This window comes from Nicotiana sylvestris, chromosome 6 (assembly GCF_000393655.2).
Source record: "Nicotiana sylvestris chromosome 6, ASM39365v2, whole genome shotgun sequence".
Lineage (NCBI taxonomy): Eukaryota > Viridiplantae > Streptophyta > Magnoliopsida > Solanales > Solanaceae > Nicotiana > Nicotiana sylvestris.
The window spans coordinates 139,858,325-139,930,413 of NC_091062.1; the positions used below are offsets into that span (position 1 = coordinate 139,858,325).

Genomic DNA, 72,089 nt, shown 5'->3' on the forward strand with positions numbered 1-72,089 from the left:
CAGCAGAGTCGCCAGAGCTGTCACACCTCCTTTTTCCGCACCCGCGAGGGTGCAAGGGAGTTTTTTCCAATTAAAGGACAATCGAAACGGGATTGGTTTAATTATTTCAGAGTCGCCACTTGGGAGATTTAGGGTGTCCCAAGTCACCAATTTTAATCCCGAATCGAGGAAAAGAATGATTCTATATTACAGTCTGTGTACCAGAAATCTGGATAAGGAATTCTGTTAACCCGGGAGAAGGTGTTAGGCATTCCCGAGTTCTGTGGTTTTAGCACGGTCGCTCAACTGTTATATTCGGCTTGATTATCTGATTTTATACAAATGTAAACTTATGTGCAAAATTTAACTTTTAACCGCTTTTATCATTTACTGTTATTTTTATCAAGAATTGCAACATCGTGAAAACACATCTCGAACCACGTTACATTGAATACCCGTGGTTAGAGCTACATTTCAACTCTGTTGGGATTGGGATTTGAGTCACATAAATGTGCACCCGAGTTTAGGAAGATAAATTATTAAAAGCGTGCCTAACGCAACTAGCGTATTGTTATTTTGGGGAAAGCCATAAAATTATCTAAACGGCCTGTCCCGAATTCTAAGTGTTTTAATATATATACATTTAGAGGGCCCCGCAGCTTGTGCATTTTTGTTCGTCGAGGCTCGTCTCATTCATTATTTAAAACAGAATTTGCAACGTCATGGAAATGCATCTCAGACCACGTCACAATCAATGTACCCGTGATTAGAGACACATTTCGATTCCGTTGAGATTTGGATTTGGGTCACATAAATGTGCACCTGAATTTAAGAAGTTAAATTATTAAAGGCGCGCCTAAAGCAACTAGCGCATTGTTATTTTGGGGAAGGCTGTAAAATTCGCTAAACGGCATGTCCCGAATTCTAATTATTTTAATATATACATTTAGAGGGCCCGCAGCTTGTGCATTTTTTCGAGGCTCGTCTCATTTTTATTTATTTATCTTTTTTATTTTTTTCTTTAAAAAAAAGGGTAAACTTAAAGTTACTACATTTTTACTTTATCTATTTAAAGATTTAATTCAAAGTTATTAAAATATATTGCAAGTCATGCTATACGCAACGCACTAGTGGTTCACGACAAGTTCTATTTAACTATGTTCCAAATTGGAGCCGGGTCACATGAGATGCACCCCCGGTTCCTTTAATCTAATTACATGCAAACCAACAATATTGCCACAAATCACTAATTTGACGCTATTTATAAACTATCATTCTTTTCCCTCTAAATCTAGTTTAATGAAATATAAGCTAATAATCTAACAATAAATGGCAAACATCTAACAATTAGTGATAAACAAAAATATAAAACTAACAACAGAACATAACATTAACAATCAACGATAAACTAACATGACGAGATAAACTTCAAAATACGGCAAATGTACTACTACTACTCAAATTTACCGAGACAAGACATGGAAGCAAAGAACACACCGAGACAACAAAAATAACATGAATACTCACGTTTAACAGCAACGTCGAGTTTCAACATCTCGAACTCGCCAAAAATGGACAGCAACAACCTCGACGTACCGGACCTCGACGAACCAAAGTCGACCTCGACGGAACTCATCCCGGACAGAACTTCTGGGCTGTTTTGTTGAACGTTTTTGTTAGGTTTCAGTTTGTGCGTATGCGTGTTTTCTTGGTCAGTCATGGCAAGGGGGAAAGGTCGTTCATGGCTGGACGTTGCAGGCAGCCGTTTGGACGTGGGGGTGTGGCTGGATGGTCGCCTTGGCGTGGTATTACAGGTTCATCGCCGGGGCTGCGAGGGGTCGTCTGGGCAGTGGCGTTTGGTGGTGGTGCTGAGCTGGGTTGTTTAGTGGTGGTTTGGGTCGGGTTCCGACTGGTTTTGGGTAGGGTTCCGTTCGCTTTCTGGTTTCTTGGCCGGAGAAGGACGTGACGCAGCAGCAGCATCAACAGCTGCTACTCGACAGGGGGGTCCGATGGTTCGAGCGTTGGGGGGATGCGACTGGTTTGGGTGGTGGTGGTGGCTTTGGGGTGGTTTCGCCGGTGAGTGACAGTAGGGTGGTTGATGGTGGTCTTGGGGTGTTGATGGTGGTTTTGGGCAGTGGGGGAGTTAGTCGCGACGACGACGGAGGGAGCTGGTTGGGTGGTTGTCGACGATGGTTATGGCATTTGGACAGTGGTCGACGATGGAGGTCGTTCAAGCGTTGGGGGGGGGGGGTCAGGCTCCTTAGGGTTTTTTTGTTCTTCTTCTTTTTGAAGAAGAAGATCTACAGTGGAAAAATCCACTCCTTTCAAAATCTGCCCCCCCCCCCAAAATTTTAAAGTCCCCTATGCATTTGTAATGGTTTTGCCCAGAAAAATGAGTCCCACGCGTGGTGGGGTTCGAGACTTGTGTCCCCCACGCGTGGTGGGGTTCCCCATGTGTCATGGACTCGGTTTATTATGGGCTAGGTTCGAAAATTAGGCCTAAAACCTGGTAGCTTGAACCCGAATATTATTCTTTTGCCCGGATCCGAGAAATAGGAAAACGTTGCTTAACTAGTCATATGTAAGCAAAATAACTACCAAAATAAGACTTAATTATTTAAAACAAAACTATATTATTATTTTCTTAATATTTTTCGAGATTAAAAATAACTACAAAATATTAATAAAACTATTTTTTTGTAATTTTCGTTTTTATATAAAGATAAAATATAAAGCAATATTTTTGTATTTTTTCAAAAAATAAAAATGACTACAAAACATTAATAGAACTATTTTTTGGTAATTTTTGAAATTATGTAAAGTACAAAATAAGGTACTATTTTTTGTATTTTTCAATTTTATGAGAAATACATAAACTTTTAGTTTATGTATATATTTTTTTGTAATTTTTCTTTTTGTAACGAAATAAAGCAAAAATAGTCAAAATAGGTATATTAGACCTAAATTACATATTTATGCTAAAAATGTGAAAATCCTCGGGGATGGTCAAAAATCCGGTGTCTACAATAGTAATAACAATAAGGGAAATCATACGTAAATGTCCCAATTAAGTTTCGCGTGATCTATTGGACCAATGCATATAATATATGCCATATCTAGTAGAGTTTCAAAGCTAAAGATGAGAAAAGTTAAGCAACAACTAATGGAAATCAGTTTATTTTACAAAGAAAAAAGAATTTGTTTATCACAACCAGTTTTATTGTTAATGTAATTATCCAAAATGTATCAATTTTAGTTGGAAACGTTTTTAAAGCCATTCAATTTCGTGGTTCTCTTATTTATTTATTTTCCATTTTATTGGTGGACTGACATTGTCAAAATGCATGTGATTGTGTAGTTTTTAGTACCGGCATCTGGTTTATTAAAAGATACCAAATTAAAAAAATTAAAAAAAAATATGCGGGGCGGGGCGGGTTGGAGTCTTCGCAGGTGTGCCCCGCAACCGCACCGCACCGCCCCGCACCGTTTGCCATCCCTATGTACTTAATTGTACAAGATCTGAGGCAGGTGTCTCTGGCTATCAGTCTGGTGCGCATCCCTGAGCAGATTTCGAGACTTCTACGGTGAGCTGCTCTCCTTCTCACGTCGCTCAGCAGCCTGAAGAAGTCTCTCTTATGTTGCTTTCTATTCTGTTTTGGACAGTAGGATAGTGTGATTCTTTTGTATATTCTATTAGTTACCCACAACTTGTGACACCAGGTCTTGGCACACACATTAGTAGACTGTATTTTGTTGGGGTTGTATGATTATTTTGGTTTTATTGATCATTTATGATTTTATTTCAACTTAAAGAATCATTGCAACTATTTTGGGTAAAAGTAAGTGAGAGCTTATTTAGTATTTTCCGCGTTGGCTTGCCCGACAATGGTGTTGGACGCTATCATGACCTATTATAGAAATGGGTCAAGACACTTGGGGGACTATATAATATACATAGGACATATGTATAAAGAAGGCAAAGAAGATTGAATGCAAGTTAAATTCAAGTCAAGCCCAAAAGTCTACTCATCAAATATATCAAGTGCAGAGCAAAGTCACGAGCCAATAACACAATCCAGTCAAAAAACCTTCATATAGATTTCAAAATCTTATGATCCTTTTTTGCAAATCTGCTGTAATGAAAACAGTTACGAAAAGTTATAGAAGATATTTAAATACATGTAAGATGTTACTTAAACTTGACAAAGTTCAGACGAAAACTTTATCAAAGTTATTTCAAGAAACATGTGTGTTACTATTTCTTTTTCGTATATTTACACCGTTATGAAATTGAGACGTCTTCTTCATTAAGTGTCGAATATAAAAGGGCCCTCTTTTATAAATTCATGTTTGATTCAGATATCCATGAAATTAATAAAGCATTTTTTTAAAAAAACAAAAAATGCAAAAAGGGTAAGACAAAAAACCCACGAACAAAACCTTAAATATAAAGGCAAAAAAGAGTAAAACAGAAGCTCAAGATAATTAAGTCAAACAAAAACTTCATAGTATTAGTTTATACTAAGTATGAACTTAGTCATAAACTGATTGTCATTTATACAAAATGCCCCGAAAAGGTCTAGGGACTTGTCATTTCCAAAAATCAAACCCCTAAATGGGACCAGGGGTAAAACCACCAAGAAGGAAAAAAAGGGAATTACACTTCACAAACTTTCACTAAGGGGTAGAAGGAGGATCTAAAACGGTGTCATTAGCAGCAGAAGGTTCGGGTTGACTTGAAGGAGTTGGGGCATTCATCGTACCCATATCATCTTCAACATGCTCAGGAGTGTCAGCCATGGGAAATTGAAAATCTTGGCCTTGCTGAGTTTTTTCAATGGTCTCCTTTATCTTGGCTAACTCAACATCCAAGTTGAAACCCTCTTGGCTAGCCTCCACAAGGGTATCGTGGCGCGTGTTTGCCCAACTCACTTCGATAGCAATTTTGTCCTCAAGAATCTCATAATCTCTCTCCCACTAATCGATCTCATTTCTGAGTTTTTCATTTTCAGCCAAGGCAGTATCATAAGAATATTGCAGAGGAGCAAGTGAACTCTCTAAAGAACTGACCTTATTAGAAGACTCACAGAGATCTTCTTGGATCTGAGTAAGTGTTTGCACGAGTTCGCCGGCGTGAACCTCTTTCTCGCTTAGCAAAGCCTTCAATCCTCTAATCTCTTCACTGGCCTTAGAGAGTTGCTCAGAAAATGATGTCTCGAGGAAATTTTTGTCCTTGTCAGCTTGATTTAAGGAAGCATTCTCAACTGCTAACTCTGAAGTCAAAAACTTCAACTACTGCTCTAAGGTGCACTTGCTTTCTTCTAGCATTTCCATATCAAATTGAAGGCTTTCATATTGTTCTTTCCAGTTGTCCGCTTCAATTTGATAATCATGCATTAACTACTCCGTATGAGAAACCATCTTCATCATCTTTGTGCCAACAAGATTGATCTTAAAGAAAAGAGAGGGGTAAGAACCTTAATAAAAGAAGGACGTAATAAAGTGTGAAAAGTAACAAATACCTTTAATGATGACTGCACTATGTCATTCATCCAAGTCAAAGAGTTGTGACTCTCGAGCTTGGATTTCTCAACTGGACCGATTAGAGGTTTCAACCACACGTCAGCTCGACCTCACTTTCTCAAAAGGTTACCATCGACAGGAACCTCGATGATAATCTACTTCATAGCTCCACTTCCACTCGAGGAACCAATCTCATTATGAAGGACAGTAGTAGGGGGAACTGTGGAAGAAGTCAAAATAGCTTGGGGCGAAGCAGCAACGGTAGCAGTTACAACTGGTAAAGAAGATGTCATAGGAACATGGATGGTAAATGAGGCAAGGGGTACTTCATCAGAAACTAAACTCAAATTATCACTATCAAACCCATGAGAAAAAAGCAGATCATCAGAGTCACGAGCTGCCGCAGGAGTGTCATCATCAGAGATCACCAAGGTGGCTTTAACAGGCTCGGTTATAGGAACAGAACGGGAAGGAGTTGCTTCATCATCTGAAAAGACGTGTCTTCTGGCCCGCGACCTTTTAATCAAGGAACTTTCCTCCTGTTCTTCTTCTTCTTCTTCTTCTTCAGAATCCTGGGTCGTATCAGCCTTCCTTTTCGATGAAGAACCCAAGATTATCTCTTGAGCTCTTTCCAAAGAAACTCTGGAAGCTATGACAACATCAACACTAATACCTCAAATGGAAAATCCTGATAAAAAGAAGGACCAAAACAAATTCTGAAGAAAGGGTAAATAAAAATATGAAGAAGAAATGAGAAAAGCCTTTACCATGAGTTTTCACCTTCCAACCAAATCTATGCGATAGGTTTTTCCAAGATCTACCTTCCATTGGAGCAACATTCAATAACTTTCCTACCCAACCACGAAAATTGGGAATCTCATCAACAGTTCCCATGGTTACTGGAAAAGAGGAAAAAGTTAAACGGTAGCGAGAAAAATAAAGAGAAAAGATAGAAAAAGTTGTAAAAGGAAAACTTACGTGCAAAATTCCACTTCTCAGGAAATGGAACATTTTTTTCACCCACTAAACCAACAATGGGAGCAGCAACAAACCTGGCATACCAGCTACAGTCCTTATCATCCTCTGGGCTAACTAACACTCTCTTACTTCTCGCTACTAAAGTGAAAATCCCATGGCAGAAAAGTTTTGGGGAGTAGAGATGAATCAAATGGAAGAAAGTAAAAGGCAAATTAGCCATATTGGTTAAATGCCTTAAGCATGCAACAACCCTCCACACAATGGGGCCAATCTGTCCTAAACAAACGTAAAAAAAATGACAGAATTCAATGTTAACAGGATCAATGGGGGGTTTAAAATTTAGTGTAAAGGGGTATGTATACACAAAAGAAAACCCGGTCAAGTAAGATGTAATCCTTTGGTTCGCATTGGGAATTATAATGGGGAAATCATGTCTCTAGTGGCAATCCCTACGAACAACAGAGATCAGACCTTCAGTGATTTGAGATAGGTAAATATTAGCACGATCTAAAGAAGACATAGAAGAAACTTGGTTTTTGATCGATTCTCTATCAGTGTAAAAAGATAGTTTAGCAGGAACAATTTCATCTACCAAAAGCTCATGAAGGGGTTCATTAGAATCTTTACTTCTAGACGAAGATCTATGGGAAAGAGAACCCCTAGTTCTAGAAGGTAGAGTAGAACTCACTGGAGGAACAGAAGAGCCCCATATCGATGAAGACCCTAAACTACAAAGTCTTTCTCCTCTCCTGCTTCTAACAGGAGCAAGAGTAAGGTCATCAACAATGGGGACTCTTCGAGGGTTAGGGTTTGAAGAAGACATAGTAGTACAAGGAAGAAGAAAACAAGAATGAATATTCTAAACTTTTTATGAGAAAGACAAAGACGAAAGTTATATTTATACTCAAACGCAACCGTTAAAGGAAAAGGTGTAATGATGGAAACGTCATGATGGAAGTTGCCGCTTCGTAATTGATGAAGCCGTAAAAAAGCCCTAAAAGGCGCTAAAAAGTTGTAGAACCAATCAGAAGATGCCACGCGTCACGAGCATTAAATGGAAGTGACATATGAAGCATCAGTTCCAGAGAAGGAATAATGACAACAAATATTCCCGCTTTAATGAGATCCACTTCCCAAATATTCTATTGAGGAATAAATGGCAAGTGGGGGGACTATCTGTATTGGGAAAAATTATGTTTATGTATATAGAATTAATTACGAGGTGACATGTCATGACACATGGACTGGTAAAAGAATGACAAATGGCAAAGGGTAGTTGAAGAAGCACGAGCTTCAGCAGGCACGGACAGAGATCCAAGAAAATCAGAAAGGATATGTGCTCGAACCTCTTGATATTCAGAAGTCGTATCAGAAGAATGAACCTAAATAACAAAAGGAGTATAGATACGTATTATTGGTAATTAATAGGCATTAATTAGGAAAAACGTTATGGAATCTGTATTGAATCAGTTATGATTACCAATTATAACGTTACATTAAATGTTATTAATTGTCCATAATGACTCCATTATGAAATGAGAAAAACGTATTACTTAGAAATTGCTATAAAAGGTGAGGAATGAATATTGGTAAAGACACGAAATACTATTGGAATATACCGATTTACTTTGCTTTCTATTTAGTTATTGTTTACATCAATTATTCCTATTTCTACTTGATTATCAGTAACCCGAGTTCTTATGAAAATAAGCTTTGGCCGAAACCTATTTTTGGTTAAACACTTGCCTCGTTCAATAATCACTACCACACATATGAAAATAAGACACATCTCTGTAACGATTAATAAAGTTGGTAAAAATATTAATACGAGAGATTAGGATTCAATTTCAATATAGACAAACAGCATTAAGTGATTTTATTTTATCTTTTTAAGTTTAAGGGAGTGAATTACTCTATAATTGTACTGATAGAAAGTAGCATAAATTATTGCGCAAAAACTGAGCGAGACACAACTATTATATAAAAACACTTCTTATGAATCCTATTACTACCTTGGTTTGTTTTCATTTTCTCCACGAGCACAAAATAAGGTATTATACACAGTATCATTTTTTATGTTGATGTGACAGACCATTTACCTACTAATAGAAAGAACAGTTAAATACTTAAATGACATATGCCTAACGAATTAGGGTAGACGAATACTGCCCATGCTATTCAAGAGGTATAAAAGATGGAGTATGAACTTTAAAATTTGATTGATAACCCAGCCAAGGCATGAGCCCTTTTTTTAATCTACTTGATTAATGAGACTGATCACCTGTAATCGTTACTTAATATTTACCTGTTTGGATATCTAAAAGCCAACAAATTCTGAATCAGATCTTATCTTATGTGATTTAATTTAATCCGAATGAGCCAATGCCTAATCCTATACGCAAAGAACGAAGAAGTATAACACTTAGAATATTTAGAATTTTTTTTCCCCACCGGTAATCATATAAATTGAATAGAATGCATTAATGCTTTATACATATCCAGAACCAAAATGACACGAAAAATCTAAGAAAAATACTAGTAATGAGAAAAAACAAAGAGAACATAAATACTTATATCCCATGCGCTATACATGACTGGGCTAACATCCCGAGTTAGCGATCGTTAACTTTTTTTTTTTTTTTATGCCAACAAATTCTGAATCGAATCTTATCGTATGTAATTTAATTTAATGTGAATGAGCTAATGCCTAATCCAGTAAACGACGCAAGGAGCGAAGAGGTAACACTTGAAAAAAATTGAGTTTAATTTTATTTTTCGGCTGGTAATCATATAAATTGAATAATTTTTTTTCCTGCAATAATGCTTTACACACACACGAGTACAAAATTCAATCCTACTAAATAATCTGTCTTTTTCTATCTTCCGCTTCCCCACAATTTGCGGGCGTACACGCAACCCAAAGTTTTACAGCATGAAAAAAAATCAACATTTAGTATAATTTTAATATATTTAGAAGGAAAAAAAAAAACAAGAGTATGCCTTAGTGTAATTTTTAATCTACTTTTCACAATATATAAGTTTCCGTACAAGAAAACTTAAAGATCTCTCTATTTTGAAGACAATAATCAATGAGTTGACATTTAAAGACAATAAATCATCAATTTAAGACTAGAAGAGTAAGGAGACTAATGCTATTCTCAGGGCTAGTTTGGTACTAGGGATAAGTGATAATTAATCCCGAAAATAAATTTAAGATGAGTTTATCCCATATTTAGTTGTGATAAAATTGAGGTATAACTAATCTCGAGATTAATTATCCCGGGATTATAGTGTTTATTTATCTCTATGGGAGGGTGAAATAACTAATCCCAAGATAACTAATCTCAAAATAATTAATTTCGAGATAATTTGTTTCCAATCAAAGGACCTCTTAAGGTATTCTTTTTCCATAGTAAAGAGAAAAAAAACAGAAATAATAAAGGAAAAGAAAATAAATTAACTAGAGAAAGATAATAATTCGAATTTTAAAAAAAAAAAATATAGAAGGGCGAGGGTCCAACTCAGAAGCCAACTAAAGCCACTGTTTCTTACTTGCAAAGAATCTCCAACAACTGTAATACATTTCTATAAACCGACAATGCCATAACCCTTGCACATGCACCCATTTGCATACAATCACACAATGTCCTATGACCTACACAAGATAAAAATATACATGAAATATTTGCTTGAAAGATTTTCTTTTTTTATTAAATGCTAGTGATATTTTTACTACTATATTTTCTTTTCTTTATTGTTGTGATTATGCTTGTATGAGTCGACGGTCTATCATAAACACTTTTCTACATGTGAAATAGAGGTAAAATTTGAATACACTATCTTTTGCTAGACCCCACTGATAAAAATACATTTATGTTGTTGTGATATGAAGATAGACTTGTGTATATTTGAACTATTGTATGGGTACTGTAATCTACTACTAATGCAAGTACCATATTTTTTTATACATATTTTTAGCTTTAGTTGTAATTTAAACTTTAATTTTTCGTATTTTTCATTTAAGCTTTAAACATTATTGATTGTTCAGTCAATCTATACCCTTGATTCAAACATGTGCTTTTAAGTTATGACACCTCTTGAAGAAGGAAAAAAGGAAGGTAAACTTATAAAGGCAAGAATATGTTTGGGTTTTAAGTATATTAAATGCTTAAAAGAGGACAACAACAACAACAACAACCCAGTATAATCCCATTTAGTGGGGTCTGGGGAGGGTAATGTGTACGCAGACCTTACCCCTACCCTAGGGTAGAGAGGCTGTTTCCAAATAGACCCTCGGCATTCTTCCCTCCAAGAACTTCCCACCTTGCTCTTGGGTAAACTCGAACTCACAACCTCTTGGTTGGAAGTGGAGGTTGCTTACCATCAGAACAACCCCTCTTGTCTAAATGCTTAAAAGAGGGTGAATGGGAAATGGAGAGAAATAAAAATTTTAAGTTTCTCCCATTGATGAAGGAACATTGTCCCATATTGGAAGAGGGAGAGGTTTTTAATGGGTATATAAGCAATTGCTCTTCTTCTAGCTCTTAAAGAGTTGAGAAGAAGGCAAGCCTCGTGCCGTCGTAGTCGTCGCTTGACTTCGACTTCGGATTTGGTCAAATGATTGATTGATTAATTTTTTAGACCAAATTTATTTGTTAATAATAAATATTAACAGAAATGTTATTAAATATCTCTTTTAATAACAAAATATTAATATTAAATCCAAAAATATTAATATTAAATCCGTTTCCACTTTTCCGTTTTTTGTTTTGGTAACAAAAAATAACTACCCTTTTCAATTTTCCCTCTTTATTATTGAGTAAATAGCCATTTATGTTATGCCATTTATGTTGTGGTCGTTTTGCAGAAACAACTATTCTGAAGAGTTGTACCTCTTCGGATTTCAGCCCAACTTTGGCTATAAATACAAGTCTATTCTCTCAGAATTTTCTCGTACGATTTTATGAGTTCTCCTCCTTTCTTCTGCATACTTTTAACATCAAACAAAGCAACAGTAAATGTGATTTGCTACCGAACTTTGTGTTCGCTGAAATACTGGGGTTTGAAGTACCACTACACCAGTATGTAATTCGTTCTATCCTAGGAGGAAATAATCCATAACCTTGGATATTAGGAGGGGATTAAATTCCTTAAGAAAACACTGTGAATTCAGTGGGTTCGAATTGATTTTTGTTTTTTTACATTTTCTGTTTATATATTATTTTGATTTTTTCTAGAATTAATTTATAAATACAGATTACTAACAGAATAAACATAAGATAACAATTACCTATTGAAATAATGTTGGCTTCATCATTGAAATCAGCGTGGTCATATGGCCAAATAAAACTCTATTTTTTTTTTTTTTTTTTTTTGTGAACAAAAGAGGCTTCAATTAATTATTTCAATCATGTGCCTTCTAATCTGTCCATGGAAACCAGGAAAAAAAATAATTCTTACTCAACTATAGGGTCGTTTGATATTCGGGATAAAAGGTAATAATTTCGGGATTATATGCAAAATTATTTTATTTCGCGTTTAGATAAATTTTTTGAATCGGGGATTAATTAATCCCACGGTTGGATATTATTCTATCCCACATTGAGGGCGAGATAATAATTTAAGGATTAATTAATTTCGAAATATACACTAAAATGACAAAGATGTCCTTCTCCCATGCTATTCCCCTAAAATCTATAAACAATTCAAGGCTAATCATTTTGTGGGTCTTTACAAATACATTTTTTATTTTATGACCATAGTTGAAGGGGAGCCTTGGCGTAACTGGTAAAATTGTTGCCATGTGACCAGGAGGTCACGGGTTCGAGCCGTGAAAACAACCACTTGAAGAAAATGCAGGGTAAGACTGCGCACGATAGAACCTTGTGGTCCAGTGCTTCCTCGGACCCCGCCTATAGCGGGAGCTTAGTGCAACAGACTGTCCTTTTATGACCATATTTCTTTTTCTACACATGAGAAATTTACTTTTATACATAAGATATCTAAAAAGAACATTTTCTTAATTTTAATATTGTAAAGAGCCATGAACGCCCATTTCCTCCCTTTTGGACATATATATCTCATTTTTAGTTCAATAAACCAAACATCTTTTATAAAAATATATTTACTAAATAATCTCGTCAATTTAATTTTCTATTATAATTCCGGAATAACTTGTTCCCTTATCAAACAACCCCAAAGCGTCTTACTTTAATCTTCTTCTTTTTTGGTATGGTTGGAGTAAAAGTAATGAATACTACAACAGTAGAGTAGATTTTGGAAATAAGGTATCTTATTGTTAGATTCCCATTAACTCCCATTTTTTGGGCTGTCATATCATATGAAAAATAAACCTTATCCCAACAGAAAGCATCATTCTTTGAGAGAGAAAAAAAAAATTAATACAAGTATACAACTCACAAAATGGTTCTAATTATTGTACTTTTTTTAAAAAAAATTAATGAATATGGTGTCAGCAACTGTTACAGGACCATCTTCAAAGGTTGAATAGTATGAATGAATCAATCATGTGATTATTTCTTCATCTCTGGCATCAATTTTGTTCTCTTCCCTTTTACATTACACACTCTTCTCTGCCCATTTTAAGGACCTCCTAGTTCAGAAGTCACTTTCAATTTGGACACTTCTCAAGTTTTCCCCTTCTCTCTCCTTATCTTTCTTCCCTTTTTTTTTTTTTAAATTTTTATTATAATAGTGATGTTCGGACCAAGTCGATCCCGACTTATTTGAGACCGAAGTATATATTATTATTGTTATTAGCGTTGTTTAGTTTGGTCGCATCTCGATTAATTATTTTTGCCAAAATGTAAATTAATAAGGAAAAATAACCTTATACTTCTCATGTTCACTTTTATTTGGCACGTTTTGACTTTTTACGTTTATTAAGAAATAATAAATGAAGTGAATAATTTACCATGATACCCATATTAATTGATGCAATTTTTTTTTTGTATTTGAGAAAATAATTTGAAATGAGTAATAAATATTGTGGGTATAACAGGAAAAAAAGTTTGTCTTCTCTTAATATGCGTAAAGTCACAAGTAAAAATGTAAATCCATTTTTACTATACATATCAAGTAAAAGTAAACAAATGGAGTAATTTATATTTCTCTACTCATTTCATTAACCACTAGGCTATACATTCATACTTCTCTTTCCCACTTAACAACTAATCATAAAAATGCCCTTCAAAAAGTTGCCTTTTTACCCATATGACACTTTGTACTGAGCAATCAATGTGAGCAACCTTTCACCCTTTTCCTCATTTGCACTCTTTCAATACAATAGGAGTACTATTTATGCTTTTTCCTATTTGGGTTTCTTCAAATAAATTAATGGAGTGCTACTATTTTATCACTTCTTTTATTCTTCTTACATATTTACATACATTTTGCTCATAAATGTATAAATGCCAAACCCCCTTTCAGTTTCAGTCCTTCCTCTTCTTGATTCCTTTTGGGTATTCTCCCTTTCTCTTTCTCTTGACCATTAATGGCACCAATTTCTTGATTTTCATCTGCTTGATTCACTGAAAGTTGGAATCTTTTATTGGTTTAAGAAAAGCTAATTTGGTAGCAAGTTTCAATAGGGTTACATTGGCTTTATTCTCTCTATTTTATTAGCAAAGGGTTTGATTTTTATTTGATCTGTTTGAGTGGTTTTGTGGGATTTTCCTTTCATGAGAAACCAACATTTATTATGTGGGTTTGAGATTTAAGTGTAAACCCCTTTGAGTGAAAGTTGTAAAGCTGTACTCTTTCTTCTTAATCTTAAATTTGGGGAGAAATTCTCTTTCTTTGTTGAAGTCTTGAAGTTCTTCAATTTGGGATTTTTTTTTGGCTGGTAATGCTAATTGAAGATTTGGGGAAATGGCTACTTTGGTACCTGGTGTTTTATTGAAGCTTCTTCAGCATATGAACACAGATGTGAAAGTTGCTGGTGAGCACAGGTCATCTCTATTGCAAGTGGTTAGCATTGTACCAGCATTAGCAGGTGGTGAGCTTTTCCCAAACCAAGGTTTCTATTTAAAGGTATCAGATTCTTCTCATGCCACTTATGTATCTTTGCCTGATGAACATGATGATCTTATTCTTAGTGATAAGATTCAATTAGGTCAGTTTATTCATGTTGAGAGGCTTGAAGCTGCTTCACCTGTGCCTATCCTTAGAGGGGTTCGGCCGATCCCCGGCCGACATCCTTGTGTTGGAACTCCGGAAGATATAGTTGCAACTCATTCTTTAGGTTTCCTTAATAACAATGCTAATTTGTCACCTGGTTCGAAATCACAAGATAAGACTAAGTCAACCTCGAAAGCATTGGCCAATAATCATGTGGGGGTGAAAGACAATAACAAATCTGCAGTTTCTAGATCAAATGGTGGTACCAAAGAGGAAAAAGTGGAAAAGAAGAAGCCTAGTTTGACTTGGTCGAAGTCTCACTTGTCGAAGTTAGCGTTAAATGTAGTGGAGAAAAAGGATTCTCTATTGAAATTAAAGTCTTCTAGCTCAAGATCAATACCCACATCTCCTACAAGTTGTTATTCATTACCAACTTCTTTTGAGAAGTTTTCAAATGGAGTTAAGCTACAAGCAAAAGTTAAGGGCTTAGAACGATTGGAGAAAGCAACAGCTAAACCTGGACCGGAGAAGCCAAGTTCTGTTCGTGGGGCGAGTCCAACACCGAAGAGAGTGCTGGGCGGGAATTCATTGAAGAATATTGTTAAAGGGTTCGACTTGGAGCCTAAGGCCTTGAGGAAGAGCTGGGAAGGGAATATGGATTTGAAGAGTAGAGAAAGTCCAAGGTTGAGGGTCAACAAGCATGATTTGAAACCCGAAACAAGGAGCACTTCTGTAAGTATTTTTTTCCCCGTCTCATTATGATTTTCTAGTACTCTGAGAAAGGATGGACGAGGCAAGGATAAAAAGTTTCTGATGGTTTGGGTATTGGGTTAAACTGATTAAAATATACATCCATTTAACTATTTGACTTTGTTGCCTTTGATACAGAGAATTTGGTACTCTCCCTTTAGTCTTTATTTAAATGCTTTGAATGGTGCAGGTTCCAAGAAAATCAATCAGTGAGAAACTGACATATAAAGAAGATAACAGGGGAATACTCGCAAAATCATCCAAAGAGGAAAATAAGGTTCAAACATCCTTAAAGAAGATTTCCACAAATGGAGAGCCTGTTGATGCTGAGAAATCAAGTAAGCAGAAAACATCCATGGGAAGAAAGCTACCTGGAGAGGTCAATAATGGCTTAGGAGAAAACTTGGTCAAAGTTGCTGTCAGTAATAGAACTTTAGCAGATGGAAATGTTGCCTGGTCTTCACTCCCATCTTCTCTGGCAAAGATTGGAAAGGTATGATTTTTATATATGATATTTTCCCACTTTTTCGAGTAACTTGATGATCTTATTAGTTAATCTTTCCTATTTTGAATAGGCATGTGTGGCCGATGTGTTTGCTTATAAACTCTTTTCTTATTGGATTCTTATTTGCATTAGCGGATTGTACTATTTATTTGATCTCTGAAAGATACCATCTCGTCTTATAGGAAGTCATGAAGCACAGGGATGCCGCACAGATAGCAGCCATTGAGGCTATGCAGGTGGCTTCGGCTACTGAAAGCTTACTTAGATGTTTAAGGTATTCCTTCTTTTTTGCTTTTTTTGGGTATTTAAGTAGGAATTTAATAGCTATTCCTTCTATTTGAGTGTGGATGGTAAAAGGTGAATTTTAAGAGCTAAAATCAGTTTATTTACTCCAGCTTGTTTGGGATTGAGGCATAGTATTAATAGTTGTTGTAAGGTAATATTTGTTGATGCTGTGGGGAGAAAACCCCATATACAAGTATACATCCTGAAAATAGGGTTCTCTACAAAGACGCCCATTTATTTACCTGATAAAAAAAGGACACCCAGTTATCTACAGAAAAAGGGAACTCGTGGGTGCACCAAAAACTAATCAAAAGAGTTAGGCACTTAGGCTGTATATCTAGTAACATCTTGTTAAGTTGGAGCCAATTGAGAAAGATTCAGGTTCTATGGCTACATTCTGTGTAATCAATTACCAAAAATTTGGAGTGTACCACTTCAAACTCTTTCATTTTTTCTTTGGGCGAGCTTAGTGTGGGTGAAAAATACAGCTGTATTCCTCATTTAATGCATCACACTGTTGGAACTACTATACAGTGATTAACTGAAAGAATCTTGAGCCTAACACTGCCTTATGGTATGGACAAGCAATTTTGACCGCTTATTTTGCTCCAGGAGTTCAGTTGGGCGGGAGAATGTGCATTAAAATCTTGTCATCTTATTATGGTGATGCTGTTTTTAGTTGCTAAATAGTGTTTATGGGTGGTAAACTAGAAAAAGGAATTGGTAAGAGTAACAGCTTTAGTCCACTGCCCATTTCTTTTTTTGTTCTTGTCTAATATTACTGGAAGGTTGAGCTGTCTGCAATCTTTATCTAATCCTTCACTGCACCTTATTCTTGTTTAAGAATAAATAAATGTTATTGCCTTAAAAGGGTGTCAAAAGCTAGACTGGCTCATGATGCCTCTGGATGTGGTAAATTTTGAGGATAACAGCACACTTTACTAATAGCTCATCTGTGAGATCTGGTTTGGTCATATTGAACAGTTAATGCTTCCTTTGAAAGTGTTAAGGATGACTTCCTGGGAGGAAACATGAACTATTCTATTTCTGCATATGTATTCAGAGTCTGTTGAAATAAATTGGATATGTACCTCATGGGGTAGTATGATTCTTAACACTTCCACGCTTACGGTTTTACCTCGCTTCATCTCACTTGAACGCACGCACAATCCCATATAGACAAATTTCCTTTTATTTGGGTGCAATTGCCAAAAGCGAATCTCCTTTTGCTCCTCGGTAATGGTGAAATGGGGTGGGGGTAGGACGCTGGATATGTATAGATTTCTGGTTGAAATAAGGAATTTGTTTCTGATCAATAACTTTCATACAGAAGGGTGACTGCTTCTTCTTTTAGTTAGTATGTTATCTTCCTTCACGTGACAGCCCTATGTAATTTGTTTCGGTGGATTTGTTGTCCCATATGATGAAGCCAAATTGTTTACTAAATTGTATGAATAGCAACGTTCTTTTCTTATTGAATTAGAAAAGAGAGCGCTAAGTGATCTCTTGCCTTTAATTTTCAGTAACATTTTCTGGTGTGATCTTTGTGACTTCACTTTTCCTTTTACTTGTTGGTCCTGTATAACTGGAGTTATCTATAAATTTCCTGTTTCTTGCTAGGAAATATAGTTGCTCAATCAGGGTGCTGAATCTGACATGAATAGATTTTGAAGAAGTACTACGGGGTAAATATAATTTAATCTGCATGCCCTTGAACTTTTTTATCATTGGGGTAAGATGTCTGTTTTCCAAAATTAGAAGGAATCCACCATCATTTAATATTCATGTGCTCCTCTTGGGCTTCTTGACCAAGTCATCTTGGATTTTTACGATAACCATGTTGAGAAGGTTTTCTTTCACAACCGGAATTACTGAAAGAGGAAAAGGAAGGGACAGAAAATGCTGTCGGGCCTCCCCCAGTTTCCACCTATAAAATCACAGACCATAACACATTTTTAAGTTAGTGACTCTTTAACAAAATGGAAGGAATGCCCCCTACTATCAACCGAAGTGATAGTAGGGATAGGTTTCAGCTGGGTGTGTGGGGACATGTTAGAGGAAGGAATTGTTCTGGTGCAAATTTTAATTATTCTTCTAATGTAGACTGGTTACCAAATGAAATCAAATCGCACTGGGTTAATAAGGATTACTCTGCCATTCTACGCAAATAGTGGATCATGGTTCTGTAAGAGTTTATTTGGACTTTCAAATTGTGGTACCTTTATAGTTTGTTAATTCATCAGTGTCAACTGAATTTATCCTTTTATCATGCAACCCAAAAACAACTTCCGATTTCTTTATTTGATTGTTCAGCACCTATTCTGAGTTGAGCTCCTCAGCAAAGGAAGATAACCCGCAGTCTGCTGTTGAGCAATTCTTGGCGCTGCACGCAAGTTTGAAGAATGTTCGTCTTGTTGGCGAGTCTTTATCCAAGACCATGTCAGCTGATTCAGCATCAGATCATGAAGAAAACCCATCCGAAGAAGAACTTAAGGTTGTGTCACAAAAACGTAAACAGGCAGCTCTATGGGTCAATGCTGCATTAGCTACCAATCTGTCATCCTTCTCGGTGTATACCAAAAAAGCAACTTCAAGTCCAAGTGCCACTTCAGCTGCCTCGCCAAGCCCAAAGACTATGGCTGGAAATCTACCTATGCTAGTCCTTGACAACTCAACCAAAAATGCACCTGCAAAAAACCAAGCCAAACCCCGCCCAACAGTCAGTTCTAAGATTCAGTCATCAGGTTCTCAACGGCGCTTAACGGATGGAGTAGCTGCTAATCAGAAGCCAAAATCTCCACCTCCGGCGGATTGGGTCAGAGGAGACGGTCTTGAAGAGACTGTGGACTTGGCCGAGATGTTACGAATGGCGTCCCAAGACTGGTTCTTAGGATTTGTCGAAAGGTTCTTGGATGCTGATGTGGATGCCTCTGCTTTATCAGATAATGGTCAAATAGCCGGCATGTTATCCCAGCTGAAGAGTGTGAATGACTGGTTGGATGAGATTGGATCTAACAAGGATGATGAAAGTCCCGAAATCGATTCTGAGACCATCGATAGGATAAGAAAAAAGATCTACGAATATCTTCTCACTCACGTGGAATCTGCTGCTGCAGCTCTTGGTGGTGGATCACAAGTGTCACCTACAATAGAAACCAAAACAAGAAGATGACTTACTTTGATTGCATAATGCATAATACTAGCAACTCACCTTTCATATGAGAAGCATGCTCCAGTAGCCCCTTCAACCGCCAAGTGGTTAAAAGAGCTGAGAAGTTTTAGGATGTATATAGATTCTAAAGTTGGTCGAGGTAGAGTAGTTAGTATATATATTGTGCAGACAGGGAGTTACACGATGTTCAAGATTTCCTTTCTTCTTTGCCTGGAAACTTTTTCTCATAAATTATAAATAGCTTAACATTTTGGGTATACACTGATGTGGTGTTCTGGAGAAAAAGGAATATGTCTTTTTTCCTTACCTTGAATGAGTGACATCAGACATAAACCTGTTTTTGAAATTAACCTTATAGTTCATTATAACATTATGCATCCTTATGGAATCAATTGAAGTAGAAAGCTGTGGACTTGTTGGCATTTTGAAAATCAGCTTTTGTTAACAAGTTTCTTTTAGTATAATCTACTAGTTTTATGGTTTACTTGTTATCCCAAAGTTTCCCAACATATGGAATGCTTTGGTTGGTTAAACTAGTATAGCAATTATGTGTTTGACTTGTTTAGTCTGTTTAATTTCCTTACCTCTTATAACAGTTGCGACTAGCTTGGGATTAAGGCGTAATAGTTGTTGTAGTACTGACGAAGACTAGCTTGGGATTAAGGCGTAATAGTTGTTGTAGTACTGACGAAAGACGACTAGCTTGGGATTAAGGCGTAATAGTTGTTGTAGTACTGACGAAAGACGACAAAACGAGACAATGGAGTAGCAGATAATACATTTTTTGAAGGAAAAAAAACACTTTTATCAAAGATTAAGGTGACCATACATACACATAAAATAAGATTGAGAAGTTCCTAAATGGCTTCTCAGTGGTAGTAGACAAATACAACATATGCAGCTATATATATGGCAGTAATATTCTTGGAAACTGTAGGATGATTGGCCTGACCAAAGAACTATCTGGTTAAACTCTTGTTGATAAGTGAGTGCAAGATTGTTCAACGGGAACTGGAGGGTCTGAGAAAGAGCCATTGAGAATGGAGTTGGCTAACCAGACATTGGCAGCATCTGTGTAATGTATTCCATCCCAACTAATGTACTTTGTAGGATCACTACATGCCTTCCCATACTCTGTTCTATTCACTACTGTTGTCTGCCCACATGCAACTTCATATCCATTGTTGTACCAACCACAGCAGAATTTCATTGGATCCCCAAAACCTGCTTGTCCATAAAAAATATATACTTAAACTACTAGCGATACGTTTTAGGAGTTTAAGTTCTATGCACTGACAGTGTAAAAAATATTACTACTCAATCAACTCATTTGAAGGGGAGCCTTGGCGTAACTGGTAAAGTTGCTGCCATGTGACTAGGAGGTCACAGGTTCGAGCCGTGGAAACAGTCTCTTGCAGAAATGCAGGGTAAGGCTACATACAATAGACCCTTGTGGTTCGGCCCTTCCCCGGATCCCGCTCATAGTGGGAGCTTAGTGCACCGGGCTGTCCTTTACACAATCAGCTCATTTATAAAGTAACTAAAGATAAAAATATTATAGTACCTTGTTTCTTGGCAGTGCTAATTAGTTTATACTTAGCTGAATAAATGTCAACATAAGTAATTGCAGAATAAGTGAGCTCCTTTCTTAAGTGTGATATCTTGTCCTTGAGCTGCTTGTTGAATTCTCGAGCCACCTCATTTTGGCTCTCTATGCATCCAGTGGCATCCAAGCCCTGAGGCTTCAATGGGTAAGATATCACACTATAAGGCAAACATCCAATAGGTCCAGTATTATGGATCCAGAAATTCCGAGCCCCTTCAGTGTAAAGTTGCTGCACAAATTATGTATGTATACAAGTATTAACAGGAAGAAGAAAAACCAACAATAAAAAAAAAAACAAAAAAACAAAAGCGTATATCTCCTAAACATTGATGGATCCAGAATTTAAATTTGATGGGTTCAAATCGTTAATTTCTTATTATACAGTCCATTAAAACATGCAGTCTAGTGCACTAAGCTCCTGCTATGCATGGGGTCCGGGGAAGGGTCGGAGCACAAGGGTCTATTGTACGCAGCCTTACCCTACATTTCTGCAAGAGAATATTTCCACGGCTCGAACTCGTCACCTCCTGGGCAACTTTACCAGTTACGCCAAGGTTCCTCTTCTATTATAGATTTCATTGCACTTTTGAAATTATGTGTTATAATTTAATATACTTTGTCACTAAATTTTTTATTAGTTTTCCACATATAATTATGTTCCATGTGAAAATTAGGTCAAGTTAAATTCATTGAACAACAGAATCGTCAGGAGACGTTACGTAATTTTAGGAGTGGATTTTGGAAAAAAAGACTTTGTTTACTTCCTGCAAATTTAGGGGGGATCCAACAATTTTTCAGATGCTGTATTGAAGAGATTGAAAGAAAAATCCAATAGAAAAAAAAGACCGTACATGTATGGCATGAGTAAAGTTGTCTAGGATTTGTGGAATAGATGCTCGGACTTGTGCTTCGTGTGTATGTTGAAAACCATAGGAAAGGTCGTTCTGTCCAATGTCAAATGTGTAAATTGCCTTTGAAAAATCATCTGGCTTTGGAATATTCACTTTTGACGAAAACCGCTTCGAGTTTGTAACTGCATGAATATAATCAATAGCCATTAAACCTTATTAGAAGAGTCATTCTAAGCAGGGGTGTACAAAGGAAACCGATAAACCGCACCAATCCGATAATCCGAGTCAAACCGAGAAAAAAAACCCGACTATGGTTTGGTGTTGGAAAAAAAACCCGACCATAATTGGTTTGGTTTGATTTTAACTAAAGAAAGTCAAACCGAAACCAAACCAACCCGACATTACATATATAGAAATTTTAGATATATTTAATATATAAATATACTTATTGTGATGTAATTTATAAATATATTCTTAAAAGATTTCATAATTTTATTTTTTTAGGTATTATTTGAAGGTTGGACTTACAACTTTTGAATGTTCCAATAAGTTTTATAGCGATTAACAATTAACATTAGTAAATTAAATAGTGCTAACAAAAGCCCAAACCAAAATCAAATCAATACTAGTGCTAACAAAAGACATTCAATTCAATACTACGAACGAGAATGTATTGAATATCTATTTTTTGTTTTGCAATAATTTAGATAAGAATGCATAACCTATTTTTATTTTTTCTTTAGCGTTTAGTCATGTAATTCATACTTCCTTATTATTCTACTTATTTTAGCATGACTTAGTATTTTTAGATTTTATTTATTTTTATTATGGCTTTGTAATTAGCAATATTTATATTACATTATTTTATTATCTTTATTGTTGAATATTTTAGGATAATGCCATGACATATCTCATATTTTGTATTATTTTCTTGGAAAATACTTTATATAGTTGTATCTTACTAGAACTAAAAAATATTTTGAGCACAATTTATATGTTTTGTTCTTCGAAGATTTTACCGGGAAAAAACCCGAACAACCCCAAAATCCGAGAAAACCCGAGAAAAATCGAGAATGAAAAACCCGAGTTTTATTGGTTTGGTTTGGTCTTTAGATTTAATAACCCGACACAATTGGTTTGGTTTGGTAATTGTAAAATCCGAACCAACCCGACCTATGTACACCCCTAATTCTAAGTACATTTATATGTAAAAAAAAATAAAGAAAATTAAGGCAAGGATAACTCACTTGTTAAATTACTGAGCAAAATAGTACGTTTCTTGAATTGTAAAAACTGAGAAATCTGAACACCAAGGTAAAAAGGACTGTAACCACCAGGTAGGATAGATGAACCAACTGTTGCAAAATTAGCACCATTTCTAAAATCTGCACCAATTGAATCTAAATACGCACTCAAGTACGGTAAATCCAACCTGTCCGCTGTAAAGGAAGAAAAAAAACCAATCAAAAATTTAAGCTTAATATATATATATATATATACTGACATTTTTTACCTATGAGGTCAACGATAAGACGACCGTCGCATACCCTTCCAAAAGGTTTGCGAAAGAAAGTCTCACCATTGGGTGGCTGCACCTCATGAAAAGCTGCTGATTTTCCACCTGTGTCCGAATTCGAATCACCAAAGTTATATATGGCTGGAAATCCACACGCTTCTTCTTTATTAATTTCTCCAAAAACCAATCTCAAGTATAATATCCCACTTAACACTATTATTCTTACTAATTTCATGATTTTTGGCCTTAGGATTTTGGAAGAAACTCCATTCTCGTCAAGTTTATATAGTGAGCGTACAAAACTCTATTTTGATCAGTGTTACCAAGTCTAGAAACTTGCTGACTAATTTCTGATACACTACTTGGCTTCTTATAACGATAATGAATTAATTACATACAATGTCTAGACTCTTTAATTTGTATCATTAAATATGGATTCTTTCTATCTTTCACTATGTTAGTGAATGTTCATTCTTCTTTCTTTTGACAGACATGTATCACGTTTAATTTTTTAATGAAATTTCCAAAAGTACATGCCAATTAGCAGTCCTCTGCATAAAAGGAATATTGAACCTATATATATATACACAAATGTAACATTCTAAGTGTAGGTGCATTTGATACGTTTTATATTTATTGTTTTTTTTTTTTTGGTGTGTGTGGAATATGGTGATTAATTACGATAATGAAGCTTACGCATAACTGTGTAACTATTTCTTCGGAACAATAGAAATAGAACACATAAATGGAGAAGGACGTTTGTCATATATAATTCCATGAATCCCATTAAACGTCCAATTAATGATCCTCAAAGATGATTAAATACAGTTTATGGAGGATGTTAGTGGACCCCTTTTTGGCTTGTTACTCTATTTCGAGAAGATTTTTAAATTTGTGTGACTATAAATCATTGCGTAAAAGTAAATTGTTTTCAAATATAGAAAAAAAGTTATTATTTTTGATACGGACTAAAAAATAAATAAATTCACATAAATTAAAAAGGATGGAGTATTAGTTAAACAATTTGAACCTGAAAAATTGACTATCCCAAAATTGGAATTTTTTTCACATTTTTCAAATTGGAAATCGATACAACTATGACCATTAATTGATATGACCATAAAAGAAGAAGAAAGCTTGACAAAGAAAAGGACAATTATATACTAACTGTATAGGGGAAAATATGTTTATATTAGATGATCGCATGAGGAAATAACATATGGAGCCAAAGACAAAAGATAGTTAAAATGGGAGACAACAATCCCATCTGTTACCAAAGAGAACGATATTCATAAAGATAAAGTAAATGCATGTCACCTTGTAACATTTAATAATGAATATTCTACAACATTAAGTACACTGCCCATTACAAGGAATATTCTGCTATTTTATCGTTATCTCAAGGCTAAGTATTATATTTTCATCTAATTCATCTATTATTTCATGATCAAATTAATTCACTTGTCTATAAATCAAGTATAAATTCAATTGTACCGTTTTACGCGTTAATAGTTTAGCGCCCACCGTGGGGCTTAGACAATTGTGTAATTAAATTGGTCCTTGTCTCTTTTAATAATGTGTTTTGATTATTTGTTCTTAGTAAAAAATCATAGAAAATGGTAGATAATGGTATTAACAACACACACAACCTTGAGGCCCAAGGAAATCAGCCTCAGCATGAAGATTCAATCAGTGATACCCGCAGCGAGGGGAACGAGGCCACACCGGTCCCCGACAGACAGTACCTGATATCGCCCAAATTCATACCACTAATTGGGATTGTGAAGCGGTCGATGCAATTATAATTACCCAACGTGAGTCGGGGTCGATTCTATAGAGAGCTTATATTGGATTAGGTATGTATCTAGACTAAGTATATGATGCCCAAAATGCTCTTTCACATGTTTGGTTGATTCTTTCTACTTCTAATTTTTATGCTAAGGTTTGTAAATGAAATGCTAGAGAACGATATTTTTGGTGTTGTTTTTCAAGTTTATAAAAGATCTAGGGTCGTGACTTCCACCTAGGTGGTTACCTAATGGATTGTGGGCTTTAGGGCAAGTTTGATTGGTCGGGATGTAATATAGCAATCACATACAATTACCCACTCGATACCTCTCGGTAGTTGGAGTGATTTTGCCCAATTTGGCTTTCTCAAGTCCAAATGGGTAATTCACAAAATAAGTGATAGATGCTCAAGTCGGATTTTACTATCTCTAGATTCAACTCTTTAATTGGGGCTATCAGTTTTTTGAGTTCACCCCAATTCCTTGTTAGCCAAGTTTTCCTAAACTTAGACTCTCTTTTTCAAGTAGAGACTAATTCAATTAGGCATGAATCAATGTTTGTAACCATTAATTTTTAAATTCAAGCAAGAGCTAGGCTAAATATCACTCACCCAATCACAAATAAGCCCTTAATTAAACACCCATTAGGTACCCACACTAGGGTTGAGTCACAACCCTAGCTAAGAAATTAGCTACTCATAGAGAAAATAGAAGAAACTAAAGAAGAAAATAAGATTAAACTCATAATAAATGATAAAAGGAAGAAAATCCAATGTTAAAATGATAAACTATTACAAAGTTACCCAAAACAGTAAAGGAAAAACGACTATCTATTTTCTGGTGTTAAAACTTGACCTAATTTTGACAAAAAAGACTATTTATACACAGCTAAAATTATCGGACAAAATTGCCCCTACGGAGGTTCTGCGGCCGCACAATTCTGTATGCGGCTTGACAGGATGGACTTCTGCGGCCGCACAATTCTGAGTTACGGTCGCACTTCTTCAGATTTCGCGGGCCGCACATTTCTTAGTGCGGCCACACTCTTGAACTTGAGCTTGACATGAGAGACTTATGCGGACCATACGTTTTTGAGTGCGGCCACACTTTTGAATTCTGCGGCCGCACAATGATAGTGCGGTCCGCACTTCTTCATGGATCCAAACACATATTTTTGAACCTCATCTTCTGCGGCCGCACAATAATTCTGTGGTCCGTACTTTGCAAAGAAAATCTGTCAGAGGTTCTTCATGATCTGCGGCCGTACTCAATACTGTGCGGTCTGCACTTTGCTCTTTTTGCTTTGTTTTAGTCCTTGTCCAAAATTACTCCTTCTTGAGTTGATTTTCATCTCTTTGACTCATATTCCAACACTCCTGCAAGGAAGCACATTTCGTCAGTTTTCGGGAATATCTTTAAGTAATTTTGAGCTAAAACGAAAGTAAAAGAGTATAAATAAGTAGTCAAAATCCCTACTTATCAACTCCCCCAAACTTAAGCTTTTGTTTGTCCTCAAGCAAATAAGGTAATTCTCACCTCCACAAGAAAAGAGCTATTTCAGCCAACCTAAGGTGAATCAAACACACATCAATTGGGACCCACAATTACCCACAACACTTATGAATTATTAACAAAGCAATGATTTGACTTTTTAAGTACAATAGTTCTAATGTGACACTAGAGCATCAAGAGTTGACTTTATTCATCAAGGAAGCTTGCTCTCTCATGTAGGTTATTGTGGATCCCAAACTCCTGCTCCTCTACTCTTCGTTAACATATCTCACTTAAGAATGTAACACTTAATTCAAGGATTTGTGAAAAGTTCGATCATCTCTCTCAAAAGAATGTCACAAGTACGGCTCTAAGTACCATATGCTTGCCCCTCATGTAAATCACCAGTAATGTAAGATCAATGGGCTTGAAATCACGTAGGGCTTTTTCGGAATGTAATGAAGTCTTATTGGACAAGGGTATGAAATGTTGGAATAGAAACGGGTTCATCTTTCCTTAAGCACTCTATTTTTCTCTTTTTTGGCTCATGCTTTGTCGACTCTTTGAGTCATTTTCTTTTTCCTCGGGGGAACTAGAGAGACTTAATGTCACTCTTTCTTGTTCATGATGTTCATTTTCTCCTTCTTTGTTTTCTCTATGCTTTGAATCATTGCTTTTCTTTGAATCCCTTCAACTCTTCATTTTATTCACTTTCTTTTTGCATTTTTCTTTTGTTCATTCTTTCTTTTTCTTTGCCTTTCCTTTTCTTAATTTTCTTCTCTTTTTGTGCCTGTATAACACTTTCAAGCTCCTCACCTCTCCGCCAAACTTATGTTTTAGCCAATTGTTTCTCAAGAATGTTAAGGAAAGCTCGGGTGCCAAGAGAGGGTCACTACAAAATGGATAAAGGCTTGTAACGTGGTTATCAAATGAAAAAGGTCTTAGGATCAAATGGGTTGACTAGGGATGTCACATTGGTGGGCTATGAAAAATTTCAAATTGGATCAAGGAGAGCCTACAATCATGTCTGAAGCCAAGCCAAACTTAGAATTTCACTTAGAAAAATATTCGGGTAAGTTCTAGACTATTAGCAGGGGTACTTGGACTTGTAACAAAAATCTCACTTCTCACACAATTGGATTGTTAAAGAAGATAGAGTCGAGGGCCCACAATAACTATATTCAAGATTGAAAATCAATAATGGTTCAACTAAACTACTCGATGATTGCTCAAGTCAACACACGAGTCTGTTTTAACCCATAAGGTCGTAGTTAAATGTGTTGGTACCAAGTGGAGCATACTTGACCCTTTTTATTCATTAATACTACTGTTTTTACCTAAACATAAAAAATAGACTCAATCCCTTAAGAAGGTTTTCATGCCATCCATCGTTGGGAAGAGCCACCCGATTCACACAAAACCTACCTTTGGAAAGAATTGTGGCATTAAGAAAACCAAAGGCTTATTGCTTGCTTAAACATAAAAAGAAGCTACTAAATCAAAAAGAAGCTATTAAACTAAATAAGAAGTTATATTACTAAGAAAAACATACTAAAGAAGCTATGAAATAAACTACTAAAAGTAAGACAAATGAATATACAACCCGAGAGGAATAGAATATATACATCAAAAGAGAGGGAGGAATATATACATAATGAAAGAGGGAATCAAGATAAAAGAAAAAGAGTATTAAAGTTATTATAAACCAATTTCATATCAAACTAATCAAAATAGACCACCCCCTGAATAAGAATAAGCATTGTCCTCAATGCTTAACAAAAATTAGAATAAGGAAGGGTAGAGAGTGAAGAGAACTCCTTATGTGGCCTCAATGTGAATGGCATCATCAGCACCCTTAGTATCCTCCAACTAGATCTCATCATCCTCCAGTCGGGGAATAACGAGGTTGGTAAACATCTGAAGCATTTCCTCAACCGTGTGGGCAGCAATGTCTGGCTCCTCAGACTGGCCAACTACTGCCTTTGATGCCTCAGGTACTGATGGTGCTGTTGGTGCTGCAGGTGCTGACTCCATCAGCAGATCAAGTGGTAAATCACCAGCAAATGCTTTCTTGGCCACTTCTTTACTCAATCTATCCATTGCTTTCTTTGAAGCCTGAGATTTCTGCATCTTCTTCACCTGTTTTCCTAACTCCTCAATGACTCCCCCATGTGCCACCAGAGTATCCATAATTGTCTGCTGGTTTTCTAGAACCTTCTTCAACGTTTCCTCCATAGACGAAGATACATGTGATGCTGCTGGGGTAGAAGACTGTGCTGCAACAACACTAGATATGTCAGATAGCTTTGAAGTAGCTGTCTGTATCTAGTTGTTGAGACTCGCCAATGTCTGGGAGACTCGCAGCGTAATGAGTGGATATGTGGATGAGGCATGCACTGGAACTGATGCAGATGGTCTAGAAGATGGAGGTGGTGGCATGTCAGCTGTCTCAATGGAAGGACCGGCTGTTGTGGAAGGCATAGAAGCTGTAGAAGGCTCAACAGCTGAATCTGTAACCACTACTATTGGCTCATCAGACTGGCCACCGGTGGCAGTTGCCTTACCCTTGAACTTTGGGTTTCCCAGGCCTTGGAAAGAGTGCCATGAGAAGGGATTTTTGGCTTGTACCTTTGTATCAAAGCTTCTCGGCTCCAGCTTTGCATCTGTAAGGTATTCTGCGAGGGTATTAGGATATGGATAGGAGCTTTCACCTTTTTGGACAACCACTAATATGTTGGCCGACATGATGACACTCACATTGATTGGGTACCCAGCCATGATAGATGCCACCAAAACTGCTTGGGAGAGTGGGAGATTGTTCTCAATATGGCTTGGGTCTAACCGGTTGCACACAAAAGTTTGCCACCCTTTTGCTTCAAAATTGAGGGTGGCCCGTGATGGAAACCCCCGTTGTGATACACGGTGGTGGTGGTCCTGGAGCTGCCAAGATCTCTGCTAGCCAAGAGCGAGCTGCATCACCCATAGAAAGCTTCTCCAAGTACTGGACTGGCTCTACCTCTTCGAACCCCAAGTAAGTATTCAGAGAGCTTTGATAGAATTTGACCTTCAAATTACTCACTTTGGTCACTTTGGTACCCTTCTTGATGTATGCCATATTGGCATAGAATTCACGTACCAAGTGCTCCTTGGCATCCAAAACACTCTTGGTGAACCACATCCACCCCTTGAGCTTCCTAAACTGCTTAAGGACATTTGGATTGTATCTATCCAAATCCTTTAATAAGAATTGCCGCTCAAGTGTGATCGATCTTTGGGACCACAATTTTCTGAACCTTGTGAAGGCTGTCAAACCCACAAATCTATCTTCCCATATCTCTTTCTTCTTCGACCTCTCTAGACCGCCCACTCTAGTGTCACCCCCTCTACCATCAACAGGAACATCATCATCATCATCTGCTGCAACTGGTGCAGGGGGAGTGTGCATAGAGGAGGGCTATGAACCCTGGCTACCGACATCTAAACCCTCAGAAGAAGTTGTTGTAGTGGAGGGTTCGTCACGGAGTTGGTATCTCCCAAGGAATTGTGATGGTTGGGACTGGGCCTCAGGTTGTTGCTACACTAATTGACCTTCGGAGGCTTCCCTATGAGCTTGATTCTGAAGGCTCTGTGGCCCTACCTCTCCCCGTGGTTTGCTTTTTGGTTAATGTTTTCTTCTGCACTCCCAAAGGTTGAGTACCTTTGCCTCGGCCTCTGGAGTTTTCACCTCTCCCTTTATATGTATCGCCTCTACCTCATGATCGAACCATTGTCTGCAATACAAGGCACATAAGTCAGTTAGAGTTCAAAATAGTGTAAACAGTTGCATTGCAGTCATAAGAAAACAGTCTACAGAAAAGACAGCGCGAACTGCACAATTTTGAGTGCGGCCACAGACTGCCATGTGCGGACCATACAATTTCAAAGTGCGGCCGCACATCCTGAAGTGCGGACCGCATAATTTCGAGTGCGACTGCACAATCCCAAGTTCAGAACATTGGTTCTCTGAAGTTCCAAAGTGCGGTCGCACACATTATTTTGTGGCCGCATAATTTTTCTGCGAACTGCACAATTTTGAGTGCGGACTGCACTTTTCATGCAACACATTTGCCCTAATTTTAAGATCTGCAGACCACACGATTTTGTGTGGTGCCGCACAATTTTGAAATCACACGACACTGAGTTTAGGTTTTTGCATTTTTTGCACAATTTAGACCTGGTATTTGCAGATTAAGCATGATGAATGATCTACCCAATCCCCATTAAGCATACATGACATTACCCATACAAGTTTTAAGCACACATGAAGAACATTTGACATTTTAGGCCTACAAGTAACTATACTAATCAAGAACAAAAATTAAGAAGAAAAAAAACTGGAAAAATCTAACATGGGTTGAACATACCAATGATGAAGGATGCAGGTGAGAATCTAAATTTGATGAAATGAGTATGGAGTATGAACTAATTTGTCATGCACTGTACTTGCTTAAGTCTCAAGAACTCAAAGTATGTAAAGTTGTGAATAGTGCACCGGGGTTCTATTTATAGGTTGACCAAGTCGGTCAAAAGTTAAGCTGAGTGTGGCCACACAATTTTGAGTGCGGTCCGCACTCTTTACATGGACCTTGATGAAGCTCTGCAGTCCACACAAAAGTGAGTGCGACTGCAGAATTTGTGCGGACCGCACAATTTCAAGTGCGACCGCAGAATGACTATGTTTTCTATTAGACAAAATTCAGAGAGGGTGCATTTTTGGGTATCCAGATGTGCGACCACACAAGGAATTATGTGGCCGCAAATTCCTCTCTGCTGTGGCATACAAAATTGTGCGGTCCGCATAGTTAATGTGAGGCCCGCATTTTTTGCAACACTTAGCCATTTTCTTGGGCACAGTCCCTGCAAAGCACACTCATTCCTGCGTACACTTCAAAACTAGTTAGCACAAAACAAAACCTATCTAAAGAAGAAGAAAAAGATAAGGAAAAAGACACATGGGTTGCCTCCAAAGAAGCGCCTCATTTAACGTCGCGGCACGATGCGGATTACCATTCACTTGAAATGGAGAACCGCCACGACCTGGCCATTATCAACTTTTCCGAGATAGTGTTTCACCTGATGCCCATTGACCCTAAACACTTCATTATTCTTATTTTTGAGGTCTAATGCACCAAAAGGGGTTACATTCACAACCTCAAATGGGCCACTCCATTTAGACTTCAACTTGCCCGGAAACATCCGCAATAGACAGTTGAATAATAACACAACATCACCTTTTTTGAACTCCTTGTTTCAAATGTACTTGTCATGGAGGTACTTCATATTCTCCTTGTATAGAGACGAGCTTGTGTAAGCATGGCACTAGAATTCATCTAGCTCATTCAATTGTGCCACCCTTTAGTTCGCGACGACATCCCACTCAAGGTTCAACTTCTTTAATGCCCACATGGCCTTATACTCAAGTTCCACTGGAAGGTAACAAGCTTTCCCGAACACTAACCGGTATGGAAACATCCCAATCGGTGTTTTGCAAGCCGTCCTATAAGCCCAAAGAGCATCATCAAACTTTCTTGACCAATCCGTCTGGTTGGAATTCACTGTCTTTGACAAAATACTCTTGATCTCCTGGTTGGAGACTTCCACTTGTCCGCTTGCTTGAGGATGATAGGGGGTCGAGACTTTGTAAGTGACACCATACTTTGTGAGTAAGGTATCAAAAGCCTTGTTGCAAAAATGTGAACCCCCATCACTTATGATAGCCTTTGGAGTACCAAATCTTGTAAAGATGTTCTTCTTCAAAAATGCCACCACACTCCTCGCTTCATTGTTGGTAAAAGCAACAGCCTCAACCCATTTAGACACATAATCAACCATGAATAGAATGTAGGTGTTCCCACAAGAGCTAACAAACGGACCCATGAAATCAATACCCCACACAACGAAAATATCTATCTCCAAAATAGTGGTGAGAGACATTTCATTTTTCTTTGAGATTCCACTGGCCTTTTGGCATTCATCACAACGCTTGACAAGCTCACTAGCATCCTTGTAGAGAGTAGCCCAATAGAATCCACAACTTAATACTTTTGTCGCCGTTCTTGCTCCACCATAGTGATACTGTGAAGAGTGGAAAGCCTCAAGAATTCCCACTTGATTCTCCTCTGGCTTCGAATCACACCATCGGTACAAATACGGAAGAGGTACAGTTCATCCCAATAATAGTCAAGGCAATCCCGTTTGAGATTCTTCCTTTGGTTTGAAGAGAACTCATTCAGTACAATGCCACTCACAAGATAATTTGCTAAGTTAGCGAACCATGGCATATCATTCATTGAAATGGCTAAAAGTTGCTCGTCGGGGAAGGAATCATTGATCTCAAGGCCTTCATGTGGCCTCCCCTCCTCCTTCAATCGAGACAAGTGGTCCGCCACTTGATTTTCACTACCTTTGCGGTCTTGGATCTCTAGATCGAACTCTTGCAATAGAAGCACCCACCATATTAACCTTGCCTTTGAATCCTTCTTGCTCATTAAGTATCGAAGCGCTGCATGATCGGCGTGGACAATCACCTTTGTACCCACCAAGTACGGGTGGAACTTCTCCATAGCAAAGACAATAGCAAGGAGCTCTTTTTTGGTCACCATGTAATTGACTTGGGCATCGTTCATGGTCTTACTAGCATAGTAGGCCAGATGGAAGATTTTGTTGATTCGTTGCCCCAAAAATGCTCCAACCGCTACATCACTTGCGTCACACATGAGCTCGAAAGGCAAACTCCAATATGGTGCGGTAATAATATGAGAAGTAGTCAACTTGAACTTAAGCAATTCGAATGCCTTCATGCAATCCTCGTTGAAATGGAACTTGGCATCCTTCTCCAAAAGCTTACACAAGGGGTTCACCACTTTGGAAAAATCCTTGATGAATCAGAGATAGAACCCCGCATGACCTAAGAAGCTCCTCACTCCCTTCACGGATATAGGGGTGGGAGTTTATAAATCACCTCTATTTTGGCATTGTCGACCTCAATACCATTCTTTGAAATTTTATGGCCAAGGACAATGTCTTCCTTGACCATGAAGTGACATTTCTCCCAATTCAATACCAAGTTCGTTTCTTCACATCTTGCCAAGACCTTATCCAAAATTTTCAAGTAATTATCAAAGGAATTCCCGACCATGGAAAAGTCATCCATGATGACCTCAAGAAAATCCTCCACCATGTCGGTGAAGATAGCCATCATACACCGTTGAAAAGTTATCGGCGCATTGCATAACCCAAATGGAATCCGCGAGAATGTGAAAGTACCATAGGGACAAGTGAAAGTAGTCTTTTCTTGATCCTATGGAGAAATAAGAATTTGATTGTAGCCAGAATACCCATCGAGGAAATAATAGAAAGCCCGACTGGCCAATCTATCAAGCATTTGATCAAGGAAGGGGAGTGGGAAATGATCTTTCCTTGTGACTTTGTTGAGCTTGTGATAGTCCATACACACTCTCCACCCGGTTATCTTTCTTGTAGGAATCAACTCATTCTTGTCATTAATAACCACAGTCATGCCCCCTTTATTTGGGACACATTGAACCGGAGAAGTCCATAAACAATCAGAAATGGGGTAAACAACACCGTTATCCAACCACTTTATGATATCCTTTTTGACCACCTCTTTCATTGCTTCATTTAGCCTCCTTTGATGTTCAATGAAGGGTTTGACACCCTCCTCCAAAATAATATTGTGCATGCTAAAGGCGGGGCTTATGCCCCGAATATCGCCAATGTCCATCTTATAGCTTTCTTCCTCTTTTGTAGCACCGCCAATGTAGAGTCTACCTGTACGTTAGTCAAACAAGAGGAAAGAATAATTGGTAAAGTAGAACAAGGGCCAAGAAATTCATACCTGAGATGCGGAGGCAATGGCTTTAACTCCAAAGTGGGAGGCTCCTCGATTGAGGGCTTTGTTGGAGGAGTCTTCCGGTTTTCAAGATCCAAGGATAACTTGCGGGGTTCATAAGTATACGACTCCATTCCTTGCAATGGATTCACATATTTCACATAGCCTTCTTGCTCCTCATCATCATCAAGGTTGAGCAACACGACTTCCAAAGTATCCTCAATATTCATTGTGGCACTAGCATCATCAATAATTACATCGGTCACCAAGTCCACAAATGAACAAACTTCAATACTATTTGGTTGCCTCATTGATTTGCACACATGGAAGACCACCTTTTCATCACCCACCCGAAAGGTGAGCTCACCAGCTTCTACATCAACAAGAGCCTTCCCCGTAGCAAGGAAAGGTCTCCCCAAAATAAGAGGCACCTCATAGTCCGCTTCACAATCAAGAATCACAAAGTTTGCCAGGAGGATGAACTTATCAACACGAACCAACACATCATCAATAATACCCAAAAGTCTCTTCATTGTACGATCCTCCCTTTCTAACCTCATGGATGTGGGTCTTGGTTTCCCAATTCCCAAAGTTTTGAACACCGAATAGAGAATCAAGTTACAACTTGCCCCAAGATCACATAAAGCTTTGGCAAAGTCGGCGCTTCCAATAGTAAAAAGGGATTGTGAAAGTGCCCGGATCTTCCAATTTAGGAGCCATTGAGTGCACAAGTGCACTCACTTGATGTGTCATCTTTATAGTCTCACAATTCATCGACCTCTTCTTTGTCATCAAGTCCTTCATGAACTTTGCATAACCCGACATTTTCTCCAAGGCCTCAACCAATGGTACATTAATAGACAAACTCTTCATCATGTCAATAAACTTTTTGAATTGGTTCTCGATATTTTGCTTGGAAAGCCTTTAAGGGTATGGAGGATGAGGCCTTGGCATTGGTGCCTTAGCCTTTGGCACTACCAGTTACGGTATGTCAACAATGTGCTCCCTAGATGGGTTCACTTCTTCTTGAGTCCCCTCCACACTGTCTTCAATATCAATTCTCACCTCATCATTTGCTTGCACTTCATTACTTGGCATCTTATCTTCTTTTACCAATTGCTCATCATCCACAATTTTCTTTTGATTTGAGGTGGTTGCAACTCCACCTTTTCCACTACTTGTAGTCACAACCATAGCATGTCCCATATTATTCCCACCCTTCGGGTTCACCATCGTATCACTTGGTAGTGCCCCCTTAGGACGAGTGTTTAAAGCTTGCGATATTTGGCCCAATTGAACTTCCAAATTATGAATTGAAGTATTGTGAGAGGCTAATTGAGCATTGGAGTTGACATTCTTCTCCATCATTTATTTAAACATGTTCTCAATTTGACCCATCTCATTGTTGGATGAGCTCATACCTTGAGAATGAAAATGAGGTGGATTACTTGGTTGTTGAACCATCGGGGGCCTTTGAAAACCCGACCCCCGGTTGTTGTTGTTGTTCCACCCTTCTTGGTTGTTGCCACCCCAATAGCCTTGATTATTGCCACTCCAATTGCCTTTGATTGTTCCAATTCCCTTTATTGTTCCAAATCCCTTGGCCATTTTCACCATTCCAATTAGCTTGGTTGTTTGAATTCCAATTTCCCTGATTCCCCTGTGATCGCCATTGTTGTTGATTCGGGCCTTGATTGTTGTTTCTTTACCCCTGGAAGTTGTTCACATATTGTTCTTCCTCCTCTTGTTCATTGTATTTCCCCTCTTGATAAAATCCACTATCATCTTGCACATAATTTTCAACTCGATTTTGCACTTGAGGACCCTTTTGCCTCCTCTTTTTTCCCATCATATTAACCCCCTCCATTGCATTTACTTGCTTGGGACCTTGCACTTGTTGACATTGAGCTTTGGCAAGTTGATCCATTGTGGTGGTTAACTCGGCAATTGCTTGCCCATGATCATGAAATTCCTTATGCAAGTGAATCACATTTGGATCACCTTGAGGAACGTTTGCTCTACTTTGCCATGCTGATGAAGTATCCGCCATTTCATCTAAGATGTCACAAGCTTCTGCATATGGCGTTACCATGAAATTTCCAACGACAAGTTGGTTGACCACGCATTGATTGGTTGTGTTGACCCGAAAGTTTGTTGAATCATAGCCTCCGCCATGTCATTATTAGGGCACTCTTTGACTGTTGTTCGTTATCTCTCCCATATCTCATGCAAGGGCTCATCGGGTTCTTGTTTGAAAGCTATAATCTCATCCCTAAGAGTTACCATATGCCCGCGAGAAAAGAACTTGGAAATGAATTTTTTGGCCAATTCATCCCATGTATGGATAGAATGATTTGGCAACCTCTCTAATCAATCCAAGGCCTTCCCCCGTAGGGAGAAAGGGAATAGCCTCAACCGTAAAGCATCCTCGAAGTCATTTGTTTGTTTACTCCCCCAGTAAGTGTCGACAAACCCTTTCAAGTGCTTGTATGCATTTTGACTCGGAGCCCTGGTGAAGAATCCCCGTTGTTCTAATAGTGTAAGCATAACATATGTGATTTGAAAGTTTCCCACCTTAATGCGGGGCGGGACTACGACACTTGCGTATCCTTCATTCGGCAACTCCCAGTGTGCAACCGCTCTAGGTAGAGGTGGGGGTGGAAGGGGAACGTTGTCTTGAGGAGGTCGACCTCGTCTATTTTCTTGAGGTTCAAGAGGAACCTCTTCAACTTGGTTATCATCCCCGTCATCCCCCAATGACATGTTTCCAAGAGGATCACTATTGTTGAGAGCCATTATATCATCATAATTGTTTCAAAAAAATATTAGTAACCCGGAAGGAAAGGAAGACAAATCACACACAAAACCAAATATATTGCTAAATCCGTTTTTAGCTCCCCGGCAGCAGCGCCAAAAATTGATGTTGCCCAAATTCACACCACTAATTGGGATTGTGAAGCGGTCGATGCAATTATAATTACCCAACGTGAGTCGGGGTCGATTCCACAAAGAGCTTATATTGGATTAGGTATATATCTAGACTAATTGTATGACGTGCCCAAAATGCTCTTCCACATATTGGGTTGATTCTTTCTACTTCTAATTTTTATGCTAAGGTTTGTAAATGAAAAGCTAGAGAACGATATTTTTGGTATTGTTGTTTTTCAAGTTTATAAATGATCTAGGGTCGTGACTTTCACCTAGGTGGTTGGTTACCTAACAGATTGTGGGGGGTTTAGGGAAAGTTTGATTGGTCGGGGTGTTATATAGCAATTACACGGAATTACCCACTCGATACCTCTCGATTGTTGGAGTGGTTTTGCCCGATTTGGCTTTCTCAAGTCCAATTGGGTAATTTACAAAACAAGTGATAAATGCTCAAGTCAGATTTTACTATCTCTAGATTCAACCCTTTACTTGGGGATATCAATTTCTTGAGTTCACACCAATTCCTTATTAGCCAAGTTTTTCTAGACTTAGACTCTCTCTCTCAAGTAGAGGCTAAGTCAATTAGGCATGAATCAATGTTTGCAACCATTAATTTTAAAATTCAAGCAAGGACTAGGCAAAATATCACTCACCCAATCACAAACAAGCCCTAAATTAAACACCCATTAGGTACTCACACTAGGGTTGGGTCACAACCCTAGCAAAAAAATTAGCTGCTCATAGAGAAAATTGAAGAAACTAAAGAAGAAAAATAAGATTAAACTTATAATAGATGATAAAAGGAAGAAAATCCAAAGTTAAAATGATAAACTATTACAAAGTTACCCAAAGTAGTAAAGAAAAAACGGCTATCTATTTTCTGGTGTTCAAACTTGACCTAATTTTGACAAAAAAGACTATTTATACACAGCTGAAATTATGGGACAAAATTGTCCCTGCGGAGGTTCTGCCGCCGCACAATTCTGTGTGCGGTCCGCACTTTGAAGCTAGCTTGACAGGATGGACTTCTACGTCCGCACAATTCTGAGTTGCGGCCACACTTCTTTAGATTCGGCGGACCGCACATTTCTGAGTGAGGCCGCACTCTTGAACTTGAGCTTGACATGAGCGACTTCTGCGGACTGCATGTTTTTGAATGCGGCTGCACTTTTGAATTCTGCGGCTGTTGATTCTCAATTTTTCCCTATATATTTTTTATATGCATAAATACCTTTGAAATAACATATATATATATGCATATATAAGCATGCATACAGTTTTTATAATTTTTTCCATAATTTTAAGGATTTAAATTGATTTATTTCTTCCCCTTTTATTCATAAAATCCCAATAATTTTTTCCCAAATTATTGTTATAATGATTTATTTATTTAATTTCTATACTTATGCTAAAATATGGTTAATATATTTTTTATGCATTTTTATAATTGCATTTGGTATTTTTTAAGCTAAATTGCAATGTTAGCCCATTTAATGTATATTACATTTTATATGCATAAAATTGGTTACTATATTTTTAAAATGATAATTACATATTTTAAATCATTTTGGTATAGAAATTATTTTTTCAAAAATTGTTTATCACTTATTATGAATTAAATAGCGAAAAGTGGCTATTTAAATTATAGCCAGATTTGACATTTCAATTGCAGCCCAAATTGGACCCAACCCCAACCCAATTTCTTATTAAAATACCCGACCCAGACCCTATATACGCTTACCCAAATCCGAAACCCATTTACCCGATCAAATCCTCGCCGTTGATCTCCCATATCAACGGTCTATACCAATTCTTTCCCTTTTTAATCCTAATACCCCCTAACCCTAGTCATTCTTTACAACCCGCCACCTCTAAATCCTCTCGTATCCTCTCTTCTCCCAACCTAACCCTAAATCCTTTTCAACCGCCTCCCTTCTCCAGTCTTCTCCAGCGACCACTCTTCAACCCCAAACCTCCAATGGCTCCTCAATTGCCTTGCTCATCCTCTTTGAGGCCTTCAAGGGCCCTGGGCCATGCCGACTTGTATCGAGGGTTGTTGTTTTGGCTATTCATGGCTTCGGTGTGATTTTGGGCAGTCACACTATATTTGTTACGATATTTGATGTTTTAAGCATGTTCTTCCATCTCTATTTAGGTTTCTTTTGAAACCCTAATTTTCGTTTGTATCTCTTATATCTGGGCCATTTTTAAACGATTCGAGTCTGTTCCTTCTATGTTTTACACTGTTCTCGAACCCCTTTTGAAAAATTATCGACTTCAAGCTGTTTTTACTTTCTTTAAAGTTAGGGTTTCTCGGAGCTTCTTCTATTCTCGTTTAAACCGATTTTTCTTTATGTTTAAACCTCTATCATTTGCATATCTTGACTGATTCTATGTTTCTACTCCTTTTTCAACTCGTCTATGTGAAAACTCTAGTTCTTGGTCTTAACCCTGGGTTCTGAGTCTGTATTGATGATTTGTTCGTTTAATCCATGAGGTTTTTTTGTGATTTTACCCTACTATGCTCATTAGGGTCTCTAATTTTTTGCTTCTTCCGCCTCTACTATGTTTATTCTGTTAAACTCCTCTAATCAGTACTATGTTCCATGCGAATCCCTGATTTTGTGTGATTTTTACCCTACTGTACTATTAGGATTTCTGATTTTTGCCTCTTCTTGCCTATCGTGTGTTTATTCCGTTTGTTCATAGAAATTTATAGTAATTCCCCCCTAAATCAGTACTATTTCCATCGGAGTCCTTGATTCCCTGTGATTGATATCCTTCTAATCTCTTGTAATATTCTCTACTGATTTTCAGCCTCTAAGTTATTTTCCTTGCCTTATTTTATGGTCGACTATGCTGTCAACCGACTCTTATGTTATTTCCTTAATTGGGATATTATGTACTTAGCCTTAATTACATGTTCTATACTTGCACTATGCTGAAACTATTTCCTTGTGTGTACTATTCCAGTCTTACGGGATCTCTTTCCTTATTTGTCTTTACCGTTTGAAATCAATACCCTTAATTAAGGGAGTACTTCTACTAATTTTATACTAATTAATACCTAGTTCCATAATTACTGATTGATTTTTATTCTTACCTTATTATTCTACCTAGTTTCAAACTATATATATTCTCTCTCATTAACACACACAGACACGAACTTTTGGTTCAAAACTATCTCCCATACTTAAAAATTTCTGCTCTTTCTCTTGTACTACTTGCTACTGATTTAAGTTGGCCGGCTGCAAGCGAAGGCTAACCATTTGTGTTCTCTTGTTCTTTCATTCTGCTCACTATCCTCTTTATTGGTATGTCCTAGTTTCAATTCAAAGTTCCAAAAACAATATGATTCTTTTATTGTTTCAATTCATCTTGTTTCTAGTTTGCTTCTATTTGTGGTTTTGTTGTGAAACTTGTAGTTGAGGGTTACATTATTAGCATGTCATCATGTCTTCCCCTCCCTTAAGATCAGTATATTTCCTCTTCTGTTTGTTTCTGAGCATGTCTACACCAATCATCTCTTACTTGTTATATGTTTACCACCATGAATTCCCCAAATCCCTATCCCCCTGCATGTGAGTCTGTTCTTTATGTTTGATTTTGTGACTATGTCTAGTTAGCTGCTTCTGGGCATGACTATACTAATTCCCAGGTCTTTACTTAATTATGTGTCCTATGTATTCCCAAATCCCCTTTACCCTTGTTTGTGACTACCAAACCTGCCTTGATGTTATGACTCCTGGCTATGTATGAACTTATCCTAAGGTGTTTGGACTTTGTTAACTACTCCAACCTCTTTTTCAAACAGTCTCTGTTGCTTTACTAAATTACTTTCAAAAAGACTTTTGTTTCAATACAATTTTTTACTAAAACCTTCCAACTTGTGTAAATCACTTTCACTCTACTCTTAGTCAATAAGTTCTGCCCCCTCCAGTATGTGTACTGCCTTGGGATCCTCTTGAGAACCCTCTAAACTCTGGCATACTAAGGCTGACCCTTCCACACTGCACTTGTTCAATTTTGGTTACCAAGTCTAGGCGTAAGAAGTGCCTGGGATCCTTGAGATCCTTAGGGAACTTTTATGTACCTAGACTATGTCATTGTCTATGGAATTGAGGCATATGAGGTCATTGGAGACTTTGGGGAATTTGGGCCTAATTGAAGGCTCCCTATAGAATAGCTTCTTGATTTTTTATTTACTTGTGTAATTCATTCATTGGTCTGTAATAACTTGTAAACAGATATTGGAGTATTTAGTGAAAAGGGTGGGTAGATACATGCTTTATGGGGTAATACGGGTAGAAATCATGCTCCTAAGATCTTACTTTTAAATCTGTTTGCTCTACTAAGTAGAAATCATGTCTATAAGGTTCTACATCTTGTCACATCCGGAAACCATACCTATAGGATTCGAATAATTTCGTAATAAGAATCATGCTTTCAATGTCATAAAAAATCGGATTAACTTATAGATGCCATGCCTATAGGACTTAATTCGGATTCTGGTGCAACGAGTGTTATGTATGTTTCCATGCCTGCAAATCGTTAAAATTAGTGTTACACTTAGATATCATGCCTATAGGAAATCATATTCGAAATTCTGCCTTTCAATCTAATTTAGTCTAAATAAGTCAACTTGATCACGCCTAGTTCATTTCTGAATTGGTTTTATTAAGTATTAAGTATTTCCTTAAACAAGTTCTTTCAAACTGCCTCAATCTCATTAGATATCATGCCTATAGGTATTAAAGAAGTTCGTTTCAAAACCCTCTTTATTTCTGTATTAATATAGACATCAGTACTCCGCGTATAGGCAAGCCCTTAGGGCATTTTCAAAACTGCATCTCTGATTGCTTAATGTTTTCTGATCCTAACAGGTTTTAAAATCCATAGGCAACTGCTAGGGTTATAACTTCTGAGTCTAAAAGAAGTTATTTTTCTTCTGCATATTCACCTAGATATCCTGCTTTAGGACATTGTCTAATAAAAGACCTTAACTGTGCTTGAGTCGTGCTGCTTATGTGTTTGTTTGAGGAGGAAACTTTGAGCCTCTAATTGCTCCCTTTATGTGTTGAAAGTCTTAAGTGTTTTTGATTGTTGCCTTTTAAAACCTTAGGGGTACGTCTAGAACCAACTATAGGTAGAGGTCCTAACTCCCTCCAAGACCATTAAGAAGGGACGAGTAGCAGCACGCAATAGAAATCGTTGACCAAACACTCGCGTGGCATGACCAATAAGGGGATGGGAAGGGTAGATATGGGATATGATGACTACGCGCTAATGTCATGTGTAGCCCCTCATTGAGGAGTGTTTACCGGACATTGTGTGGGGTGATCCTATAGGATAACCAACCTAGGACCCCTCTTTACTGGATTCCCTTTTTTTTATTTAAACCTTTGTTTTACAACCTGTCCAAATCTTACTACTTGAGTTATCCCAATGTGTTTTGCTTGAGACCTATTTGATTCAATTGTTTACTTGTAATGGACTAATTTGTGAATATAAGTTCGGCCGGGACCCATAGTTGTGGACCAAGAGGGGTGCCTAACACCTTCCCCTCGAGGTTACTTCGAGCCCTTACCCTAATCTCTGGTAATGCAAACCAACCCAAGAGTTAATCACTCTAGGTTCCCTAACACACCATAATCCGTTAGGTGGTGACTCTTCAAATACCCAATTCCCAAAAGGAGACGAGTCATTACACCTCGTGAATGTTGAAACCTGGACTTCCCCGTCAAAAGAGGAAAAAGGGAGCGCGATAGCGGTCGCACAATAATAGTGCAGTCCGTAATTCTTCATGGATCCAGACTCACATCTCTCTGAGCCTCATCTTCTACAGCCGTACAATAATTGTGCGGTCGCACTTTGCAAAAGAAATATGTTAGAGGTTCTTTATAGTCTGCGGCCGCACTCAATATTGTGCGATCTGCAGTTTGCTCTTTCTGCTTTATTTTAGTCCTTGTCCAAAATTACTCTTTCTTGAGTTGATTTTCATCTCTTTGACTCTCCAACACTCCTGCAAGAAAGCATATTTCATCAGTTTTTGGGAATACCTTTAAGCAATTTTGAGCTAAAATAAAAGTAAAAGAGTGCAAATAAGTAGTCAAAATCCCTACTTATCAGTACCCGCGACATGTTCGGGAGGCGTCTCCTAATCATGCTAAAGAGGGGCACGTCGTTGAAGTGGTAAGGGTTCTCCAGGAGCAACAAGAGGCCATTCTAGGCCATCTCACATGGCAGGATAAGGTTATGACAGAACTAAAGAAGGCGTTATCATGCACTTCCAATACTGCGAATGGACAAGGTCCAGTTCTTCTTGGTTCTCCCGCAAATCAAACAACACAGAGGGTTGACAACAACACCCCGAGGGGCGAGGTAGACTTTCATGGGGCCGGAGGGAGCAGATCAGGTCAGAGCAACATGAGCGATCCCTTTAAGAACGAATTCATACGGTCTATGAGAGAATTAAACACTCGCATGGACCAAATTACAGGTGAGCCATCGGTATCGAAAGGGATGGACTCAAAGAAGTACACTCAATTGCCATACAAACCGAGCATGGTGCCAGAATTGATCCCGGAGCGGTTCAAAATGCTAGAAGTGCCGAAATACGTGGACTTTGACCCTCAGGAACATATCACCACCTATACAATGGTGGTGAAGGGGAACGATTTAGCTCATCGCGATATTGAATCAGTGTTGCTGAAGAAATTTAGAGAGACTCTCACGAAGGGAGCCTTAACGTGGTATTCGCTTTTGCCCGAGCATTCCATAGATTCCTTTGAGATGCTCATGGATTATTTCATTAAGGCCCATATTGGGACCAGAAAGGTGCAGGACCAGAAGGCCGACATATTCAGGATTGCACAAGGAGAGTCCGAGTTGCTGCGGGAATTTGTAATCCAATTCCAGAAGGAAAGATGTTGCTTCCGGCCGTTCCGGATGAATGGGCGGCTGAAGCATTCACCAAAGGTTTGAATTCGAGAAGTTCCAATGCTTCCCGGAAGTTGAAAAAAAGGTTACTCGAGTTCCAAGCAACAACTTGGGTGGATGTTCACAACCAATAAGAGTCAAAGATAAGGATTGAGGATGATCATCTTGGTTTTCCGATGTCGGTTAAAGGCTGGGATAAAAATAAAGATAAATCAAAAGATGATTTTGACACAGATAAACGGTCTTCGAGGAGCTAGATTTTTCCCTATGAATGGGTCAAAGGACGCGGCAGGGGTTTCCGATCGCTGGATAGGTTGATTACTGATAGAAGAATTGATTGCGGCCGAAGCAACAGGTCATTATAGGACAAGGAAACGTCAGGTTCTCGAGATGCTTCCTACCCCAGGCTTTCAGAATACAATTTCAACATCAATGTATTAGAGTTGGTATCAGCTATGAGGAACATTAAAGAAGCACGGTTCCAAAGCCAATAAGGTCTGATCCCAGCTAGAGGGATCCTAATTTGTGGTGTGAATACCATGGGACGAACGGTCATCGGACTGGGGAATGCCGGCATATGCGCAAAGAGGTGGCGACACTACTGAAAAATGGCCATCTCAAGGAATTATTAAGTGACCGGGCTAAAAACTATTACGGTCGCAATCATCAAAATGCGGAGCCCTCAAAAGTAGTAGAAGATCCTCTGCGCCTGACGAACAACATGATTTTCAAGGGGAACGGGATTAATGGGGTTACTTTTTCGGCGGCAAAAAAGATAAAAGGTATTAGTAACCCATAGTAAGAGACTCTGGGAAGTCACTAAAAATGACATCACCTTCACGGAGGAAGACGCATATGGATTGTTGTTGCCGTACAACGACGTATTAGTAATTTCTTTAAATGTATTAGATTTTAAATCAAACGTGTTCTGGTGGATCCAGGGAGTTCGGCCAATATTATATAATGGAGGGTACAACAGCAAGCCAAACTTACTATAAGCATCATTCCGGCCACAAAACTCCTCGCCTAGTTCAACCTAGCAAGCGTGACAACCTAAGGAGAGATCTTGCTGCACACAAATGCCGAACGGGTGATGTAGATGGCCCTTTTTGAGGTAGTGGATGGTGATATGGGCTACAACATTATCCTGGGAAGACTATGGTTGCACGAGATGAAAGTTGTGCCATCGACATATCACCAGTTGCTGAAATTCCTAACTCCTGATGGAATTAAAGAAATAAGAGGTGACCAACCGACGACAAGGGAGATGAATGCAATTTCGGTCTCCAGTAGCAAAGGGAAGGAGCATGCGGCATAGCAATTATAGGAATCGACGCTTGCTCTAGAGTCAAGCAAACTCAACCAGGGGGAAGAGGCATCAGAATCTTATTAGATGCTAAGATATTTCCAGGTACCAGAAGAGACGGACGCAAAAAAGTCCACAGTGGAAGAGCTTGAGCAAGTCGCATTGTTCGAAAAATTCTTAGAGAGGAAATTCCACATGGGGACAGGAATGCACTCCGAGCTCAGGTCTGGGTTTATTGAATTTCTTAAATTTAACGTCGATTATTTTGTGTGGTCGCATGTGTATATGATAAGTATCCCACCGGAAATGGCCGTACACAAGCTAAGACTAGATCTGAATGTTCTCCGACAAGGCAAAAAAGTATCCTATTGCTGAGGCCAGAAATAAATTTGTCAAAGAAGAGATAACTTGCCTACTTGATATTGGTTCAATCCGAGAGGTAAAGTATTCAGACTGGCTAGCTAATGTAGTAGTAGTTTATAAAAAGAATAAAAAATTTCGCATGTGCGTAGACTATAAGGACTTGGATAAGGCGTGCCTAAAGGACTCGTTCTCATTGCCAAACATCGATCAAATGATCGATACAATTGGCCGGGCATGACTTAATGAGTTTCCTTGATGCTTACTCCGGGTACAACCAAATTAAAATGAACCCATAAGATCAGGAAAAAAACTTCATTCATAACGAATATCGGCACATATTGCTACAATGTGATGCCCTTCGGTCTAAAGAACGCAGTAGCCACTTATTAGCGGCTCCTAAACAAAATGTTTGAAAAACAAATAGGGAAAACCATAGAAGTCTATATACAAGATATGCTTGTTAAGTCTTTAAATGCAGGTGATCATCTTAAATACTTGCAAAAAACTTTTGACATCCTAAGGAAGCGTAACATGAAGCTTAACCCCGATAAGTGTGCGTTCGGGGTCAGCTCAGGGAAGTTCCTAGAATTCCTGGTATCACAAAAGGGAATTTAGGTTAACCCCGACAAAATCAAAGCCATCAAAGACATCCTGGACCAGCTATCAAGTGTAAATGAGGTTAAAAGGCTCACATGATGTTGGCCGTTTTGAGCAGGTTCATCTCCTGATCTTCAGAGAAACACCATCATTTCTTTTCGTTACTAAAAAAGAAGAACAACTTTGAATAGACCCTAGAATGTCAGCAGGCTTTGATGGATTTGAAAAGGTACTTGTCAAGTCCTCCATTATTATCAAAGCAAGAGGAAGGTAAAAAATTAGTAGTAGCGGTAAGCGCCATTTTAGTCCATGAGGATAAAGGTATACAATCTCCAATCCATTACGTTAGTAGAATTTTAAGAGGAGCAGAAACTCGCTACCCACATTTGGAGAAGTTGGCTTTAGCCCTCGTGATCGCTACTCGAAAGCTAAGGCCTTATTTCCAATATCACTCGATAGCTGTGGTGACCACCTTTTCCCTGCGGAATATTCTGCATAAACCTAAACTTTTGGGTAGGCTGTCCAAATGGGTCGTAGAAATGAGTGAATTTGACATAGAATATAAATCTAAGATTGTGATTAAGTCACAAGTTATGGCCGACTTTGTGGCCGATTTCAGTCCGGGATTGCTGCCTCTGGCAACCAAAGAAGCAGTGATGGTGTCAGGATCGACATCAGGAGTTTGGACCCTATTCACCAATGGAGCTTCCAACGTAAAAGGGTCCGGTCTTGGCATAGTATTAACCACGCCTTCGGGAGAAACCCTAAGGCAAGCCATAAAAACGATTCCTTTGACTAATAATGAAGCAGAGTGTAAAGCTTTGATTACAGGACACGAATTGGCCCGGGGACTAGATTTTGAGGTCATAGAAATCAAATGTGACTCCTAGCTGGTGGTAAATCAGGTCTACGGGATCTTCGAAGCTAAAAAGGAGTGAATGCAACAATACGTAGCGAAGGTTCAACTCTACTTTCTCGGTTTCGGGAGTGGTCAATTACGCATATCCCGAGGGAAGAAAATGCAAAAGTGGACGCATTAGCTAACCTTGGATCTTCGACGGAAATAAAGGGATATGACTCTGGTGCGATCGTACAGCTTATGCACTTAGTTCTGGATGCAGATAATTATTATGAGGTAAACACGATTAATCTGGTTTGGGACTGGAGGAATGAGATCATTAATTACCTCGAGCACGAAAAGTTGCCTAAATATCCCAAGGTATCCTGGGCGCTGGGCATTAAAGCAGCGCGGTATAGTTTCAAAGGAAGCTAATTGTACAGGAAATCTTTCCAAGGCTAGCTAAACCGATGTTTGGGAGCCTTCGAAGCTAATTATGTTATGCGAGAAGTCCATGAAAGGATCTGTGAAAATCATTCGGGTGCAAATTCCTTAAAACTAAAATTGGTAAGGGCAGGATACTATTGGTCCCGAATGGAACAAGACGCCAAAGTTTTTATACAAAAATGTGATAAGTGTCAACGCTACGCATCGTTGGTACATCAACCAATAGAACTATTCCACTCAGTTTTGTCTCCATGGACATTCTTGAAGTGGGGAATAGACATCGTCGGACTATTTTTCTAAGTGGGTTGAAGCAAGCCCTTATCAGAAGACCGGTGAACGTGAAATGGTGGATTTTTTGTGGGAGAACATAATTTACAGATTTGGGATACCAAAAGAGATAGCCTGCGACAACGGACCATAGTTTATAGGCGTAAAGATCACAAAGTTCCTTGAAGACTTGAAAATCAAAAGGATCACATCTTTGCCATATCATCCGAATGCAAACCGTCAAGTGGAATCAACAAACAAAGTGATTATACAAAATCTCAAAAAGAGATTAGAAGCAGCTCTTGCAAATGGCCCAAAGAACTACCTGGAGTACTATGGGCGTCCGAAAAATGGGCAAATCAAACATAAGAGAGACTCCTTTCTCCCTTGTGTACGGAGCAGAAGCCGTGATCCCGGTGGAAGTAGGGGAGCCTACCTTAAGATACTTCTAGGCAAATGAAGAAGCAAACAACGAAGCAATGTTGGTCAATTTTGAGTTGCTCGATGAGCGCAAGACGCATACTAAGATGGCAGCTCAAAATTATAGAATAGAAATATATAATTATCGAAGAGCCAACCTCCATTATTTCAATGTCGGAGACTAGGTTCTAAGGAAAGCAACTCAAAACACCGAGGGACTCAATGTAGGGAAGCTAGGTCCAACATGGGAAGGCCCCTACCAGGTTTCAGCTGTCACCGGGAAAGGTTCAAACGAGTTGGAGAAATAAGATGGAGAAAAGTTTCCAAGAAGCTGGAACGTGGCACATCTCAAGAGATACTATTGCTGATGAACATCACTGTACTGAAAGTATGTGCTAATTGGAACATCACTTGTACTGAAAGCAGCTACAGTCTTTTTTTCTTCATCCATTTTTTGTCCCAATTGAATTTTCTAGCAAGGGTTTTAACAAGGCAGCAACAGAAAACATACTACGAAGAAGTTTTCAACAGCAACAATAAGACCTTTTAGTAACAAGGCACACAAGCGAAGAACCACTTCAGAGCGGTTAGGTAATCTTTTGCTCAGTAGCAAAGTTCCCACCAGAAAGTTTAGTTTGCTATCGAGCAAAGGTTAGCCGACTGTTCTCAAGTGCAAGCCACTAGGGGATTGTTAGATAGTCTTTGGATCGATAGCATAAATTCCTAAGGGGAAGTGAAGTTTGTTACCAAGCTGAAGATTATCTAGCAATTCATTAGTGGAATCCTCAAAGGTGTTAAACTTCCAGTGTTCCAATTCACATTATTCGCATTCTAACGTTGGGGGGAATGATATAAGGATACGACGACAATAACTGCCACTTCGACTGAAATGCGAAAGACGAAAGAATAGTTATATCATCGGGACCGGGGACTGCGCGACCAGCCCCGTAGAAACAAGTTGTACAAGTTTAGCCATAAGAAATGGTGATTTCCTTTTAGCATAACGAATGCTTATGTGCCTTTTGAAAATGGAAGGAATAAAATAATGTCATTTTTTCTCTATATTGTTTCTTGTCTGAACAATGAATTGATTTTGTCATTTGAAAGTTAAACAAGTACTTCAAATGCTAGTGTTGTAATGAACATGAGACTTCCTCTTCATGAGCACCGTAAATATAAGAGGGTCCTCTCTTATGAAGACCCTCACAATAAAAGGTTGATTTTGGAAGAACTTATCCCCAAAATCCAAATGCTTCTGGGGGAAATACAACTAAAGCCTTGCATAATCAGATGCAAACAGTAAAACTTGCGCAAAACACTTAAACAAGAAAGGACGCAAAGATTAAACTTGCATAGATGTTCAAACAAAAGAGCATAGAAAGACTCATGCAATGCTTAAGAAAAAGGTGTTTTTATTTACAATGAATGTGACAAAATAGTACAAGTACAAAAGTTGGGAAAAAGAAATGAAAAGCTAAGCTGCTGCGTCTCCGGAATCTGGAGGAAGAGAAGTATCCGTGCCCCTAGGAGAAGTGGGCCGATCTATCGCCTACTCAATGTCGTGGACTTCATCAATTTGACCTTCAACATCGTTGCCTTCTGGTTCCTCTTAAGTTCCCGTGAATTCGGAACCGGAATCGAAACCAGAAGAATCGAAAGCATCAGGCCTGGCCGAGAGACCCCTTTTAGCTGTTGACTCTAGCTCTCGAGCTTTAGCGATTTCGGCATCAAAGTTTATGACACCCGCTTTAGCCTCTTTCAAGGTTTTTCTCCCTATGTTGTACACAACATATGTTTTTCAACAACGAGGGAAGCCGTTCGGTGCTTGAGCTCTTCTTTTTTAAGTTGGTCAACCTCGGCAAAAATATTATCCCAAGCAGATCTAACAAACTTGAGGCTAACATCGAGATCACGGATAGTAGAGCTGAAAAGTCTATTATGCTCAATGGTATTCTTATACTTCTCCACCAATTGGGCATGTTTCGCCCCAACAGTAGCAAGCTCTTCGGTTTTGGAGTTCAAAGCTGCCTCCAAATTATTTAGTCTTTCAGTAGAGGCAGCCTCGTGATCGGATGCAGCAAGAACGACACTATGAACTTCATCCCATATGGCCCTAGCCTCTTCAAATTGAACTCTATGTAGGGCGATCTCTTGGCTAAGAGTCTCTACTTCTTGCTTGCTTTACTGCAAACGAGCCTCCAATACAACAACCTCATCAGCTTTGGCTTCCCGTTCTGAGAGGCGAGCAGCAGTTTGGTCCCGCTCGGTCAAAAGTTGATCCCACTTGGAGGTAAGTTCCTCCTTATCCCGAATCAACCTTTGGAGGCCCTAGGAAGCAAGGAAATTATCCTACAAAACAAAAAAGACAAACTCAAAATACTACTAAGTTGAAGATAGAAGAGATAACAAAGGAAATGAAGAGTATACCGCTACGGCATTGTGTATAGAATTGTTTAACAAGCTCAACAAGCACCTTCCCGAGAGAGCTTGTATCGTTCCCAATCTTTCTTTGAAGCCAAAAGATTAAGATAGTTAGCAAGTTCCACCAGCCGGGACAACAGATTGCATCTGGTAGAAACTGAGAGAGTAATACTCCTCTTTCTTTGCGGGTCTTCTGAGGGGCAGTGTAATTTTTCCCCATGTTCCCATAAACTAGGGACTGGGGGAGAGGAACATTCTCTTCTTGGACAGATGTGGCCGGTGGAGATGATGTAGCAGTTGCTAGTGGAAGAGTTGGTGAAGGAGATAAAGCTGATGGCGTTGAAGGATGAGAAATGATTGCGGCAAGCACAGTGCTGGGCGTTGTTTGATCGTCAACCGAAGATGGCAGGGACCACTCAACCTCATAGTACCAGGTGCAGTGACTGGGATTCGAAAACAGGATTGGTGTTTTCCACCATCTCAAACTCCCTAGAGCACCGAGGCATCGTCCTCGGTTTGTGTAACTAACTCAATATTAAGCAATTTGTTGTGGTGAGGAAGATCATCGTCTTCTATGTAGAGAAGCCGCTGGCTTCCACATCATCGACAATCATCATGGTATTTATGGTCGACCTGGGTGGGGGGCTGATCACACAACTTTAGGAGATGACTCGAGAGCGGTGTTCTTCGCCCTTTTATTCTTTCCCCTGTCGCGGAGGAACACCTTCTTTTTGGTTGCTTGTTCTCCGGCTGGGGACTCCCGAAAAAAGCACTAGCACCAGAAGCAGGCCTCGAGACACCTGTCTATGTAAAAGCCTCCTACAGCAACCTCGCTGCATCAACATGATTAGCCAAAACGTCCTCCTCGAGGACGACAATTGAGTCTTGGGTAGACTTGAATTTAACAGGAGTGAAGAGTCAAACAACTTCCTTATGTGAAAAGGTAAAAACAAGATGAGTTCAACTTACCATGATTTTTGGCCTTCCACCCGTATTTTAGGGACAGTTCTTCCCACGTGCGGGTTTTGGGCATAGTAACATCCAAAAATTTTTGGACCCATTTGGTCCATCCCTCAACCCTAGGTGGAATCCACTGAGTCACTGAAAACGATCAATAATGATGTAGAGTGATCTTTAACAGTAGAAGAAACAAATGGTAGACTTACAAGTGCGGTTCCATAATTGCAAAAATAATGGAGTCGTGGCCAGGATGATGTCACTAGTAGCAACTGAAATGAACCATTCCATCCACCCATGGTCATTGTCATTATCCATGCTGGATAGCAGTGCGTGGTGGCGACGCTTGCTGAAGTTTACATTCCTCCCTGAAGATTTTGGGGGAATAGAGGTTCATCACTCAAGCTAAGGATAGCTCTTCTCCCATCTCCTGGCACAGGCGCCAAAGACAAGAGATTGTCCTCCACACGAAAGGGCCTACCTATACCAAGCACACTTGATAGCGGAGGTAGAACTCCACAATGACGGAGTCAAGCTCTCCGCTCAAAGAAAACTCTCCCAAAGTGAAGGGATACATGTAAAAACATGTATAACCCTTCTTGGGTAAAGTTATCCGCTCCGTTAGGTCGGGAGAGATAATGTCCAAATCTCGACAGTGGTAGTCTTCCTTCATAGCAGGGATACTGGAAGGACGGATAAAAGAAGTGTAAAGCTCCGAAATTTTTTTGCTAAGTATTATGTTCTCGCTCAAGATCTAAGTTGGAAACAAAGATGTTTGAAAAGTTATGAAGACGTAAAATACATAAGTCTTATGTTTAGAAGGTTGAATGGATGGTTATAAGAGGAGAGGAGTAAATTGGAATCCATTGGAGTTGTTTAGGGGATGAAAATGACCTTTGCCGCACATGACCTAAGTTTCAATGAGCATATCTATCAATATATAACTAATTGAGATTTGAGCTATATATATCAAAAGAAATCCCTTGAAGTCTATTTTCTAACACTTAAAACCGTTTATCATTTCGATATTCCTATAAAACGTTATAGGCATTTTACTAAACACTATATTGTCAAAAAAATGGGTCATGTTTTAGGGCTCCTAAGAGGGGGGGGGGGTGCCAGGTGCGAATCAAAACACCAAAGTTAAAAGTAAAATTTTTAGGGCGTTTTAGTTGGCGCTGGGTGCAGACCGTGACGCGAAGGAGTGAAATTGAAATAAAAGGGACAGGGAGAGAGAAAATAGCCTCATTCTTTGAAGATTAAACCTCCCCTCTTATCCTCAAGTCATCCAAGGGTTTTCGTACTACCTAAGGTGGGTTTTCAATGCGATTAGCATTAGAATACTACTTCCAAACATCAATTCTAGCAATATTCCATCTCAAAAATGCTAGATTCTCAACAAGAACTTAAGAACAAGGTCTCTCCACTAACCTAGGGTTTCGTGATTCAAGGTAAGTTTCGTAACCGCTTTCAACCACAATTATTAGAGAGATTTATGATTTATATTTGTTCCTAAAAACTACTACAGAAAGTTAGATTAACGATGACTCCTAGAAGGAGAGAAGAATCAAACCTAAGGTTTCTATATTTTGGAAATCTTTGACTTTTAGTATTGATATTTAAATTAACTATGTATAGATTTGTTTGATGAGTTGAACACATTGGATTGAAGCAAACAAAGGTATTCAAAAGTAAAGAATCAAGGTAAGTAGAGATAATGCTTTTACTAAAGTTGTCTTCTTACAAAGATCATACCAAAAGTTATTGTTGGATTGTATAGGGTGTTAATATGGGCTCTGAATGGAACGCGTGGACTCAAATTATCCACGAGAATGGTAGAAAAGATCTTAGATGATTATCATGGTTAATAGCTCAAGAATAATCTGTTGTTCCATCAATCATATCTCATGCATTCATGACTTGCATATGTTTATTTTATATATAGATTATTTTGGAATTTGTTTTACATGATTTATGGAATTATTTTGATGAGAACTATGAAGATATATCATTGTTTTAAATTTTGTGATTCAAAAATTACTCACAAGAACATTTTGGAAGTTTCCTTAGGTCTTTGAGAAGGGTTCATAGCCTATAGTGGTTTATGCTACCCCAAAACTACTTGTGCTAGAGTAGGAGATTAGTGTACCGTTGGTTCGGGCACTATGATAGAAGTGCCCTGGTAAGGCACAAGGACGCGAGCATGCTATAACCTTGATTTGTGAGGCACCATAAGAATGAGGTCTAGGCGATTGGGCTGGGATTGTCCACCATTTCGATCATATGGTGACACTTTCAGAATCAGAATCAGAAAGAATGTCAGAATCAATGGAACTCCCCTGAAAAGAAATGAAAAGAAAATTATTTAAAAAATTTACAAGGATTGTTTTGAGAAAGTTTATATATTTATCTATTTGAATTTTATATTTTTTCAGAAAAAAAGAGAAAATATAAGAGAGAATTATCATGAACATCAAGATGAATTTTACAATAGATATATGAGTTGTCCGTTTCAACTCTTTATCATAAGCTTTTAGAATTTTCTTTATCATGCATACATACTTCTTTCAGAGTCTCGTTCTAGCTTTAGTGGGAGGATTGCTTTACTTACCTATCGTGGTGTACTAACTTTCTCTTCATGGGAACTTACATTGACACATGTCAATGTAGGCACAAATTTTGTAGGTAAGTAGGCTACGAGCTAGGATATTCTCCTCCCATTGCCAGAAGATCTGGTGAGCTCCATTTTAGTTCGTGGAGTTTGTTGATTCCAGAGTTTTGTCTTATTATTTTAGTATTTCTTAGAGGCTTCATAGACAGAGTCAGAACAAAGTCATGGGTGTCCACTTTGCATTACATTTGTTTTTCAATGTATTCAAGATAGCAGAATGAATTTCTTTATAGAAATTATTTCATTCGAAGATTCAGAAAAGTATTTACTTTAAATCATATCAAATTGTGTTGAGATGCATTGCATAACAGGAATAGAACAGAATAGAAAGCTGTATACGGTAAAAATCAGCGGTTCGACTTTATGGTCATCAAGGCGCCTCAAAGAGACTGCCCCCAAAGGCTTGAAGCTTAGCTCGGGGCTCTGCCATAATCTGAATGAGAGATTTGCAGATGATTTGAAGTACTAGATGGTTTGTGTTGCACGAGCTTATAAAGGATTTAGTTTAACCTCACCATGGTATTAGGGCAGTAGTAGAGTATGGGAATTGTGAGTTCTGTATGTCTTAACCTATGGCTTTGAGCCAAGTGGGGGAGTCTGATATTGATTAGTTGTTTGCACAGTTATGTGTTGTATTGGTTTTAGTTTGAGGTATACTAGTGAATCAGTTGTGGCTTGCAGGGGTTGAGATCGAGGATAGCTCGAGTAAAGGAAATTTTAATAAAGGTTATGCTTTATGGGTGTATGATGATCACGAAATGACTTGAGTTGTTATTGGTGAAGGATGTACGATGATAACAACTAGGTCGGGAATCCAAATTAGAGTAAGAATTTGAGAAGTAAATGCGGAAACAATAACAACAAGGATTTGTACAACTAGAATTAAAGAGATGAAAATAAAGGATATGGGACGAATTCAAGGAAAGAATTCCAAGAACTTCCAAGAACGTAAGTTCTATAGCCTTGACAAGATCAAAGTAACAACGTCTTGATTTATGGAAGAAATCAAACGCCTTTACTTAAAAAGCAAATCAAAACAATAGATTCGGATCTTGACCACTTTACGAGTAACTTGAGACAACAATTAATAACTAGTATTAATCGCCTTCTAAGAATACCACAAAGGAATCAAAGATATCATAAAAGAGAAGTAATCTTACTACCTTGAACTAAGAACTAGTAAAGGTTGAAAGATAAATCTCAAAGCACAAGTAACAAAGGTTCAAAAGAACTCTCAAAGTATGATATACTTAATCAATAAATGTTGTATCTTATGAATGAGAAGAACTCCCTATTTATAGGAATACTAAGGCATAAAAGTCCTTAAAATTAGGTAGGGTGGTTGCTAAGGCATACAAAGTCATTACAATTAGGTAGGGTGGTTGCTAAAGAGTAAGAAAAGTCATTAAAATTAGGTGGGGGCGGCCAAGACCCTTTGGGGCAGATTTGGGCCTTAAAACAACTAGTTTGGGCCATTGGTTTGGACTCCAATTGGGCTCCTTTTGAAACACCCCCTTTTGGACCTCTTTTAAGGTCATTTTGAGCCCTATTGGTGGACTTCAAGGGCTGATTTGGTAACCCAATTTTCCTCCTCTTGGACTTCAATTTGGACTACCAAATAGTTGTAAAACTTGGACAATTCATCTCCTTTGGGCTTGAGCTCTTCCTCTACAATTAAAAGCTTCTTTATTTGCCATTGAAGTCTAGCAACCTTAGCTTGCAACTCTTTAGCTTGAGATCTTGTAAATGGCCTTAGAGCTTCCAAAACTCTATCATCTCTATCATTATCCTTAACTATATCCTTGTTCTTGATGCTATCATACGATGTATAGAGTAGGAATTTATTTGGTTGCATTAAGATGGGGTTACTTCCATAGGTGTTGTTGTTCTAATAGGGCACAGGTCGTTCGGTTCATTTGGTTAGTCTAATTGAAACCTGAGTAGAGTGGATGACTTCCGAGAATGGTTTTGAAGGATTCAAGATTTAGATGTAGTAATTGGAGATCTTCAGGATGTATATTTGTCTAGGAACGGGGTTTTATATTGGAAGGTGTCAAGACTTGTGGCATTTCTATATCATTATGGATTCTACGCATCAGTATAAGGAAGGTGAAGGTAATGGCTTTAGATTCGCAGGAAGTCTTTTCAGGGTAAGTATTTTGAATGTGGTACTTTTGGGAATATTTAAGAGAGTATTCAGTTGCTTATGAGCCTTAGACTGTGCGGTTTCATGCTTGAGTCTCGTGTGGTGAGTCTGGGTTGAAGATTGCGGTATTATGGCAAGGGAAAATATCAATTTGAAGGAAATTTAGAAGTAACTTGGATAAATAGGACATTTTGATAGTAGGACGGATCAGCATGGTAAGGTATATGGTTAGTTCTTTGGGTGCTTATGGGGTAATGAGTTTCTACAGGTGTTTCGTGCCAATGCTCTTGGGATTTTAGTGCCTCGCGTAGCTTGGTTGAGTTAGAAGGATTCAGTCCTGATGGTTTGGTTTTATGCAAATGGGATTCAGAGAGTTCTTGATGGTTTCTACCATGGCTAGAGATGTGTATTTTCTACTGGCGTGAGGAGCATGTGATATATAGTGATTTTTTTCTTCTAGATGGGATCAATTGGACAGTTCTTAGCTAGTTGAGTACGTAGTTTCTTGTGGCTCAGAATAGATTACGAAGTCCTCATATTTGACATAGGATGGCCTAGTATATGCGGTATGTGTTGTAGGGTTGAGATTGTATGTGTAACGTCACAGTTCAGCTCTGAAAGGAAGGCCATAAATTCTTAGGCAGCACGGGCAGTTTCAGATGACTAGGTAAATGATATTACAAATTGGTGCAGCTTGATGAAGGTAAACATTTCAGAAAGGGCAATGTGTTTGAGTTAAGGGTACTTCCTTGGTATTGCGACGCTCTCTTGTTTGATCTCCTGCTGGCATTCGAGTCTGCTTGGTGGCATAGAAGAATTTTAGGAGTATCCCTTATGGAATGATTGGGTATTAGAGTTGTGTTATATATTCGGACGGTGGAATTGGGATCGGATATGGTGATTCGTATGCTATATGGATTTAGAGACTGTGAGTTCTCGTAAACAGGTTATGTTATAGCTGTGGGTCGCGTGTATCGGCCTTGTATGGTGACTATCGAGGGTTTGGAGACCCAGGTGGATCCTTTGTTGCTTATTATGTTAGATTTTGATGTGATATTAGGTATGGTCTGGTTGTCTCCGCGTCGTGTTATTCTGGATTGTTGAGCTAAGACGGTGACGTTGGCTATGCCGGGGATTCCACTGATTGAGTGGCGAGATTCGATGGATTATGTACCTAGTAGGGTGATTTTTTCATTTTTGAAGAACCATCAGATTGTTGGGAAGGGTTGTCTTTCTTATTTGGTCTTCGTGAGGGATTTTTCGGATGTGTTTCCTGCTGCCGGGCTTGCCTCCAGACAAGGTTGTTGATTTTGGTATTGATTTGGTGACCGGGCACCGTATCATATGGCACTGGCAGAGTTAAAGGAGTTGAAGGAGTAGCTTCAGGAACTCCTTGATAAGGGGTTCATTGGCAGTCCAATATGGATATGTGTTCTGCATCGAGTTGGCTTTGTTGACTCCAGGTTTCTATTGTTGAGGGATGTGTTGATTTGATTGTTAATAAGCTTATTAGTGTTCTAGGGAGATCTATGAGTTACCTTTCCGTATTGCAAGGTGTTATGATTTGTTGGTTATAGGCACATATGGTGCGGTTCTATTGGGGTCTCATAGTGAAATTCGAGCGGGAAGAGTATTGGGTATTGCTCGATGGATGGCGTATCGGTTGTGTCCTTTCGGGTTTGTGTGGTGTTATGTCATTTGCTTCGCCGTGGTTATGATGATTTGATTTGGTTCTAGACATCAAATTGCGCGTGGTTGTTGATTTTGAGCATAGTGACTTGAGGTGTTTCATGTGGACCAATGTTTGGATAAGGTTGCGCATTGTAGCGAAATTATGTGGAGGTGTGATCCTTCAGGTTAGATTCGTGTGTTCTGGTTCTACGATATGCGATGGGTTCTCAGCATTGTGTTGTGGTGGTACTGGTGAGCTTGCGGTACAACTCTCTTATTTGAGTCACTTTTCCATGATACGAGTACATTTGGACTGCTGCTTATTGGTGTGCGGGTCGCACGGGTTGTGGATTTAGATTGTACCGATGTGTCATGTCACTAGAGTAGTCTTGTTAGATGAGGTGAGGTCATTGGGATCTAGAATGAATACTATCAGACTCGATTTCAGCATGTTGGAAGGATAATATCGGATTTTGGCTTAGAAATTTACTATGGTCCTTGCCGAAGGAGAGGGAGCTCCATAACTGGTTGATCGGAGGAATGAGTATGATATCTGCATGTTTCTTTCATCAATGGCAGTATACGAAAGTGTTGGAATGAGGCTTTGGTTTGATAAGAGGCTTATTACTGGAAGTAGGTTGTTTGGGCAGTTGCTGTGATTAGAAGTTATCGCTATGAGTGTTTGAGTTGTGTGGTATATCATGTGATTTCCATCTTGAATTGTGGTTATGGCTTGAGACAGCGTGTTCAAATTTATTCAGTGTGTAAATGTGAGATTCTTATCTTATAAGATAATTTCGGAAGTGGAAATTTGGTTCTAAGGTTTATGGGCTAGGTTGGATTGTGAAAGTTTAATTACATTGTGCTATCGGGCCTATATAAGATAGGGTGACGTGGGATCACCCCCGGGTATATGCATGGTAATGTTATACATCGATTTGATGGTTATCGGAATAAGTTTGGGCACGTTCGAAGACGAACGTATGTTTAAGTGGGGGAGGATGTAATGACCCGACTGGTCGTTTTGAGCATTTGCACTTCGCTCGCCGGATCTCGGGCATGACTAGCCCCGTATGATATATTATGACTTATGCAAATCGTCGGTTTTGGTTTTAAGGATAATCGAAATGGATTTGGAAGAACAATTTTCAGCTTGAAGCTTTAAATTTGAAAGGTTTGACCAAGTTTTGAATTTTTAGTATTTGATCTCGGATTTGGATTTTTATGATTTGGTTAGCTCTGTTAGGTTATTTTGGACTTGGGAGTGCGTCCGAAATGTATTTTGGAGGTTTGTGGTAGATTTAGGCTTGAATTGACGAAATTGGAAATTTGGCATTTTCCGGTCGGCAGTGGGAATCTTGATATAGAGGTCGGATTGGAATTCCGGAAATTTGAGTAGGTCAGTTGTCACATTTGGGACATGTGTACAAAATTTCAGGTCATTCGGAGGTGATCTGATATGTTTCGATGTCGTTTGTACAAAAGTTCTTAGGCTTGAATCCGAGGTTGATTCAGTGTTTTTGCTGTTATTTTGAGTGATTTGAAGGCTCGACTAAGTTTGAATGATGTCATGGGATGTGTTAGCATGTTTGGTTGAGGTCCCGGGGGCCTCGGGTAAGTTTCGGGTGGTTAACGGATCATTTTGGACTTTGGAAAGGTAGCAAATTTTCTGGTATTTTGTTGCAGAGATTTGTTCTTTAAGTTCCTGAAGATTGAGCCGCGTTCGCGAAGAATGGAGTTGATGTGCATCGCGATTGCGACAGGGAACTCGCGTTCGCGTAGAAGGGTGAAGTAGGCTGGGGCATTAGGCCCTAAGGCATCACATTCGCAACCAGATGAACGCATTCACATAGGCCAAGCTAGGCAAGGCATCGCGTTCGCGAGGTGGAGTTCGCGTTCGCGAAAGAGAGATTTTCCGGGCAGTCAAGTTTGTGCTTCGCGAACGAAGGCTCCTTCCGCGTTCGCGAAGAAGGCGCACCTGGGCAGAGTTATAAGATTCAAAAATCGAGGGTTTTGGTCCATAATCTCAAAATTCATTAGAGAGCTCGGGAGAAGGCGATTTTGGAGGGGATTTTCATAGGATTGATTGGGGTAAGTGTTCTTCATTCAAAGTTGGTTAAATCCCATGATTATGTCTTGATTTTTATCATTTAATTTGGGAATTTTGGGTGAAAATTGGGGAAAAAATGGAAGAAAATTTAGAGAGTTGAATTGGGGATTTGAGGGGCCATTTGAGGTCCGATTTTGATGTTCTTGGTATGCATAGACTTGTGGGTGGATGAGGATTCTTGTGATGTAATTTTTATCGAATTCCGAGATGTAGGCCTGGGGAGCCGGGTTTGAGCAAATTCAGGATTTTTGGTCTATATTGATAATATTTGTATGGGTTTCATTCCTTTAGCGTATATTGATAATAATATACTGATTTTGGTTAGATTTGGGGCATTTGGAGTCCTAATCGAGAGGCAAGGGCTTCGCGGGCTAGAGTTTGGCTTGACTTGAGGTAAGTAACGCTTCCAAACTTAGTTTTGAGGGTTTGAAAACACGAACTATGTGCTCTATGATTACTATTGAGGTGATGCAAATGCCAAGTGACGGGCGTGTGGGCGTGCACCGTGAGAATCGTGGCCTGGATCATTCCATGGCACCGCTTAGTAACTCTTTCTTGTTTATATATGAATTTCTATCATGTGATTAAGTAAATGTACGGTAAAAACATTCTAGATATCCTGTTAGGGCTTCACACCGATACTGTTAACACCCGAATGGTTGTTTCTTGCTGTCATCTCATTACATTCATTGATATTCTGTACTCAGTGTTGCTCAGTCATATCATATCATGTCTCTGTCTCACTTATTATTATTTGGCACATCATATCATTGTTTCAGGCTAGTTTCATGACCTTGTGAGCCCGTGTGTGTGAGATTGGAGAGTGATGACTGAGTGAGGCCGAGAGCCTGATTGTGAGTGATAGTTACGGGATCGGGCTGCACGCCGCAGTGGTTATGTTGATGAATATGATTGCACTTGGGCTGTAGGAGCCCCTCCGGAGTCTGTAACACACCCCAGTGAGTGTAGATGATTATGTTCAGGGGTGGATCTTCCCTTGGTATGGAGATGGATCTTCTCCATGAGGCTAGTTGGCCCGTTCTTCGGTATTGGAGACCGATGGTCTATGATGTGTATATATTCTAGGATGGATCTCCCCTGGGCCTGGTGAGCCATATACAGTACCGAGCGGTTGTGAGGGTTATCATTGTTATTATCTGGAGATGGATCTTCTCCACAAATTGGAATGGCCTTCCTCAGTACTGAGTGACTGCTATCAAAGATGTATATATTCCTGGATGGATCTTCCCTGGGCCGTGTGAGCCATATACAGTACTGAGTGGATGAGCATTTGAGATTGTGGGCATATGAGGCACTCAGCATGGTGCATTTCATACAGTATGTGCATTGGCATGTAGACGTAGCAGAGTTACACTTCCTTATCCTATATATACCTGCTCTGTATTACTGTTCGAGCTGTTTATTTAACTGAAAGCATGCCTATGTTTATGTACACTATTTTTGTTACCTTTGATTAGGTTGAGTACGTCACTACCTATCAGTCAAAAGGTTGGACTTGTTACTTACTGAGTTGGTGTACTCACGTCACCCCCTGTACCTCATGTGCAGATTCAGGCACTTGGATCCAGTGGCGGGGGTTGATCGAGGCTTCTGACTTAGGAGATTGTTGAGGTATCTGCACGGCGTTCGTAGGCCTTGGCTCTCCACCTTACTTTCCAGTTGTATTTAAGTTGTTCCCTTAGACGTTGTATTAGATTATGTATTTTCCTTAGACGCTCATGCACTCAATGACACCCTGGTTTTGGGCTGGATTGCATTTATTCTTGGAATTTCTTATGTTTCAAATAGTTCTTTAACTGTTAAAAGCTTCCGTAAATGTTTTCAAACTTATTATTATCGTGTTGATTGTTGAGTTGAGGCTGGCCTAGTTTCATGATAGGTGCTATCACGACATGTCGGGTTTTGGGTCGTGACAATTTGGTATTAGAGCCTAGGTTACATAGGTCTTACGAGTCATGAGCGGGTTTAGTCGAGTCTCGCGGATCGGTTTGGAGACATCTGTACTTATCTTCGAGAGGCTACAGAACCTTTAGGAAATAAACTTCACATTTTTGAATTTCTATTGTGCGACATTGATTCAGCTTGAAGCTTAACTCCTTGAATTCCTTCCACGTATACGTGTGCGCGCATGAGCGCTCGGTATCAACTGTGCATCGACGGCTTGTGATTCCCTGATCGAAGGGCGAGATGTGATTTCTGTGTGTTGATGTTGGGCCAGTCTAGAGGACTTTAGGCCGGGTTTTTCCTATAGCTTGAGCGCTGAGGCGTTGATTGTGTGGGCACGTGCTTCTAGATTTATATGTTCAGTAGTGTCCCTATTAGTGGAAGTGATGACCGGATGGCTATGTGATGAGTATGATGTGACTACGAGATGTGTTCATATGATTTGAATGTGACGAGAAGGGTCTGCTCGAGGATAGAAAGAACTGTTCGGTGCTTGATTTCCATCTTGATTTGATGTATAGCCCTGAGTTATGGGTGTGTGAAGGGTCTTTTCATATTGTCTAGATAGGGAATGGAGTAGCTTTCATGTTACGATATTAGTTCAGACTTAGGAATATTAAGTGATTGCGTGATGTTTATGATGGTGGAACGATATGAAGAGATGTTATTTTGAGACAAAGCAGGTGAGTTATCTCCTGCGGGGTGTTCTGAGGTTTGTGTGACCCCTATGTTGCTGGTTGGGAGTCCTCTTTACTAGTGAAATATATGTGTGTTGTTGCAATTTGAGCTTTGGTCGTTTATGAGAGTGGGCTTGTCTGTTACGAGGATGAATGTGAGATTTGCAGATGATTTGAAGTACTAGTGGTTTGTGTTGCACGAGCTTATAAAGGATTTAATTTAACCTCACCATGGTATTATAATAGTAGTAGAGTATGGGCATTGTGATTTCTGTGTGTTTTGACCTATGGATTTGAGCCAAGTGGGGGAGTCTGCTATTGATTAGTTGATTGCACGGTTATGTGTTGTATTGGTTTCAGTTTGAGGTATATTAGTGAATCAGTTGTGGCTTGCAGGGGTTGAGATCGAGGATAGCTCGAGTAAAGGAAATTAGTAAAGGTTATGTTATGTTTTATGGGTGTATGATGATCATGGAATGACTTGAGTTATTATTGGTGAAGGATGTACAGTGCATAGAGCAGGAATTTATTTGGCTGCACTAAGATGGGATTACTTCCATAGATGTTGCTGTTCTAATAAGGCACATGTCGTTCGGTTCATTTGGTTAGTCTAATTGAAACCTGAGTAAAGTGGATGACTTCCGAGAATGGTTTTGAAGGATTCAAGATTTACATGTAGTAATTGGAGATCTTCAGGATGTATATTTGACTAGGAATGGGGGTTTATATTGGAGATGTCAAGACTTATGGCATTTCTATATCATTATGGGTTCTACACGTCAGTATAAGGAAGGTGAAGGTAATGGCATAGATTCGTAAGAAGTCTTTTCAGGGTAAGTATTTTGAATGTGGTACTTTTGGAAATATTTAAGAGAGTATTCAGCGGATTTTGAGCCTTAGACGGTGCAGTTTCATGCTTGAGTCTAGTGTGGTAAGTCTGGGTTGAGGATTGCGGTATTATGGTAAGGGGAAATATCAATTTGAAGGAAATATAGAAGTAACTTGGATAAATAGGACAACTTGGTAGTATGCCGGATCAGCATGGTAAGGGATATGATTAGTTCTTTGGGTGCTTATGAGGTAATGAGTTTCTACAGGTGTTTCGTGCCAATGCTCCTGGGTTTTTGGTGCCTCGTGTAGCTTGGTTGAGTTGAAGTATTCAATACTGACGGTTTGGTTTGGTGCAAATGGGATTCAGAGAGTTCTTGATGGTATCTCCTACGGCTAGAGATGTATATTTTCTACTGGTGTGAGGAGCATGTGATGTATAGTGATTTTTTCTTCTAGATGAGATCAATTGGAAAGTTCTTAGCTAGTTGAATACGTAGTTGCTTGTGGCTCAGAATAGATTACGAAGTCCTCATATTTGACATAGGATGGCCTGGTATATGCGGTATGTGGTGTAGGGTTGAGATTGCATGTGTAAGGTCACAATTCAGTTTTGAAAGGAAGGTCATAAATTCTTAGGCAGCACGGGTAGTTTCAGATGACTAGGTAAATGATATTACGAGTTGGTGCAGCTTGATGAGGGTAAACATTTCAGAAAGGGCAATGTGTTTGAGATAAGGGTACTTCCTTGGTATTGCGACACTCTCTTATTTGATCGCCTGCTGGCATTCGAGTCTGCTTGGTGGCATAGAAGAATTTTAGGATTATCCCTTGTGGAATGATTGGGTATTAGAGGTGAGTTATATATTCGGACGGTTTAATTGGGATCAGATATGGTGATTCATCTGCTATATGGATTTAGAGACTAGGAGTTCTCGTAAACGTGTTATGTTGTGGCTGTGGGTCGCGTGTATCAGCCTTGTATGGTGACTATCAGGGGTTTGGAGACCCGGGTGGATCCTTTGTTGCTTAGTATGTTAGATTTTGATGTGATATTGGGTATGGCCTGGTTTTTTCCGCGTCATGTTATTCTGGACTGTTGCGCTAAGACGGCAGCGTTGGATTTGCCAGGGATGCCACTGATTGAGTGGCATGATTCGACGGATTATGTACCCAGAAGGGTGATTTTTTCATTTTTGAAGAACCAACAGATGGTTATGAAGGGTTGTTTTTCTTATTTGGTCTTCGGGAGGGATTTTCCAGATGTGTTTCCTGGTGTCGGGCTTGCCGCCGGATTGATTTCGATATTGATTTGGTGACCAGGCACCGTATTATATGGCACCAGCGGAGTTAAAGGAGTTGAAGGAGCAGCTTCAGGAACTCCTTGATAAGGGGTTCATTGGCAGGCCAATATGGATGTGTGTTCTGCATCGAGCCGACTTTGTTGACTCCGAGTTGTTATTGTTGATGGATGTGTTGATTCGATTGTCATTAAGCTTATTAGTGTTCTGGGGTGATCTATGAGTTACCTTTCCTTGTTGCAAGGTGTTATGGTTTGTTGATTCTATACACATATGGTGCGGTTCTATTGGTGTCTCACAGTGGAATTCGAGCAGGAAGAGTATTGGGTATTGCTCGGTGGATGACATATCGATTTTGTCCTTTCGGGTTTATGTGGTATTATATCATTTTCTTCGCCGTGATTATGATGATTTGCTTTTGGTTCTAGACATCAAATTGTGCGTCGTTGTTGATTTTGAGCATAGTGACTTGAGGTGTTTCATGTGGGTCAGTGTTTGGATAAGGTTGCGCATTGTAGTGAAGTTATGTGGAGGTATGATCCTTCGAGTTAGATTCGTGTGTTCTGGTTCTACGATATGCGATAGGTTCTCAACATTGTGTTGTGGTGGTATTGGTGAGCTTGCGGTACATCTTTCTCATTTGAGTCACTTTTCCATGATATGAGTACATTTAGACTGTTGCTTATTGGTGCGCGGGTCGCACGGGTTGTATATTTAGATTGTACCGATGTGTCATGTCAATAGAGTAGCCGTGTTGGATAAGGTGAGGTCATTGGGATCTAGAATGAATACCATCGGACTCGATTTCATCATGTTGGAAGGATAATAGCGGATTTCGGCTTAGAAATTTACTATGGTCCTTGCCGAAGGAGAGGGATGACTGGTTGATCGGAGGAATGAGTATGATTTCTGCATGTTTCTTTCATCATTGGCAGTAAAAAGTGTTGGAATGAGGCTTTAGTTTGATAAGAGGCTTATTACCGGAATTAGGTTGTTTGGGCAAGTGTTGTGATTAGAAGTTATCGCTATGAGTGTTTGAGTTGTGTGGTATATCATGTGATTTCCATCTTGAATTGTGGTTATGGCTTGATACAGTGTGTTCAGATTTATTCGGTGTGTAGATGTGAGATTCTGATCTTATAAGATAATTTCGGAAGTGGAAATTTGGTTCTAAGGTTTATGGGCTAGGTTGGATTGTAAAAGTTCAGTTACATTGTGCTTTCGAACCCATATGAGATAGGGTGATGTGGGATCACCCCGGGGTATGTGCATGGTAAGGTTATACAACGATTTGATGGTTATCAGAACAACTCTGGGCACATTCGAGGACGAACGTATGTTTAAGTGGGGGAGGATGTAATGACCCGACCGGTCGTTTTGAACATTTGCACTTCGCTCGCTAGTTCTCGGGCATGACTAGCCCCGTATGATTTATTTTGACTTATGCAAATCGTCAGTTTTGCTTTTCAGGATAGTCGGAATGGATTTGGAAGAACAATTCTGAGCTTGAGCTTTAAATTTGAAAGGTTTGATCAAGTTTTGACTTTTAGTATTTGATCTCGTATTTGGATTTTTATGATTTGGTTAGCTCCGTTAGGTGATTTTGGACTTGGGAGCGCATCGAGAATGTATTTTGGAGGTCCGTGGTAGAATTAGGCTAGAATTGGCGAAATTGGAAATTTGGCGTTTTCCGGTCGGCAATGAAAATCTTAATATAGAGGTCGGATTGGAATTCCAGAAATTTGAGTAGGTCCGTTGTGCCATTTGGGATGTGTGCGCAAAATTTCAGGTCATTCGGAAGTGATTTGATAGGTTTTGGCGTCATATGTGTAATTTGTAAGTTTATATGTTCTTAGGCTTGAATCCGAGGTTGATTCGGTGCTTTGGTATTGTTTTGAATGATTCGAAGGCTAGATTAAGTTTGAATGATGTTATGGGATGTGTTGGCATATTTGGTTGAGGTCCTGAGGGCCTCGGGTGAGTTTCGGGTGGTTAACGGATCATTTTGGACTTGGGAAAGGTAGCAGATTTTTTGGTATTTTTGTTGCAGAGATTTGTTCTTCGCATTCGCAAAGATTTAGCCGTGTTTGCGAAGGTTGGAGTTGATGTGCATTGTGATCGCGATAGGGAACTCGCGTTCGCGTAGAAGGGTGAAGCAGGCTTGGGCATCAGGCCCTAAGGCATAGCGTTCGCGGCCAGATGAACACATTCGCTTAGGCCAAGCTAGGCAAGGCATCGCGTTCGCGAGGTGGAGTTCGCTTTCCCGAAAGAGAGTTTCTCCGGGCAGTCAAGTTTGTGCTTCGCGAACGTGAGGCTCCTTCTACGTTCGCGAAGAAGGCATACCTGGGCAGAGTTATAAGATCCAAAATCGAGGGTTTTGGTCCATAATCTAAAAATTCATTAGAGAGTTCGGGGGAAGGCAATTTTGGAGGGAATTTTTAGGGGATTGATTAGGGTAAGTGTTCTTCATTCAAAGTTGGTTAAAACCCATGATTATGTCTTGATTGTTATAATTTAATTTGGGAATTTGTGGTGAAAGTTGGGGAAAAAATAAAAGAAAATTTGGAGAGATGAATTTGGGATTTGAGGGACCATTTGAGGTCCGATTTTGATGTTCTTGGTATTTATAGACTCGTGGGAGGATGAGGATTCTTGTGATGTGATTTTTATCGAATTCCGAGATGTGGGCTGGGGGGGGGAGGTTGAGCAAATTCAGGATTTTTGGTCTAAATTGATAATTTTTGTATGGGTTTCATTCATTTAGCGTATATTGATGATAATATACTGATTTTGGTTAGATTCGGGGCATTTGGAGGCCGATTCGAGAGGCAAGGGCATCGCGGGCTAGAGTTTGGCTTGGCTTGAGGTAAGTAATGCTTCCAAACTTGGTTCTGAAGGTTCGAAACCCCGAACTATGTAATCTATAATTACTATTAAGGTGACACAAATGCCAATTGACGGGCGTGTGGGTGTGTACCGTGAGAAACACGGCCTGGATCATTCCATGGCACCACTTAGTAACTCTTTCTTGTTGATATCTGAGTTTCTATCATGTGATTAAGTAAATGTGCGGTAAAAAAATGCTAGATATCCTGTTAGGGCTTCACTCCGATACTGTTGAGACTCGAGTGGTCGTTTCTTACTGTCATCTCATTAGATTCATTGATATTCTGTACTCATTCTTGCTCGTGCATATCATATCATGTCTCAGTCTCAGTTATTATTATTTGGCACATCATTTCGTTGTTTCGGGCTAGTTTCATGACCTTGTGAGCCTGTGTGTGTGAGACTGGAGAGTGATGATGAGTGAGGCTGAGAGCCTGATTGTGAGTGACAGTTATGGGATCGGGCTGCACGCCGCAGCAGTTATGTTGATGATTATGATTGCGCTTGGGATATAAGAGCCCCTTCAGAGTCTGTAACATACCCCCAGTGAGGGCAAATGATTATGTTCAGGGATGGATCTTCCCCTGGTATGGAGATGGATCTTCTCCATGAGGCTGGTTGGCCTGTTCCTCGGTACTAGAGACCGATGGTCTGTGATGTGTATATATTCTGGGATGGATCTTCCCTGGGCCTGGTGAGCCATATACTGTACCGAGTTGTTGTGAGGTTGTTATCATTGTTATTATCCGGAGATGGATCTTCTCCACAGGCTGGAATGGCCTTCTTCATTACTAAGTGACTACTGTCAGAGATGTATATATTCCAGGATGGATCTTCTCTGGGCCGTGTGAGCCATATACAGTACTGAGTGGACGAGCGTTTGAGATTATGGGCACATGAGGCACTCAGCATGGTGCATTTCATACAGTATATGCACTGGCATGTAGACTTAGCATAGTTACACTTACTTATCCTGTATATACCTGCTCTGTATTACTGTTTGAGCTGTTTATTTAACTGAAAGCATGCCTACGTTTCTGTACATTATTTTTGTTACCTTTGATGAGGTTGAGTACGTCACTACCTATCAGTCCAAAGGTTGGACGTGGTACTTACTGAGTTAGTGTACTCACGTCACCCCCTGCACCTTGTGTGCAGATTCAGGCACTTGGATCCAGTGGTGGTGGTTGATCGAGGATTCTGACTTAGGAGATTATTGAGGTATCTGCACGGCGTTCGCAGGCCTTGGCTCTCCACCTTACTTTCCAGTTGTATTTCAGTTGTTCCCTTAGACATTGTATTAGACTATGTATTTTCCTTAGACGCTCATTCACTCAGTGACACCCTGATTTTGGGTTGGATTGTATTTATTCTTGGAATTTTTTATATTTTAAATAGTTCTTTAACTGTTAAAAACTTCCATAAATGTTTTCAAACTTATTATTATTGTGTTGATTGTTGAGTTGAGGTTGGCCTAGTTTCACGATAGGCGCCATCACGACGGGTCAGGTTTTGGGTCGTGACACCCTAAGAAGAGTTCATAGCCTATAGTGGTTTATGTTATCCCGAAACTACTCGTGACAAAGTAGGAGATTATTGTAACGTTGGTTCGTGCACTATCATAGAAGTGCCCTAGTAAGGCACAAGAACACGAGCATGCTAGAACCTTGAACTGTGAGGCACCACAGGAATGGGGTCCAGGCGATCGGGCTGGGATCGTCAACCATACCGATCATATGGTGACATTTTCAGAATCAGAATAAGAAAGAATGTCAAAATCAATGGAACTCTCCTAAAAAGAAATGAATAGAAAACTCTTTAAAAAATTTACAAGGATTGTTCCGAGAAAGTTTATATATTTATCTATTTGAATTATATATTTTTTCAGAAAAGAAGAGAAAAGAAAAGAAAGAATTTTTATGAATGACATCAAGAAGAATTTTAGAATAGATATATGAGTTGTCTGTTTTAACTCTTTATCAGAAGCTTTTAGAATTTTCTTTATCATGCATACATACTTCTTTCAGAGCCTCGTTCCAGCTTTAGTGGGAGGATTGCTTTACTTACTGAGTACCATCGTGGTGTAATGACATTCTCTTCATGGGAACCTACATTGACACATGTCAATATAGGCATAGATTTTGCAGGTAAGCAGGCTACGAGATAGGATATTCTCCTCCCATTACCGGAAGATTCGGTGAGTTCCATTTTAGTTTGCGGAGTTTGTTGATTTTAGAATTTTGTCTTATTATTTTAGTATTTCTTAGAGGCTTCATAGACAGAGTCAGAACAGAGTCGTAAGTGTCCACTTTGCATTACATTTATTTTTCAATGTATTCAAGATAGCAGAATTAATTTCTTTTCAGAAATTATTTCATTTGAAGATTCAGAAAAGTATTTACATTAAATCATATCAAATTGTGTTGAGATGCATTGCATAACAGAAATAGAACAGAATAGAAAACCAAGATGGTTCGCTCGGTCAAGTTAGGGCACCGAGTGTCGGTTACGACTTGGTTAAAAATCGGGTCTTGACAAGAAGGGTATACACTAACAGCTCATGTAGGAGGGTGAGCAGAAGGGAACTTCTCTTCAAAATCTTTGGTGGTAATCAGATTCTTCGAGATGACGGTACTCTCTGTAGAGGGAGCAACATCATCAGCTTTGCCTTTTTTCTTTGAAGAACTAGGGTTTCTGGAAGAAGAAGCCTTTTTTATATCAGAAGAAGGGTTTTCTCTCAAAGAAGAAAGCTAAAGAAAGGTTAAAGATAAAGTATGAGTTGAGTAAAGAAGTTTGAGAGAATTTAGAGTATTATAAAGTGTAAATGAAGGAGGTTGATACGTATAAGTAAAGATATAGGCGGCTCAAATCGTGGCCATAATTACCTCGATAACCGGCAAAAATGATGCTAAATTATGGGATGACGCATGTTCGGGGCATTAAATGCGGAGAGACGTGCATCTAATCAACCGTCTGAGCTTTTATTGAGGGGGTCAGTGAAATTTCCGCCAAAGAGGATGTTTTTATCAACTTCCCGGTGGCAGAAAGTTATGCCACCAGAAAGCAGGGGGATATCTATATAAAAAAATATGTTTATATTAAATGATCGCATGAGGAAGTAACACGTGGAGCCAAAGATAGAACATAGTTGAAACCGGAGACAACAATCTCATATGTTACCGAAGGGAACGATATTCATAAAGATGAAGTAAATGCTTGCTATCCGGTAGCATTTAACGAGAAATACTCTATAGTATTAAATACAGTGCTCGTTACAAGAAATATGACATTCACTGCATGCCGTTACACATTCTTCAATAGCCCTCATAATTGACATTAAAGAGGGGCTTGATCCTAGGACCTTATTCCCTAAGTGCTGTTATAAATAGTGAACTCTATTGTCATTGTAGAGGACACGACTTTTCTGAAAAACATACGCTACACTCTATTCAAAGCTCAATATAATTTTATCTTCTTGTATATTGATATCATTGTTGTTGTGCCCGGAAACCTTACTCCCAGAATTATTATTTATGCTATTTTATTGTTATCTCAAGGCTAAGTATTATATTTTCATCTAATTCATCTATTATTTCAGAACCAAATTAATTCACTTGTTTATAAACCATGTATAAATTTAACTATATCGTTTTACGGGTTAACACTAACGTCTCTTCTTATACTAATTCTTTCATGGTGTAGAATGATCTTTTTCCAGTTTAGACCAATAAAACCAACTTCTTTTCATCAATTACATCTAACCCCTGAATAACTCATACATCTTCTCTACTTAGTTTGATAAATTATGATAGCTATATGTGTGTGTTTTTGGTGTATTTCTTGAGTTAGTTAATGCCATTTATTACCGTAAGTGGGAA

General features: G+C 38.9%; 2 protein-coding genes across 2 annotated transcripts; one reads left to right on the forward strand and one right to left on the reverse strand.

The window, feature by feature from the left end:
- Nucleotides 1–13,772: 13,772 nt before the first annotated feature.
- LOC104228069 (uncharacterized) lies at nucleotides 13,773–19,677 on the forward strand. The gene is made up of 4 exons (XM_009780475.2): nucleotides 13,773–15,351; nucleotides 15,560–15,862; nucleotides 16,057–16,148; nucleotides 18,473–19,677. The coding sequence occupies exons 1-4, from the start codon at nucleotides 14,371–14,373 to the stop codon at nucleotides 19,329–19,331; spliced, it is 2,235 nt and encodes a 744-aa protein (XP_009778777.1). The 5' UTR covers nucleotides 13,773–14,370; the 3' UTR covers nucleotides 19,332–19,677.
- Nucleotides 19,678–20,281: 604 nt separating this feature from the next.
- LOC104228056 (GDSL esterase/lipase At3g27950-like) lies at nucleotides 20,282–23,539 on the reverse strand. The gene is made up of 5 exons (XM_009780463.2): nucleotides 23,302–23,539; nucleotides 23,036–23,227; nucleotides 21,789–21,970; nucleotides 20,896–21,166; nucleotides 20,282–20,555 (listed from the first exon to the last, which is right to left on the reverse strand). Exons 1-5 carry the CDS (start codon nucleotides 23,537–23,539, stop codon nucleotides 20,299–20,301), a joined length of 1,140 nt encoding a protein of 379 aa, XP_009778765.1. The 3' UTR covers nucleotides 20,282–20,298.
- Between the last annotated feature and the right edge of the window lie 48,550 nt (nucleotides 23,540–72,089).

Excerpts from the sequence above, each read along its gene's own strand:
- LOC104228069 (XM_009780475.2), top strand. The coding sequence starts at position 14,371 with ATGGCTACTTTGGTACCTGGTGTTTTATTGAAGCTTCTTCAGCATATG. Across the intron at positions 15,352-15,559 it reads CCGAAACAAGGAGCACTTCT|GTTCCAAGAAAATCAATCAG; the intron begins GTAAGTATTTTT and ends TGAATGGTGCAG. Across the intron at positions 16,149-18,472 it reads AGCTTACTTAGATGTTTAAG|CACCTATTCTGAGTTGAGCT; the intron begins GTATTCCTTCTT and ends TTGATTGTTCAG.
- LOC104228056 (XM_009780463.2), bottom strand. The coding sequence starts at position 23,539 with ATGAAATTAGTAAGAATAATAGTGTTAAGTGGGATATTATACTTGAGA. Across the intron at positions 23,228-23,301 it reads TCTTATCGTTGACCTCATAG|CGGACAGGTTGGATTTACCG; the intron begins GTAAAAAATGTC and ends CTTCCTTTACAG. Across the intron at positions 21,971-23,035 it reads TTTGCTCAGTAATTTAACAA|TTACAAACTCGAAGCGGTTT; the intron begins GTGAGTTATCCT and ends ATATTCATGCAG.